We start from the raw sequence: 51,200 nt of genomic DNA on the forward strand, positions 1-51,200 counted from the left end.
GTGAGAAGGAGGATTTGAGAATTAGATGAGATTGGTTACAGATAATAGAAAATAATCTTTTCACCCACAAACTGCTGAGCATTAATATCATCCTTTTACTGGATAGTAGGAGAATTAAGACAGTATAGTTTAAACCTTGGCTTGAGTTTGAATCAGTGCTAGGAGGTGGCTTCTAGGAAACAAATCCTTTAGTTTATAGATAAGCATAGAGAATACTCTATGAAATTCACCTGAGAATATATAAATCATGTGGGTCTCTATTTTGTAAAATTACTGTTTAAAATTCTCTGCTATTTGTAGACGATTCCTTCTTCTTTGAGTCAACTCTTATTTTTAGACAGTCCCTTATACTCTCAAAATCAATATATAAAAATAAATTTTAGTGATCTGGTAAAGTATTAGATAGATCCATGTGCTTTCATAAGAGTGCTTTATTTCAACATTCACAATTATTATAAATCAAAGAATTAATATTTTATTATAATAATAAAATACATTTTAATGTTTCATTGATACTAAATTTAATTGTAGATAAAGAAAAAATACACAGTACAGAAAACTCAGAACATTGATAATTCCTATTAAGTGCTTCCTGTTTTTCAATTTATAATACAGGATATCAATGGAGACTATCTCCTAAATCATTTTAATTTTTGAAATTTCAAAGTGTTTATCAAACTCCTGGCCACCAATCTAAGCACAGTTTACTCATTTTTCATTACTAAAGTTTTATATTTAACATTTGTATAAGAAGCACAAATAAATGTGTATATTAAAATAGCCTCTCTAGTTAGTAGATTTTTTTTGGAATTCTTTTACACTGATTTTACTCCTCATTTAAATCCCAGATGATCTTCAAAGGCAAATCTTTCATGTTCCTTTGGAATATTTTGTCAAATCTCTCATTTTGCTCCACTGTGAAGTGATGTTTCCAGTCTCCAACGGTACCTAGAAATGAGCACACGATGGCACCTGGGTAAGTGGCACTATCCGGGCAGGAGTTTCTTCCCACCCACTTCAATCTCCTCTGCCAGCCACACTAAGTACCTGTTAGTTCTCCATGGGCTTGATACTTCATGTTTCCTTACACAGAAATGAACTAAGAAACAAACTTAAAAACACTTATAAAGTTCACTCTCCTCAGCTAGTATGCTTTCACCAACCACTACCATTCAATTATAGCCTTTATTGCGATGGTATAACAAGAGTAAAGAGTAGATGACTAGACTAGAGATTCTTAATATATTTTACTGAAAACCAGGCACCAAAGAAATACAAGTACCATATCATTTCACTCATATGTGGAATTTAATGAACAAACTGAACTAACAAGCAAAATAGATTCCTAGAGAGCAATCAGACAACTCAGGTATGGGGTAACTATTTGGAGTGTGGGGTGCAGAGATGGAGGGGAAAAAACAGAAAGAACTCATAGACATGGACAACAGTGTGGTTATTGTGTGAGGGAGAGAGATGGCTAGAGGTGGAAGATGGGATAGGAGAGATAAATGGGGTTGGGAAAAGGATAAAATAAAAAGAAAATAAATGCCGGGCACCAGACTTGACAAACTATTTGTATCATCTAATATAATTCTTAACACAACTCCACAATATCAGCATTTCTTCATTTTTAAAATTGAAAATACTGAAGGGATTAAGAAGTATAGCCTGGTAATTACAAAATAGTCATGGGATATAAAATACAATATAGGGAATATGGTCAATAATATTGTAATAACTATGGATTGTGCTAAGTGGGTACTCTAATTATTGGGGGAATCACTTCATAAACTATATAAATGTCTAACCGCAATGCTGCATAGCTGACACAAATATAAAATAATCTTGAATCTCAACTATAATTTAAAAAGTAAAAATAAATAAATAAAAAGCTAAAGATAAAATAAATAAAATTGAAAAGAAAGACCAGCCAGCAGGGCTCAGTGGTTGAGTGTTGACCTACGAACCAGCAGGTCACAGTTTGATTCCTGGTCAGGTCACAATCTGACTCCCCAGTGTGTGGTGTGCAGGAGGCAACCAACCAATGATTCTCTCTCATCATTGATGTTTCTATCTCTCCGTCCATCTCTCCTCCTCTGTGAAATCAATAAAAACATACTTTAAAACTTAAAAAAAAAATTGAAACCCAAAGATTTTCAAGTAATGAAATCAAGGTCACAGAGGGTGTTCAGAGCTCTCATTGCTTCAGTTTTACTTGAAGGAGGTTAGAAACTGTCATTAAGCCAATTTTTTAATGAAGATTATTGGGCATCTTCCACTATCAGATTTTCTTTTTTAAACATTAGGTGCCTGGTGCAGGAAATCTGTGCACTGAGGTAGGGGTCCGTCAGCCCAGCCTGCCCCCTCTCACATACTGGGAGCCCTCAGGGGATATCCTACAGATGGCTTAAGCCTGCTTCCCATTGGGAGCAGACCTAAGCCGCAGTCTGGCCTCCCTTTGCCGGAGGTTACCAGGCTGATCAGGGGAAGGTGCCAGCTCCATTACCCTGCTGCTGCAGCCACTGCCAGTCACCGCAGCCGCCAAGGTATTTTCATCAACATAGAGTCTAGTCCCTTCACCATAAAAAAATGACAACTTTCTTTAAGTATTTTCAAGATGTGTCTTTCATAGGCTATGACATTTGTTTATTCATTTTTCTTTTTATCCTCACCTGAGGATGTGTTTCCATTGAGATTTTTCCCTTCCCTTTGATCCCAAGCTCAGCCCCTTCCCAAACCTAAAACCTCCACCCCAGGCTGTAGGCTTGGGAAGGGATTCCCCTCCAACACCTCCCCAAGCCTAAAGCCTCTGCCTGATGGCAGGCTGGGATTATGCAAATTAACTGCCATCTTTATTTGGTTAATTTGCATGCTCACTCTGATTGGCTGTGGGTGTAGCAAAGGTAGTCTATTTACATGTTTCTCTATTTTTAGGTAAGATTATCATTGGCATTTGGATCTGTTAGCAAGCTATTTATGTGTATGAGAATTACTTTGTATTTGATATAATCAAGCAATGAGACTTAAAAGCTGATAGTAAATGGGACAAAAGAAACACTTTTTAAAAAATAGCAATATCAAGAGCAATTTCAAGATCTTCATTAATTTAGAATAATCAAAATGCTAAGTTGTGGGTAAATTAGTGAATAAAATATGAATAAAAGAAGTACAAATTATGTTCTAGAAAAATGTATATTAAAAGATCAAAAAAATTTTAATTGAAATTAAGAAGTATCGGGGGGGGGGAAACATTCATTCTTAATTCCTGGCATGTTATAAAAGCACAATAAAAATTAATTTCATGTTGTTATTAAGTACTTGAATTCATAGCATATTGGTTTCATGAAGTATTAACCTACTTTTAACACTGAAGAAATCTGATACATGAGGAAATAACTATTAACTCAAATTCCCATACCCACAACAAAATACCTGTTGGGTTTACTTCTAGAATGTTCTAGTAGAAATAAAGGAAACCAATAATTGGAGCTGTCTTGGTCACATTTATACATCATCTTCAGATAAGACTTGCTAACCAATTTTATTTATTTTATAATATCTAGCCATTTAAAAAAAAATACTTCTTATTGATTTTTTTACAGAGGAAGGAAGAGGGATAGAGAGCTAGAAACATCAATGAGAGGGAAACATCAATCAGCTGCCTCATGCACCCCTCCTACTGGGGATGTGCCTCCAACCAAGGCACATGCCCTTGATCGAAATCAAATCTGGGACCTTTCAGTCCACAGGCTGAAGCTCTATCCACTGAGCCAAACTGGTTTTTGACAGTTGCTAACCAAATTTTTAAGAGTAGGGACATGTAGGCTAAAAGGAAGGAATGTAATATTGATTAATTAGGTTCAAGTGTTAGACTATGTACTACAAAATTGTTAGTGTCCTGGGATCCTTTTCAGGGCCATTTGCAGTTAAGATCTTCGATTCTCTCAGGTCCCAATGGCAGGACTTAGAAAGATCGGTAAACACCCCGTAATTAGTGTAGGGACCAGCCAATCACGGAACTCTCAACACTTTTGCTTCTAAAACCCCTTGAGCATCACCTTTGCGCAGAAAATGTCCGTCATCGGTTCTTTTCCCAACTTCATGTTTTAGAATCTCATCGTAATTTGCTTTTGGATCAGACTTCATGTTCTGAAATGTAGCCTGTTTCACAATAGCTTCCACATCTGCTTCACTCAGTTCCTTCTCAAGAAAACGGCTGATTTTAAGCACAGAACTTCTGAGATCCTGAAAGAATTGGGGGTATGAGAAACTTTTCAGCTCACAAAGAATGCATGAGTTACATCCCAACATCTTGATCAGGTTTTGGAAAACTGAAGATGATTGGACTTTCTGTAAGTCTAAATTTTGAGAGAGATATATTATTTTTCGTATTAATATATCTTTCCTATTCCTTCTATGAAAATGAGTGCTCTGGTTGTCAGCTTTGTTAGAGGTTTCTATCGTGCCTCCTACCAGGGATCAAGACTGCAACCCAGGCCCTCCTGGGAATAGAACCAGCAACCCTTCAGTGCACAGGAAGACACCTAACCAACTAGTCACACCGGCCAGGGCTGGTCCCAGCATTTCAAAGTGCCTTTGCTCTTTTTGCAATCACTAGTCTTGTGAGTTTGCCCTTATTGACACAGTTGGGGGCATGGAAAGGAACCCCAGGAGATGGTTGTGTACATTGAGAAGAGAGCCCTGAGGAAGCCAATAATTAAGGGAGGGCAGGCAGTTAGAAATCCCTGAAAAAGCATGAGGAATAGGTAGGTCCCAAGAAAATGAGAAAAATGTGGTTCATTGAAACCAAAATAAAAAAGGCGCTCAAATAAATGTTAAAAATAACCTTTGCAAGAGAATCCAAGATGGCTGCTCGGGTAGACACCTAACCGCAGCAGCACACAACAATTTCAATGGAATACAACTAAAATGTAGAGTGGACATCGCCCAGAGCTACAGGTAGTCGACTGACTGAAAATTTTACAACAAGAAGGAAAGAGAAAACCAGACGGAAAACCAGAGGAGCTGAAAAAAAGCCTAAGGTACGGAGACATGCTGCGCGCTCGCACGCACAGGCGCGGAGAGGTCGCAGCGGGAGAGGAGGAGAGGGCTGGGTGCTGTCCGGCATTCCCTAGCAGGAAGGAAATGAAACCCCCAGCCTGGGCTGAACCCCCGAACCGGCAGCGCTGAGCCCCAGTTATGGGCCAGACCCTGGGGACTCAGGCTCCGGCAGGGGGAGATGCGGCTGTGAGGCAGAATCCCAGGCGACCAGCGAAAAGCACACAATGCGCGCAGAGGACTGAATGTTGACTCTGATGCTGGATTACCCTAGCCGGAAGGAACAGGAGTCGCGCACACAATGCGCGCAGAGGACTGAATGTTGACTCTGATGCTGGATTACCCTAGCCGGAAGGAACAGGGCCTCCGGCAGCGCTGAGCCTCAGTCCGGACTGCTCTGAACCCCAGTTCTGGGCCAATCCCTGGGGACCCAGGCTCAAGTAGAGGGAGACGGGGCTGTGAGGTGGAGTCCTGGGAGAGCGGAGAAAGGCCGAGCCCCTGGAGTCTCGCACATTGCTTGCAAGGGAAGGAATGTTGACTCTGATGCGGGATTGCCCTGGAGGGAAGGAAACGGGAGCCCCGGCTGTGTTGGGCCCCAGTTTCTACTGCTCTGAACCCCAGTCCTGGACCAGACCCTGGGGACCCAGCCTCGAGCAGGGGGAGACGGGGCTGTGAGGCGGAATCCAAGGGGAGTGGCGAAAAGCAGAGCCCCCAGAGTCAGAGGACAGACTGTTGACTCTGATCCTAGACTCCCCTAGCAGGAAAGAGAAAAAAAAAGCTCCAGACTGGAGGAATGCCACAGGGAGCAGGAGCCCCTGCCGGAGCCTTCGACCTCTGAGCGCGGGCAACGGAGCCAAGGCCGTGGGCTGCTTCCTGGGTGGCGCTGACCCCGGCAACAGGCTGGAGCATCGCGGGAGCCCGCGGAGAACAAAGGGGTGCCACAGGCCAACCTGCTGAGCTCCCAGGACAAGGAGGAAGAAACCAAAGAAGTTCTCAATGTGAAGAAATCAAGTGAGAGCAAAAGATAGTAAAATTACTTAAGAAAGAATACAAAGAAGATCTTGAAAAATCAAAGACTAAGTCAGAACTCAACTCACCAGCCAACATTGCAACATATATGCGTTTTTTAAAAAAAAGAAAAAAAAAGGACAGAATGTTGGAACAGCGGCGGCCAGGCCTAGAGTGCCCAGGCATAAGGCAGTGGCAACCGGGCACGGAGCAGCAACGGCCAGGCCCCAGAGCAGCAGCAGCCAGAACCAGAGCAACAACAGCCAACACTGGAGCAGCCAGACCTGGGGCAGTGGCAGCCAGGCCTGAGGCGGATGCAGCCAAGCCCAGGGTGGCCAGTCCAGGAACACCCAGACCCAGAGCAGCCGGGTCGGGTGTGGCCAGGCCCGGAGCAGCCGGGTCTGGTGCGGCCAGGCCCAGAGCAGCGGCTGCCAGGCTGGGAGCGGCCAGGCCTAGAGCAGCAGCTGCCAGGCTGGGAGCGGCCAGGCCCAGAGCAGCGGCTGCCAGGCTGGGAGCGGCCAGGCCTAGAGCAGCGGCTGCCAGGCTGGGAGCGGCCAGGCCCGGAGCAGCCGGGTCTGGTGCGGCCAGGCCCGGAGCAGCAGCTGCCAGGCTGGGAGCGGCCAGGCCCGGAGCAACCGGGTCTGGTGTGGCCAGGCCCAAAGCAGCGGTTGCCAGGCTGGGAGCGGCTAGGCCCGGAGCAGCCGGGTCTGGTGCGGCCAGGCCCGGAGCAGCAGCTGCCAGGCTGGGAGCGGCCAGGCCGGGAGTGGCCAGGCCTGGAGCAGCCGGGTCGGGTGTGTCCAGGCCCAGAGCAGCGGCTGCCAGGCTGGGAGCAGCAAGGCCCGGAGCAGCCGGGTCTGGAGTGGCCAGGCCCAAAGCAGCAGCTGACAGGCTGGGAGCGGCCAGGCCCGGAGCAGCGGCTCCCTGGCTGGGAGCAACCAGGCTCAGAGTGGCCGGGCCCGGAGCAGTCAGGCCCAGAGCCGCCGGGTCGGGTGCGGTCAGGCCCAGAGCAGCAGCAGCCAAGTCCAGAGCAACTAGGTCGGAAGCGGCAGTGACCAGACCCGGAGCAGCTGGTTGTGGAATGAACCAGAGCATCAGAGGCCAGGCCCGGAGCAGCCAGGCCCGGAACAGCTCGCTCCTCGCCTGCCCCTGCCCCACGGCTGCCTCTGAGACATGGCTGGAAACTTTTGTGGGAACTTGAGGGTCAGCTGAATCAAGTGATGAAGGCTTAGATCTGGATGTGTTGAGTTAGTATAGGGCTGTGGTGTTGATTTGTGAGTGCCTTGGGTGGGGCCTGGATGAGGCTGGTTGACCTATTTAGAAATGTCTTTTGTGTGAAGTGTATCATTGGGCATGTGGAGGTATTATTGATATGAGAAAATGCTAAGTAACTGATTTACTATCTGAAAAGGGATTTACTATCGGGGAAAGGGAGGGAGGAAGAGACTGAACATAAACTGCACCTATGGATGAGGACAATGGGGGATGGGGAGGGGGCAGAGGGTGGGGTGGGAACCTGGTGGAGGGGGGAAGAAATGAGGAACCTTTGTAATAATATGAACAATAAAGATTGATTTAAAAAAATAAATAAATAACCTTTGCCTCTTACCTTTTTCATTTCCTCATACATCATGAACAGAATGCTGAAGTCATGTCTGTGCTCATACCAGCCTCTGACGTGATCAAACCAACGGCTTCCTAACACTGTGGGGAAATCAGTCAGTAACACGGGAAAGATGCTGCACTTACCACACAGCACATAGAGTCTTTCTTTTCTGTTCTGGCATCCTCCGGAAGGAGAGGAGAGCCCCCAGCACTAGACATCTGTGTGCCCTGGTAAGATGGTGCTCTGGGAAACGATCACCTGATTTCAGGGAAAGCCGCCTGTCCTGTGTCTGGAGGACAAGCAGCCGTGAGGAAAATACGAAGCCAAACAACTGATTGTGGAGGTTTAGGGTGAGCTCCTTACTTTCTTCCTTCTCCCACCTGAAAAGCTGTCCTTATTTCTCCTTTTATTATCTAAATAAGTGCGAGCCCCAATTCCACATCCCACAAGCCTCTGACATCAATCTATCCTCCTCAGTGTTGAAATGAATATTCCGCCGCTGCCATATAAGGCCACCCACAGGTCCACGACAGAACACAAACACTGCATCCACTTTGAACTGGTAACCATTGTGGTTCTTTTATGATCTGGTCAAACTCTTTCTTAAACAATATGCCTTTGCAACCATAACAGTTCCCAAAGTGGTGCTGGTGAGAATGGAAAAGCCATTGGGTGGTAAATTAAGTTAACAGAGTAGTAGCCACTTGTGTGCATCCAGCTTCTATCATTCCTCTTCTTTATTTCCTTCAAATATGTTCCCCAAGTTTGAGAATTTGGCTAGATGGCATCATGACCTTATGAACAAGTTGAGTGCATAAATTCATAGTTACCATTCCCATCTAGAAACCTTTTCATCAAATATTCCATGTCATTCTCAGCTTCAAGTGTGACCACCACATTTGAGAAATGAAAGTATGAAGTCATAACATCTTTTGGGTTTCTGTAGACATAAACAATCTGCAGGGGGGATAGTAAAATAAAATAATTTTAACAATTGTTGTTTGTCCTTACAGGTCGTTGTTATTTTTGTTGCTCCTTTTTCACACCAACATATTCCACTATATAAATACATAATAATTTCTTTCATCCAGTCTACTTGTCATGGAAATTTAGGTTATAGCCATTTTTTTGCTATTATAAAGACTGTTGAAGTAATCAACTTTATTCATAAGACATTTCACATGTGCAAGCATATGGGATTAACATCCAAAAGAATATTATTTATTTGTAAAGTTGGTTAATACTACAAATTACCTTGCATAGAAACTGTTTCAATGTACGCTCTGTAAGCGCTAAGTGACATTTGATAAAACAAAAACAAAAACCAGAGAACACTGGAGAGCATTTCTAAAAGGAAAAACTACTTAACAGGTGATATTGAAACAAAAAATTGTCCATATATCGATAGTATAAAACTGAAATTCTACTTCATAGCTCATAGCAGACCAAAAAAAAAATCATTTACAAATAGGTTAATTATATAAATATGAAAGCATTATTTGACATTTTAAAAATAAAAAAATATATTTCTGATCTCAGAGAAAAAAATATTTCCTAAACAGAAAAAAATTTTGGTTAAAATAAAAATTGATTAATTAAATTATATTACGTTTTAATGAATGCTATAAATCAAAATATATAGTATGAGGTTACAAAAAGCAACAAAGTATGAGAAAAGCAACACATATAACCAATAATTTAATAGAATCCAGAATATGTATAAAACAAATCATTAAGAAAAAGATAATGAAATTTAAAAATTGGTCAAAAATCATAATGTCACAGAATAAGAAATAACTATGGCCAATAAACATATCAAAAAGTGCTTAATCTCATTACTGATTAGGAAAATGCAAACTCAGATTAGCTTGAGATATCATCTTATAATTTATATTAAAAACTAAAATGTTTGGCCCTAGTTTGTTTAGTTCAGTGGATAAAGCATGGGAATGTGGACCAAAGGAACCCAGGTTTGATTCTAGTCAAGGGGAGGTACCTATGTTGAAGGCTCCTCCGGGCCTGGACTCTAGTGCAGGCTCATGCAGGAGGCAACCAATCCATGTGTTTCTCTCACATCGGCATCTCTCTTTGTCTTCCCTCTCTCTTCCACTCTCCCTAGAAATCAATGGAAAATATCCTCAGGTGAGGATTAAAAAGAAGAAAAAAGGATGTGTATTGCGATGTAATATACACATTTGCTGCAACTAAACTGTTTATCAATACACTAAACATTGTAGAGCCATACAAAAATCCTACTAAACCATTAAAAAAGGAATAGAATTTCATGTGCTGTCATCCAAGAAATGTTGTTATATACTATATGATCACACTACAAGCAATGTGTGGGATGACCCAATTTATGTGTATACTTATAATTCCATATATATTTAAGGTGTCAAACAGTATAAAATATTATAATTATCACATTTGAAAGACTATGGAAGAGTGGGCCGAGAGGAAAATACTTGAAGACAGTATTTTAGTTTGTGCCAAAGGTCCACAAGCTCTTTAGATGACTTACTTTAGCTTTTTTGCGCTTGAGACCTTTGGGTACTAAATAATACGGGAGGTGGGAACAGAATAGGCGAGGAGATGGTCTCTTGAGAAAGTCTGTTTTGCGTATATTGTATTCCAAGAAGGGGACTCTATCTAGTGTTGACAAATTTTCAGTTCTATTACGATGTCCCTCAAAATAAATCAAGCTTAGTATCTGCTGAGTCCAGATGGTTCCTGTAAAAACAAATAATTTCATTTTCAACACTGAATTAATTTTTTATTAACAATGTCAATAATTATGCCATCCATTGCAAAACTATTTGGAGCTTTTTCTTTCTTTTTAAACACTCTAAATATGCCAAGGAAATGGGCCCAACTTATTTTCTATGTATTTTCCATTAAAACTACTAAAGATAAAATGAGGTGTTCTAAGTTCGCTTTTTACTGAAAAAGAGTGTGACAGAAATGATTAGTTCAATCTTTCAGCTCAGTTTTTCCCTGTAATTCATGTACGTTGTCATGTGATTTTCTGTGGCTCTCTCTGTTCCTCCTTCCTTAGTCTTGCTTAAAGCTTTACCTTTTGGAAATATAGACAGTTTAAGAGCTCAACACCCCTTTCAACTTTTCTTTTTAACCTTGTATAATAGGTCTCGCAATACAGTGCTAAGAGAAAGTACTGATAGGCATTCTTGTCTCATACTTGTTTTTAAAAGTTTCATCATTGCATTTGATGTCTGTGGTAGTTTTTGGAAGATTCTATTCATGAGGTTAAAGAAGTTCACTTTCTCCCCAGTTTGCTAATAGTCTGCCTTAGGAATGTACACTGAATTTATTACATGCTTGTTCTGCACTTGTTGAGATGATAATTCAGGTTTTCTTCTGTACTTTAATAATGTGTGTGAACTGCATTGATATATATGTTTTAAATATATTTTATTGATTTTTTACAGAGAGGAAAGGAGAGAGATAGAGAGTTAGAAACATTGATGAGAAAGAAACATTGATTCACCTGCCTCCAGCACACTCCCCAATGGGGATGTGCCCGCCACTAAGGTACATGGCCTTGACCAGAATTGAACCTGCGACCTTTCAGTCCACAGGTCGATGCTCTATCCACTGGGCAAAATCGGTTAGGGCTGCATTAATATATTTTTAAACCAATCTTGAAATAAAGCCACCTTGGTCACAGTAGGATTTTTTTTTTTTTTTTTTTTTTTTTTTTTTTTTTTTTTTTTTTACATTGCTAGATTTGTTTTGCTTATGTTTATTTGGTCTAGGATTTTTGCACCTATGTTCATGAATATGTCATCAATGTTCTAAAAGAATGTGAGGTGTCAATAATCTTCCAATCATTGCTACTCATTTGAGCACATTTAATAGATACAATAGGTTTGATAAAATTTATGTGAATCCTGGAGAGTCACTCACCTCCCCTGTAAGGTGACTAAGACCCAGGCAGGTTGGACTAAGGGCTGGTGTGTGCTTGCCAAACACTTAGGCTGGGTTAAGGGCAAAGGAAAAATTCTTACGGGCTGCTTAACCTAAAACTAAGCAAAATGAGGAACACCAACAGCTAAGGGAGGAAAATTAAAAAGACCTGATATCAAATGTGCCAACACATTCTGCAGAGTAGAAAAATCCAGGGAAAAGACATTGTGTTACTAATTTGGGGAAAGTAAACAGAGTCCTGAATTTCAAAGTCAATAGTAAAAGGAAGGGAATGGAGCATTTTCATGAAAATCAGGAATGATTTTTTTGTATTGACTTTGATTCCAGTGTATTTTTGGGCAATATTAACCACTTAGTACAACATTGATTCAAGAATACCAATCACCCTGTGTTCTAAGAAGCACATATAAAAAATAAGCTTTTAAGGGAATTGTAAGATTTGAGGACAATTTGCTTTAATTCAAAATTATTTCATTATGATAGGGAAATAAAAGCAATTAGTGTAATGGAAAAGCATAATGAAAATCAGTTCTGACTGAGAGATGATGCTAACCAAAATCCTGCTGTGTGTTTTTTTTTTGTTGTTGTTGTTTTTAAACATATTTTCTTCCATTCTCAGAGAAAGAACAACAGCATTGACTTAGTATCTGTTTTGGCTCAGTATTTGTTTTCTTCATAGGTGCTTTAAAAAATGATGATATATGCATTTTAGTTGATCCTATATGTGAAAATTTTGAGATTTATTTAACTTTATTAAAAATCTTAAATGGTGCTCTAAATGTAGGATGGGCTACTGTTAACGTCTGGAAAAGGGCTCATTTGTACACATGTATTACCAAACCAGAGTGAAAACTGGTAACAGGGAGTCCACTCCTCAAACTTACCAGATTTTGGATATGTAATTATGAAGACATCATCATCTCTAATTTCAAAATCATCTAGATTTTCTAGGAAGTCCGGATCAATTAAAGTAGATAAAAAATTATAGCCTTTATAGTTCAGCAAATATGTGTCTTTGTTGTCCATACTTATTCACCTACAAGTAAAAAGAAATACAATTATTTTCAATTTCTTAGTATTTCATAGTAATTAAAAACACTTGCTGGTGTTTGATATATGCCAAGCACCTTTTAAATGTCATGTGTCTCAACCCATGCCATACTAAAGAGCATCCTATCTAATTAAAGAATAATATGCAAATTGACTGTCACTCCAACACACAAGATGGCTGCCTCCATGTGGACACAAGATGGCTGCCACAAGATTTCCAGCAGGGGAGTGAAGTTGGGAAGGACCAGGCCTGCAAGGAAGGGCAGTTGGGGACTATCAAGCCTATAGAGGGGTCAGTTAGGGGTGACCAAGCCAGCAGAGGAGGGGAGTTGGGGGCAACAGGTCCTGCAGTGAAGGGCAATTTGGGAAACCCAGGGCTTTAAGGGAGGGCAGTTAGGGGCAATCAGACTGGCAGGCAAAAGCAGTTAGGGGTAATCAGGAAGACAGGAAGGCAAGCAGTTGGGAGCCAGCAGTCCTGGATTGTGAGAGGGATGTCCTACTGCCCATTTAGGCCCGATCCTACTAGGATCGGTTCTAAACGGGCAGTAGGACATCCCTCGAGGGGTCCCAGGTTGGAGAGGGTTTAGGTTGAGCTGAGGGACACACACCCCCGTGCACAAATTTCATGAATGGGGACTATAGTCCTATATAATAAAACCCTAATATGCAAATCGACTGAACATCAGAACGACTAGTCATTATGATGTGCACTAACCACCAGGGGTTAGACCCTCAATCCAGAAGCTTCTCCTCTGGAGTCAGTAAGTTCTCACAAGGGGAGCACCGTTCAGCAAGAAGCTGGGCTCACAGGGGCAAGCACAGCATCAGTGGCAAGAGCCTCTCCTGCCTCCACTGCAGGTGGGCAGTAAGGACCGAGGGGTCCTGGACTATGAAAGCCCCCGACTGCGAGAGTGATGTCTGCCTGCCTGATTAGGCCCAATCCCCCCAGCAGGCGGACATCCCCTGAGGGGGGCCGGACTGCAAGAGGGTGCAGGCCAGGCTGAGGCACACCTCCTCCCAGTGCACAAATCCATGCACTGGGCCTCTAGTACATATATAAAGATTTACTCTTAACAGCAACCAAACATTCCTAGAGGTTTTAGCACTATTTTAAAGAGGAGGAAACTACCCTGTTTCCCCGAAAAGAAGACAGTGTCTTATATTAATTTTTTTCTACCAAAGTTGTGCTAGGTCTTATTTTCAGAGGATGTCTAATCTTTCCATACGCTAGGTCTTATTTTCGGAGGATGTCTTATTTTCAGGGAAGTAAGATACTGAAAAGTTAAACAGCTTTTTCTAAAACCCCAGGAGGAAGGTATTATCATGATTCCAAACATAGAACTGAGGAAATAAGGTAAAGGAGGTGCAAGATTGCCCACCTGGAAGATCTGGCAGGATTTGATGCCAGACTGTGTGACTATAGAGCCCATGCCTTCAATCACTTCACTAATACAGTTTCTTAGTATTTCATATTTTTATTATTATAGAAATAGGAAATTCTCCAAAATAATGTCCTTTTTTTGAACAGAAATAATCTGTTGCCCCTGAAAGAAGCTTCTGAGGCTTTGTGATCTGTCTACCATTTCAAATAAATTGTGGAATTTGCTCTGTGTGAGTAACACCAACTGGTTTTAATTTGGAGATGACACCCTCAGATAGTTGTAAGATATTGTAAGGTTTTTAGTACATTTTCCAATTGAATTTTATCAGAAATCCTAAATAAATTTTAATAAGAAAGTCAAAATATATATAGGAATCACACAGTCTAAAGAAATACACGTTCAAAAATTGAACCAGTTAGGCATTTCTCTATTAAATCCACCTGTTAAATCTATTATATATATTGATTTCAAAGAGGGAGAGGAAGTAAGAGAGATAGAAACATCAATGAAAGAGAATCATTGATCAGTTGCCTTCTGCTCTCCCCCTTCTGGGAACTGAGCCCACTACCCAGGCATGTTCCCTGACCAGCTATCAAACTGATCCTTGGTTTATAGGTTGATGCTCACTGAGCCACCCAACTGGGTGAGAAATCTACTCTTGAATGTTAAATAGATGAGGAAATCCCAGAAGTACTAATAACACTAGGTGTAGAGCCAACACATATGTTAGCTGTGTACTTTTAAAAGAAATTGTGTGCACACCTTGCAAATGAATTTGTTATAGTTGCAAATATGGCTTTGTTTAAATTTCATGGCAAAAAACAACATTTAATTCTTTTACAAACAATCTAAATCATCTGACTGATAGAGAAAGGTCAGAGGTTAGAATTTTGCTGAGTAAGAGTAGAAACATCACTTACATTAGAATTACCTGGGTTTTGGTAAATGTTCATATTCTAGACCCTATAACAGAGTGATAGGATTAGAATTTCTAGAAATATGCATTTTAATCCTTGGAATCACACTTAAAAAAAAAAAAAAAAAAAAGGAGAGAGGTTTGAGGGACCAAAATACTGTTTCAATGAATGTTTATCTCATCTTCCAGAGAAGGCTTTGTGGGATGTTATTTGGTCTCTAATTAAAAGATCTTATTAAGGCCATACTAAGTTGCTAGAGCTTTCCTGACTCAAGGTGAAGTCCAAGCAACCTCAACTGGTGAGAAGGATAGAGGAGACTGGCTGATACATCACAAAGAATGGTTTCAAGAGATAGATGGAGTGCTGTTCTGACTGTGCTGTTATGAAAATTTCCAGGAAAATCCTCGATAACTCAACCTCTGGAGTGTGGTGAGGAAGAATTTATACTGTATAACATGGACACACACACCAAAAAGCACCAATTACAGGAATTCTCGATTCAGAGAAAAGAGGAGAGAGTGTCAGGCAGTCCACAAAAACATTCTAAAATCACTCCTTTCAACTACTTATTACATTTAGTATGTTCTACACAGTCTTATGAAAGAACAAGCTGTTTTGTCACAGAAACCAGGAGGAAAGAGTAGAGTGTGGGATGAATTTTCATATAGGATCTTGGGACTGGCGAGTCATGTATTGTTTGTATCTCCTTAATGAATATGGGAGAAAGTACTTGTACAAAGAAAAAAATGTCATGTGTTTTCCTTATTCTTACCCTGAGTCCAAAACAAAAGGAAAAAAAACAGAAATTTGAGGAGAAAGAAATAAAGTCATTGTATGCTGAAGAGAGGGTAAGACTTGAAAGAGGCTCTATGTCTACGTTTTCACTACTCACTGTTGCACGTCAACTGAAGAAGCAAAATCCACCTCTGAGATAACTGCATGGATGATGGAAAGATGTGCTGCTGAGAAATAAATACTCCCTACAAGTGTATTTTGGCCAATGATTAGTGCTCTAGGGAGTCAACAGATAGCTCAGTTTGAATAAATAAATTAGGTAATACTTTATTAGGAAATAGACACGTGATTAGTCCAGACAACACAAGAGTCAAAGCTGGTGGAGATAAAAAAGAGACCTGCATGTAACCAGTCATCATATTTACTTAAATTGGAAACTATAAAACAACAGGTATTTGAAAGCTATAGCAACATCTTCCTTGGGCATGAAGGATGGCTCCTCAAATCATTTAGACCCATCTCAGAAGACTGGCGTTCCTTTCTCAGGGTTCTACTCCAAACAACCTATGTAAAACTGGCTAAGGCTATGGGAGGTTCAAAGAACTTTATAAAATCACAGTGTATTTAAATTCATTTTCTAAAACATCCAGTGTTGTCCTTCCTAAATGATGGCCTTCTACTTTTGTGTTATATTGCACTTTTAGTACATATTACAGACGATGCAGTCTATCTCTTTTGCATCTGTTCTAATAATAGAGGAATATGCAAATTGTCTGGGATGCTGTCACAGTAATAGTAAAGACCAACAGCAGGCTGGGTGGGGCGACCAGGCCAGCGGGGGGTGGGGGGGTGGGGGGGGATTTAGGGGCAATCAGACAGGTCTAAATTGGCAGTCGGACATCCCCCAAGGGGCCCCGGATTGGAGAGGGTGCAGGCTGGGCTGACAGAACTGTGTATTAAATCATCAGAACTTTTCATTGTATAACTGAAAGTTTGTACCCTTTGACCAACATCTCCCCATTTTCTCCACCTCCCAGCCCCTCAGAAACCACCATTTCATTCTTTGTTTTAATGATTTTGCGTTTTACTGTTGGGGGTTCGGGGTGAGACCTTCTCCCCCACTCTTTGAACCATCAATGCAGATTATTTCAGAATAGAATTTATATTATGTAACAACATGAAATCCTGCACATAAGAGATCTTAGCCTATTTATCAGACCTTTGACAAAACAATACTGATTTGTCATTGATTTGAATCGACCAGTTAGCTAAAATTCAACCTAATGGGCTCTCTGATGGAACCAAGACCAAATCTCTTGTTTCAAAACAGAAAAAAAAAAAAAAAAAAAAAAAAAAAAAATGCAAAGAAAGACAAGGTCAAAGCAGATGAGTTACAAAACAGCAATGATCAAAGCAAGTCCCCCAAAGAGAAGAAAACAAAGAACAAGTGTAACCAGAGTTTCATTTCAGACAGGTGAGGGCTCTCAGAGAGCACTTAAACCAGACAGACCAGAGCTCTCAGACAGCAGCTGATGCCCTCCCCTGGAGGAACTGGGCTTACAGTCATAGAGTCTGCTCCCCTGCCAAAACGTGACCTCGGGTGACTCGTTGCTGAGTCCTAGATGGCCAAAAAGACCAGACAGCGGTGATAGAAGACCCCTCCTGTGCACCCCAGTTTGACTTCCAGTCAGACTTGGAGTCCACAGACTCCACAGAGACCCGTTTCCTTCCACCAGCTAAGTGTTCCAGGCCCCTGATGCCTTGAGAGGAAGAGCAGGGAGAGCCCTGAGATAAAGAACTCTCTACTGCTGCTGGGAAATCCCTGTAGTCCCTGTCATGGGGTCAGCCTGCCAGGAGCCGCTGCACCCTCAGCCCAGGCCCTCGGGCCTTACCCAGGTCCACATAGTCCCAGAAGAGTCGTCAGAAATTGTAACTGAATATCCAGATTCTGCTGCCTGCCACAGCAAAATCCAAACTCTGGCACTGAAGTCCTGGCATTTTTGGAAACATCTAGAAAGTCTGGATCAACACGAAAACAACAACAAGAAACCCCACAACTAGCTGACACCAAGAGTAAACAAAGGCAGGCGTTTGTAGAGGGGAGGCAAAATTTGAAGAAGTTTTAGTTTTTTGCCCTCTTTGTCTGGAGCTGGGCTCAGCTGCAGAACAGTAGTGGCAGCTAAAAAAATGCAAGATTCTTTAACCACTAGATGGCACTCGTGAGTATATTTTAAAGACAATTTACTGAATTTGGTTCATGATTAAAAGAGGTATGGAAATTTAATATATTTGGTTACTAGAGGCCTTGTGCACAACATTCATGAACTGATTAAGTAGGGGGGAGTTCCTCCCTCAGCCAGGTCTGCACCCTCTAGCAATCTGAGACCCCTCAGGGGATGTCTGACTGCCAGCTTAGGCCAGCATCCTGCTATGCAGAACCGGACATCCCATAAGGAGTTCTTAGCGCTGTGGTGGATGTGGGAGAGGCCCCCACCACTGCCACCGCTGCTGCACTTGGCAGCCGTGCGCCTGGCTTCTGGGTGGGAGCGCACTGACCACCAGGATGCAGCTTCTGCATTGAGCATCTGCCTCCTGCTGGTCTGTGCGCATCATAGCAACAGGTAATTTTGCTGTTTAGTTGATTTGCATACTGGCCTTTTATTATATAGGATTCATTAGAAAAAGCAATCTGAGAAATACACCATCTTTAGCAAAATGGACTAACTCCATATGAACAAAAAATTCTTATTAATATGTTAAGCGCCATGTCAGTCACCAGTGACTGAAACGGAAAGGGAGACAAATAGGCTTGGCACTTAATGTGTTAAATGGGAAAAATGTATTTGTATCATATGGTAATTCAGAATCAAATTCACATAAATCTCATCTCTCCCATTCACAACCACAACACAAGCTTTGGGCATGTGCTTAATTTTGCATATAAAAAATATGGAATGAAAAAAAAGAAAAAAATCATACTGGCTACAATGCTATCTTTTTTCTATAACTATCAGTCAATATTCTTAAAGTGTAACTGCAGGACCTACATGATTTCCATATTCTCAGGTGTCTTTCATGAAGTATTCTCTATGCTTACCCATTACCTAAAGTAGGGGTGTCGAACTCAATCAGAGAAGGGGCCAAAATCTAAAATCCAGCCTAAATCGCAGGCCGAATGGTTTACTGAACAGTCATAAACTGACAATGTCATAAACTGACAGCGGAGTGCAGTGATGACAGCGCGGTGCGGGCCACATTGCAAGGCCTGGCGGGCTGGATTTGGCCCGCGGGCCTTGTGTTTGACACATGTGACCTAAAGGATTTGTTCCCTAGAATCCACCTCCTAGCACTGATTCAAACTCAAGCCAAGGTTTTAATTATAGTCTTAATTCTCCTACAATCCAGTAAAAGGATGACACTTATTGCTCAGCAGTTTGTGGGGGGAAAGGTTATTTTCTATTATCTATAACTCATCTCATCTTATTCTCAAATCCTCCTTCTCACTATAAAAATAATTTAAACCTATAGATTAAAGATCACATGTCTCTTTCACTGTTAAACAGTGGCGTGTACATTTAATGACCATTGAAACCTCCTGTCAAGGCTGTTTCTCCCCTCTCAACAGGTCTAATTTCTCCTTCCTGAACGGGCTTATGACAGGGAAGCTTAGTGTCCACATGCTGGTGAGGGGAGGCTCTTCTCCTCGGGCCAATGCTCTGTTTTCTTGAGCTTTGCAGCTCCGCCGAGATGCCTCTCATTCCCCCTGGGCTCCAGCACGGGGGTCTGCTGCGTGAAACTGGCAGCTACTGCTGGTGACATGGGTCTTGCTTTCCCAAGAGTCTCAAGTTCTTCCTATTCAGGAGCCTCTTTATCCTGACCCGAGGTCTTTTCTCAGATTCTCTTAGCACGTCACCTGTTACAGGAGCTTAATCGAATTTCTTTATATTCTAGAAAAAATTCTAAACCTTATCATACCCACCACACCTCTGTTTTTCCACAACACTGTTTTCTAATGTAGTTATATGGGGTTTGGGCAGCCACGAATGTCCAGAGGAACATTAGCAATGTATGCGGGATTCAAAGGTTTTTCATGAAGTGTCCTCACACTAGAAAATGCCTAGTGTCTCTGGCTTCTGCCCACCCTGATATATTGTGACAAGCAAAAATGCTCCTACACACTTCCAGCCCCTCCCAGAACCACTTCCCTAGCAACACCTGGAGTCTATGAGTAGCCAAGGGCATGGTCAGCTACCCCCAAACTCTGCTCTCAGCCGTTCTGCACCATTGCTGTTCTGTTTAAGTCATTTTGTTTGATTCTGTTTAAACCATTTTGTGAGATATTTTAAGTTAGGTTCTCTCAGGAAACAGACTGAGATTTGTATGCAGACACGCAAAGTACACTCAAGAACAACAGCTGTGACAGAGTGAAGGAAGCATGAATGGGCAGAGGGGAAAAGTTGGACTGCAAAGCAGTTAGCAAACAAACAGACAAAAACCACACCCAGCTCAGGAGCTGAGATGCCCATCAGAATTGTTCTAATTGAAGCAGTTTTGCTGCTATAGATGCAAATGCTGGGCAGCATTTGTGCAACTACAGTGGAAGGAAGTTGCTGCCTGCATTGCTAAGTAATCTTCTTTCCTCCAATTAGACTTTATGAAATAATGGCAGAACATAGAGTATTTGTCTTAGTCTATTCAGGCTGCAATAACAAAATACCCTGGATTGGGAAGCTTACAAACAACAGACGTCTATTTCTCACAGTTCCGAAGGCTGGGAGGTCCAAGGTTATGATACCAGTTGATTCATGTCTGATGAGAACCTGCTTCCTTGGCTGTCTTCTCACTGTTACCTCACATGGTTAGTTAACCTCACATAACTCACATAACCTCAGATGGGCCAGTGAGCTTGCCAGGGCCTCTTTGATAAGGGCAGTAACCTCCAAAGCGTATTATTTCTTCCACATGACTTGGGTAAGACAGGTGGAATATAGTGAAATAGGAAAGATGTACGAATTTTGTAGACAAAGCCCTGGGAAGAACTTTGCTGGTAACTGATCAATTTTGAACATGTTTATTAATTTTCCTATTAAAACGGATTTTCATATTAAAACCTCCACATTCGTTTTTCAAGCTCCCAAAGTTAGAAGGGCTATTATCCCAATTCTCACTCTTTTTTACTAGAACCAGCTATATTTTCATACTGAGTAATATTTTAAATTTCAGTAGTGAACTAAAATAATAAGTATTAAATCTTCACTTTCCCCCCATGTGCTTAAGCTCCCTGGGGCACGATCAACATATGCCTGTTCATCATCAATTGAGCACCAATATCAGAAACAGAAACCTCAACCCCCCCATATAAAAATACATGTGCACAGAGGCAGTTCCTATCTCAAATAGAATCCCGTAAGGTTAATAGTGAGAAAAGAGATATCAAATTAATATTTATCTTTAAAAACACACAGCTTTTAAGCAACAGATTCTAATGTTTCAGGGGTCTTTAGATAGAGATGGATCTGATATTTTAAAAACAAAATTTAGATGTCAGAAGATACATCCAATTAAAAGGATGTTCTTTTAAAAAAAACCACCTTAAAAGTATAGGTGAAAAATATTCAGATGCATATCTTCAAAATAGACTAAGTTCTGTAAGAATCAATCTTAAGGATACCATCACATTAGAAGGATAACTTAATGATTATATCCATTTAGATATGTCTGAACTGTTATGGTCAAAACCACTAACTTACTTTTTAACATCTTGGGTCATGTGGCAGTAGCCCACATTCCAGTGTTTTCAGGTTCTTAATTGCTTTAGTTTACCTGTCTGCATGGGGTTAGCAATAACGACTTCATTTTGCCTATTCTCTGAGCACTTTTATTTATGCAGACACCCTTACATGATAGTTCAACATGTTTCACCTCCAGCCTTTCTACCTAATGATGTTGAGGATAGAGGCCAGTGAACCCTGATGCCTTTTGATCTACCAGGGACGAGGCTGAGGGAAATGAGGCACTTACCTTAGATAAGAGGTATGCTCCAGTTTGGGAACCAGAGTCTTTGGTTAATTTGCAGAATACAGAGCCAACAGTAAAGTTGATATTTACTCTGGATAGCAATACTTAGAAGTATCATTAGAACTAACGAGCTTGTCTTCATTGTCATATCGTTGGGTTCTGCCTAATTCTGAAAATGGCATTCTGAAATGACAAAGTTGGCAATCCACTCTGACACCTGCAGAAAACGTATACAGCTTAAAACTTTAAAAAATCACAGGCATGGGAGAAGTGGAGTCATTCTTCACACCTCAAAGTCAAGTCTTCATTGCCCTCCACTTTTCTTAATTTTAATTGAACTGCTCTTTTAGATTCTTACACTGCTGATCAGCTTCAAAAAGAATCTCCTTAGGAAAAGCAAAACCTCACATAACACAAACTTTTGGACTTCTCTCTGCATAGAAATGCTGACCATGACTATCAATCATTCCCTTGTGTCGGTCGGGATCAAGTTGGTGAAAAGTATTAAATTCCTCAGTGATACCTTTGTCTTAAATGATTTGTTTTAATCATAAGGGCTGACTCCAAATATAAACGTGGAATTGACAGTGCTGTGTTTGTGGGTATGTGGTATATATACTTTTGAATGGAGGCAGCCATTTGCAATCAATCGCACAAGTGATTTCTCATTGCGGTGAAGACTCAATCCTCCAAATCTGCAGTGAATGGCTACCTTGCATGAAGCCTGACTCTTCTACCTGGAATCCCCAAGTCAATCATTTCAAATTATTCTGAAGGCCTCACATGTGCATGGATGTGGAGTGTGGTCTCTTGTAAACAGTGTACAACCCCCAGAATTCAGAACCCTTCAGACTGGTTAATTGGAACATCACAACATATAGATTTAACTGCAGGACAGTGGTTCTTAATCAGGAGTGTGCTTCACAACCAGAGTCACTGGCATGAGAGTTCAGTTTTAAGATTCAGATTGAGGCTCAGAGTTTATTAACTTAAACTGAGAAGGGACTAAAAGTACACACTTTAAGAACCCCACAGATGGTTCTGATTCAAACAGGACTAGTCCATTTTATTCCTGACTATAATATGTGCTTCTGGTTTTAAGACGTAAATTTATCATACCCAAAGGCTAGAACTCAGAAAGTTTAATACTCTATTCACTTCAGTCTTCTAAAAATGTACGTGTATGAATGACAACTCTTAGAATTCAAAAGTCAATGAGTTATCCCAATTCCTTGTATATAAAACCACACCTAGGCATAGCAGCAGTCTATATTCTAGTCTGAAGGTATAGGAAGATCTCTTTTCAAACACAAAACGGTTTAAAATACAGTGGTACCTCAGTTCTCGAACTTGATTCATTCCAGAGGGCTGTGGGAGAAGTGATTTGTTTGAAAACCGAATCGTTTCCCATTAGAAATTATGTAAATTGAATTAATCCATTCCAGACCCCCAAATGAATCTGTCTTAACCTTTCTTATATATATATGTCTAATGTACTGTTTAATCTATAAAGACTTTTCTTAAATTTATCAAAACAGCCCCTACCAGCCTTAAGTCACTTTTGGCACTGGGCTCAGAGGTGTCTTTCAGAACAGCATGCAATGTCTTTGCTGGTCACTGCCTCCGAAATGCTGCTTTTCATATATCCAAAACAAGTTTTTCTACTTCTTCAATTGCCCGAAATCATTTTCTTTCACACCCTTAGCAACATTAGCACTCTTTATGTTTTACAATTGAGCTAATGTTTATTTCTCTCCTTTGTTTGTTGCCCGAGCACTTTATCATGGTGAGGTATCAGCATGAAAAGGTTGCCAGGTGGAAAACCAAGGTGTGATTCAACATTAGTTCTGTGAACAATTTAGTTGAGAACCCAATTGTTCAAGATGACAGACGTTTGAGAAATGAAGTTTAACTGTACGTGAGTTTCTTCCCACAAATTAGAGGAATTGAACATTTTATATTTGAAATTTTAAGGTCAGTTTATTAGTTCATTGATGAAAGCTTTCAGAAGAATATTCTCCTGAAAAAAAAATTTTTTTTTTCTTAGAAAAAAAGGAAGGAAAATCAACACCCTCCCGGCCTAGCCACAGATGCTGTGGCAGTCAAGCCTCTGCAGACGGGGATGGTCCATCAATCGGTCAAGTCGCTCTCTGGGTCAGCAGGATTGTAGTCTGGATCATCCTCGTCATCCTCCAGCTCCAAGTCATCCATTTCCTGGAACAAAGACTCATCTACCTCCACATTGTTTCCAGCTGCAAAAAAACACAAAAGATTTCACCTTCAGTCTTATACTTGGGAATGAAAGATACAAACTTCTCCACATGCAAGGGAGGTGATGAAATATTAAATTGCTATTGCAAATCATTACAGGCCAACAATGGTCTGTAATGGTCAGCAGAGACTCACACATTTTAACAACTTGGTGTTTCCAGTTCATAGTCTAAAAAAATCCAGTTATAAAAAAAGCCTCTAGAATAAATTATTTATGATGTGGCATGTGACAAATTGAAGACAATGCTAAGTCCTGGTCATACAAAGTTGATGATTGCTGACCATGGGCCTGGTTTACAAGTTGTTAGAAGCTAATGTGATAATAATTGTTTATCTATTGCTATCTTTGATTTTGCTTAAGTTATCAGAAAACTTTAAAGACTATATTGCTATAGTTTATGTACAAATTTATCAAACATTAGAATTTATTCTTCAAATGTATTTCTTTATACCCTTGGGAGGGAAGATTTATTACTACTCTGATTTTCATGGTTTAATATTAAAAACAGTATAATATATACATGTGGAATTCTAATATTATCTTACCATCTTCCAAGAACTGGATATCAGATGTGTCAAGATTATGATCAGTTTCAAATAGCTGTTTCCCTAAAAGAAATAAATCTGTTTAATTTGAAGAGCATAATTTTCCTCCATCTTCTACAACACTCTAGGAAAAAAGTCTGAAATTTCAATAAATTTATGAACTGAGCTAAAATGCATATAAAATGTATTTGCCTTAAAATGGAACAAATGATAACCCAGTCTGCCTCAAGTCCTAGAAAAACAAGTGACACTCTCTCACTTCTAAGGCTTACACTCCTGGAAGTCATGGTAGCTGTATCTCAAGATCTAACATTGTATATAACATTAAGGTCAAAGATAATCCACAAATATTAATTATAATTACAAGTGAAAATACATCAACACGTACAGAAAAAGCTTTTTTCCCCCCCTGGATGCCCAAGTATATTTTCTTACAGCCCTGGCTGGATGGCTCAGTTGATGGAGTGTAGCCTTGTGCACCAAAAGGTTTTGGGTTCGATTCTCAGTCAGGACACATAGTTAGGTTGTAGATTTGATCTCCGGTTAGGGCAGGTGCAAGAGGCAACAAAGTGATGTTTTTCTCTCATTTCGATGTTTCTCTCTCTCACTCTCACTTCATCTCTAAAATCAGTAAACATATCCTCGGGTGAGGATAAAAAAATGTCTTATAGAAATCTGTTCAAATGATCCTCTTGCTGTATAGGAACTAATGCCAAAATGTTTAAGGGGAACAGAAATAGGGTGAGTCATACCACTTAATTTATTTTTTCCTGCTTGTTCTTCTTCTTTCATTCGTTTCTTTTTAATTTCCAAGAGTTCTGCATCAAACTTGGCTTTCCAACTTAAGAAATTCTCAATTGTAACAGGAGTGCCATGAAATAATTGCTTGGAAAATAAAAAAGACAGGTCATCAGATAAGTGAGACAATTTAAAAAATAAGACTTACTGATCTCTTCTAGACCAGTGGTCGGCAAACTCATTAGTTAACAGAGCCAAATATCAACAGTACAACGATTGAAATTTTTTTTGAGAGCCAAAATTTTTTTTTAAACTTAAACTTCTTCTAATGCCACTTCTTCTAATGCCACTTCTTCAAAATAGACTTGTCCAGGCCGTGGTATTTTGTGGAAGAGCCACACTCAAGGGCCAAGGGGCCAAAGAGCTGCACATGGCTTGCAAGTCACAGTTTACTGACCACGGTTCTAGACAAATATAGCCACTTACAGGAAAAACTGTTTTAAGTTTTAAAGTGTTTAATATGATATCTGCTGGCACTGGCTACTCTCATTGGTTTTGGCAATTTCTTCTGGAAAAGTCCATTTATAATTTTTATTACAAAAAACGGATAATATGCAACATATCACCATTGCTATTTCACTATTCAGAAGAAAACTGTTGCTGTCAGTAGTGAGGAAAGAAGGAAGGAAGGAAGGAAGGAAGGAAGGAAGGAAGGAAGGAAGGAAGGAAGGAAGGACGGACTTAGAGAATAGTGAAAAAAACATGGCTTTTAATATACCTTTTCGGCTTCTTCTGCTTCTTTTTCTTTTTGTTTTTTTTCTTCTTCTCTTCTAGTTTTTATTTGATCCACTATTTCATTTAATTTTTCTTGGACAGCTGTTACCAAAGTAAAGATCATCACCATACCAAGGTTTTCTTCTGCCTATGTAACAAAACAAACAAAAAAGCAACAACAATAAAAAGGGGTTGTAGTGAGAAGCATACTTCTCAGACAAATAAAAACAACCCATTAGATTGTTTCAGCATAATAACTAAGTTCCGTGCATTCATAATATGATTACTAATTTAGTTACATATCAGTTCAGACACTTGAAAAAATGATTATTTAAAAACCGAACATATATAAACACTATCTTAAAATTTTAAAGTAATTTACTATATCCAACCTAAACCAGACAGTTCAGTAAATTCTGATTAATAATCCTACATGTAGATAGAATTCAGAAAACCTTTCCTACAGTAGTTAACAGCAATCAGCTCTTAAGCATATTTTCATTATTTTAGTTCTTTTTGGATATTTTAAGAGCTGTGACAATGAACTGAACTATTTAAGGCCAAAGCAATTTACTAACATAATCTCTATATAAAAAAGCCTAAGTGACTGAATGACAGGTCACTATAGCATGCACTGACCACCAGGGGGCAAACACTCAATGTGGGAGCTTCCCCCTGGTTGTCAGTGCACTTCCACAGCCAACCTCCCCACAGCAAACCAACCTCATGTGATACCCCCACCCCACTGCCCTGATCGCCAGCCAGGCCAAGGAACCCCACCTATGCATGAATTCGAGCACCAGGCCTCTAGTATAATTATAAAGATTATAGGTAGTTCTGTGATTTATCTTTATCTACCTTTTTTTCTTTTGATTTGAAATGTTCAAAACAAAATATAAAAGCATCTCTGACTCATGGAAGGACTATAATGCAAAGTTATTTTGAAGTTGGTCATTTGAAAGCCCTGACCAGGAATCAAACTATGACCTCCTGGTTCATAGGTCAATGCTCAACCACTGAGCCACACTGGCTGAGAGCTACAGGTATTTTTTAAGTATCAAAATTAATAAGAGCCATACTCTTGGAAATACACAAGTCACATTTAAGATGGAGACATATTTTCTGTTTGTTCTTAGAGCAAACAAACAAAACTAGGACTTTGATTTTAAGATGGTAAAGATTTTACTTGTCCTCCCTACTCCCTACTCTGAAGAACATATGGTAACTCTCTACCCAAGCAAGAGACAGCTTTAAATACTGTGGGTAGCCCACCCCACCACAGAAACAGCCAAATAAGAACTTTCCAATACCCATTTTTCTTCTTCATTACCTCCCCTCTTAGAGGAGTCACAACCACTGTTGCTGTTTGTAAACTTAGGGACAAGGAGACGTAAGAAAAAAATCAATCACCAATCTTCTTCCCAGATTGTAGGCAACTAGCCTGCAATAGGTCAGAGGGGTTGAAAATTTCAATTCTTTTCAACTGGAATTTTTAACTGCACCTGGAACTGGATATTCTGAGAATCTAATTGAAATTGTGCTTTTACTTGTCAGACTTTTTATATTTACAAGTCATGGGGCTGACTGAGTTCAAAACAGGGATACAGGAATAGCTTAAGTCTAAAGACAGTGGGAAACAAACAAATATATCTGCATATAATGAATTCTGCTTTTTTTTTTTTTTTAAATATATTTTATTGATTTTCCACAGAGAAGAAGGGAGAGGGACAGAGAGTTAGAAACATCAATGAGAAAGAATCATCGATCAGCTGCCTCCTGCACACCCTTTACCAAGGTACATGCCCCCAACTGGAATCAAACCTGGGATCTTTCAGTCCGTAGGCCGACGCTCTATCCACTGAGCCAAACCGGTTTCAGCTGAATTCTGCTTTTTAATGTACTAATTATACATGTTTAATAGAATTTGTTGACTCTTGCAATTGATGTGTAATACTTAAGACTAAAAAAAATAATCCATTACAAACCTTACCTGTAATGCTAATAATTTTAAGATGCTTGTGACATCATTATCTTCTAGATTTTCCTGGGAGAATATTTCATAAAGGGGGGCTTCATCTGGGTATTTCTCACTATATGTAAACTTGAGGGTAGTCTGTACAGCTAAAAACACCAGAAAACAGTTTGCTATGAATACCTTAAAGTGTCAAGTATAGAGAAGTCAACATCTTTGTTGAATCAGTAATTAATTTACATGTCAATAAAAAGCACAAAAGATTTTCCTGCAAAGAAAAACAAGGTTAACGAAAAACAAGTTAGACTATTTTTAAAACCCTCAAGATGAACAAAAGGTGCAAAATACAACACAGAAGAATTACTGTGTTAGGCTCATTTTTAAGCCTCTACTACAGCCAGGTCCCAGTGTGGAAGACCCGGCCGGCGTTAGCCATGGGGCCTATATTTCTATAATATATGCACATCGCCAGCAGGGGATGCTATGGGTTGTTAGATGACATGTTTTGAAGTAGACAGTGTGAGAGGCTGTGTGAGAAACTTTTCACCTAACTCTCATATATATATATATATATATATATATATATATATATATATATTTAAATAACAGTATAATATCCATTCTAAAGAGAGAGAGAGAAACACGCCGATAGGTGTTTATCTTGACTAATTTATAGCAGCAAAAATCCAGTAAACAATATAAATGTCCAAAGATAAAAAAGTCATGGAAAAATAATAGTCACTGAATGAAATACCACACAACCACTGGAATACATACATATGCCAAGTCTTGTTTTGGACAAAAAATATCTTACTTTTTCTCCATCTGATGTATCATTAATATTTCTGTTTTGCTTTTAAAAACTAAGCTTACTGGTATTGTATCAGAATGTATTTTACTGATTTTCTATTTCTCTAGAAGTCATGTTTACATAGTTTACCAACTAGAAATGCACACTTACACCATATTCTTAACAAGTACCCAGCACCTCTGCACCTGCAAGGCCCAGCACAGAATGGCTCTGGGATGAGTAAAATTCCTGAGAGGCTTAGAAAAACCACAAGTATTTTTTATTAGACTTACTTTCATCATTTTCTCCAGCCTCGGATGTCACAGTAATGGTGAAACTAGGAGGGTTTTCTGATAATACTGCAGGAAAATATATATAGAGAGGGTAAGTTATTAAGATGCTTTCCTCATTAGCCAAATATCACTATCCATTCAGGGAAACTGATTCCATTTCCGTAAATACAGACTAACTAGAACACACAAATGATGAAACATATCCATCAATTTTCTATTTAAATCTTTAATCTGGAAAGAAATATCCATAGTACATACCTTCCTGGAATTTTATCAAATCAATTAAAATAATTAAGTAATTTACCTTTCATTCAAAATCTCCACTATACGTGGAAAATTATATTATAAAAAATTCCTAAATGGAATAACAAAAAGTTTGACGTTTCTTACTGGAAACTAGCCACTGATAAATATTCAGTATTCTCACTAATTTTTGTACTTATATACTCTGAAATATAATTCAGAATCTCCATGACAAATGGTAAGTATTAATTTGTTAGAGCTGGTGTCTTCTAGGTATCTCTCCCACAGCATCTCTGGAACCAAACAAAGAAAACTCGCATTCAGAACCATTACAAGAATAAACAAGGAAAGTCAAGCAGCCATGAGAGCTGCTGAGTCCATGAGAAAAGCCTGTGCCCCACTCCAGCCTGGAAAGCACTGGCCCCTGACTGGGTGGAATCCCGTCAGCAGCCTCTCTCTGAAATGAAAGAGCAGGGATCTCTGCAGAAGTCACTATGGAAACCAGTCAGCTCTCCCTAATCCAGAACTTCTGAGGCCTTCATGAATATTCACTAACAATAAAAATTTTAAGACTTATGCCTTCATTTTAATTGAAGTTTAAAAGTACTTGAAACAATGATGAACATCTACGATTACTTGAGAGGTGTTTGTTGGAAAGATAAAAGATGCACTGGATTCCTATTCTTTTTAAAATATATTTTATTGATTTCTACAGAGAGGAAGGGAGAGGGATAGAGTTAGAAGCATCAATGAGAGAGAAACAGATCAGCTACCTCCTGCACACGCCCTACTGGGGATGTGCCCACAACCAGGGTACATGCCCTTGACTGGAATCAAACGTAGGACCTTCAGTCTGAAGGCCGATGCTCTATCCATTGAGCAAAACCGGCTAGAGCTGGATTCCTATTTTAATAGGCCTCAGGCAGGCCAGCCCATGATGAAAAAGTCCTTGAACAGAAATTATAATAAAGCTTTTATGATTGGCTCTACCTTTTAAAAAAAAAACAATAAATGTGTAAAATATTTTATGTATTTCATTCTTATTTCTTTTCATGACCAACTTTAGTATTTACATGTCAAGAAATGTAAACACTAAAACTACAGAAATAAAGGTTCAACACAATGACATTATAATTTACTACCATTTTCTAGGACTTCATGAGGTGGTAAGCTAGGAATCACCTATAGCCAATAACAGCTAACATTTATTGAGCATTACTTTGTGCCTGTACTGTGCTATGCAATTACATAAAGATCTATTAATTCTCACACCAAAACCATGACTTCATACTATTACTGTATTTCACCAAGCTTAAAAGGCTATCAAGTATAAGATACACCCTATTTTATGTACCACTAAGAAAAAAGCTGCAATTAAACTATGATATGTGATATATTTTGTAAGACAAATTCATATTGCAGGGAGGTAAAAATATGTCTTATAATCAATTAAATATTGTATCATACCAGTTTTATAGATATGAAAACTGAGATAAAATAGTTTTACTAATTTTCCCAAGGTTATACAGGTAGTAACTGGCAAAACTTAATAACTTTATAGAGTTTCATTTAGAAAGAACTTCTTTTTTCCCAGCTGAGAAATTCCAGTGAAATCATTTGAGCTAGGCTATAAATTAAGGCCCAGTGGTAAGCAGAGATGGAGAAAAGGATGTAGATTAACACAGCAGTAATGGTTTAATGGTGGAAAAGCTTAAGGAACAATAGGGAATAAGAAACTATCCCACTTGATGGGACTATGTCTGAGTGAGGTGAATGAGGAAAACTATAGTTGAAAACACAGTTGAAAGTATTGCTGTGGCCAGTGACAGGTTTTGGTTTTTTAGCAGCAGCAATATGGTCAGAACTATATTTCTAAACATAGGAACTAAATCTAGCAATAGTGCATACAATGAAAGGAAAGAAAGGAGCCAGAGGCAGGATGAACTCGATAGCTGATGAAAGTGTCCCGCAGAGGTAATGAGGTTCTGAAGGAGGCTGGCACCAATGGGAATAGCAAGGAACAAAGTGATGAATGACATTCTGAATATGCAGGGAGAGTAAAGTGGAGCCACTGACAAAATAAGAAATGCAAAAGAAAAATCCAATGTGAGACATCTGAGGGACACAGAGTAGCTTCGGTTGGAGGTATTGGATATGCAATCAGAAATGAGCAAATGGAGCTAAAGGTAGGTTTGACTTGAATTTGGGTCATTCACAAAGAGGGAAAGCTAAAGCTATAAGACTGGAGAGAAAATGGAGAGTGAAATAAGGACCAACACCAGCTTTGTAAGGAACCCTAAATTTTGCGGGGGGAAAGGTGGGGTGGAGAAATGAAAGAGGAGGAAAAAGTGCCAGAAATGAAAAGAAAAGGTAAAAACAAATTCAAGAAAAGACTATTTTATGTGTGAAGCACCCCAGCTATCAAGATCCAGGTCTGACAGGGCAGTGTCCACGCGTGAACCTCCAATGTGCCTGCGATGAGTATGTGCCTGTGCTCGGCGGGGAGGAAATGGGCAATGGCCTGGCCTGTAAGATCATGTCTAAATCCTGCCGAGGCCCTGTGTGAGCTGGTCCCTGCTTACTTGTCAGGTCTCATTTTCCCCAACCGCCACTTCTCACTGTATCTTCTAGCAATACCAAGCCACTAGCCCACTGAACACAGACTCCTCCTTCCACTCATGCTGTAGTCCTTCCCCACACTTCATTCATGTGACTCCTCATCACCCCCAGTTCTCCAAAACGACTCTCATCTCTCCCTCTCTCCTGCTGCACCCTATACAGACTCCATAAAGAGTCGTCACACTGTGTGTATATTTCTTATCCAGTGTCTCTTCCCAACAGACTGGGCTTTTGACAGTCTCATCGGGTAAATACTTGGTAAATGATGACATGGGGCGGTAGCAAGAATGTCTCTAACTGCCTGCCTTTGGGGCCAGACAGAATAGGAGGCAAGATGAACCATGAAAGAAGTTGATATACAATTAACCCATAAGAAATCATGATGAAAGGCATGTTCAGTAAAAGTACGGGGATGAAAGAACTATAGGGCTACAAAGTTTATAGACAGAAAGAGGAATCACAGAGGTCAGATTTTTGAAGATGGCATTTCCAAGGTGTGGCTATTGATTTCCATTTTCATCAGAAGTTGATGAAAATGGAAATCAAAACTATTTGTTGATAAAGATGAGGAATTATAAAGCTATATTAGAAGAATCAGAAACTAGTAAGATAAATTTCCAGTGAAGATTGTCTTATATTTAACAGCTATAAAGTATTTCCATTTACATTATTCTTCATTAAACAGATATGGAAACTGAGGATTGGAGAGGTTATATGATTTGTCTAAGGACAGAGCTAGCAATACCCACTACACCAACAGCCCTTAGGGAGAAAAAACTGTGACCCAGAAACAACAACAAAAAAGGATACTGGAGAACACTGCTAATACCCCACCAAGTCCTCTCTCCCCTTCCTCCAGTCATACCATTTTCTTTAAGAGTGAGAAAAAGGAAGGAAGAGAGAGAGAGAGAGGGAGGAAGGGAGGGAGGGAAGGAGGGAGGGAGGGGGAGGGGGAGGGAGGGAGGGAGGGGGAGGGGGAGAGAGAGGGGGGGGGGAGAGGGGGAGAGGGGGAGAGGGGGAGAGGGGGAGAGGGGGAGAGGGGAGGAGAGAGAGAGAGAAGGAGATTTGTGTTTTTTGTTGTTGTTTGTTTTTATTTAGGCATTCATTGATTGATTCTTGTATGTATCCTGATAGGGGCTTGAACGGGCACCCCAGGCATCCTTGACATATCAGGACAATGCCCTAACCAATAAAGCTACCCAACTGGGGCCAATCAGACCATTTTTAACTGAGCACACTGACCACACAGAATAAAAATACATTTCTCAGCCTCCCTTCCAGTTAGGTCTCATGAAATGACTGACTTCCAACTAACTGAGATGGAAGCAAGTAAGTCTTTTGACAGTTTCTAGGAAATTCCCTTAACTCTATTTTCTTTAACTATCCGACAGTCTGGAAAAGGAATGCTACCATCTTTACCAGGAGGGTGACCACATCTTGGGGATGACAAAGAACTGAGGAATTTCTGGATGAGAACTACACAACTATCTTTCATGTGCAAGAGCAATAAACTTTTACCTTTTAAATATATTTTATTGATTTTTTACAGAGAGGAAGGGAGAGAGATAGTTAGAAACATCGATGAGAGAGAGTCATCGATCAGCTGCCTCTTGCAAACCCCCTACTGGGGATATGCCCGCAACCAAGGTACATGCCCTTGACCGGAATCGAACCCGGGACCCATCAGTCCCCAAGCCGACGCTCTATCCATTGAGCCAAACCAGTTCTGGCAACTTTTACCTTTTAGAAACCACTGTAATTTGAGGTTTTCTGTCACAGCTAAACCTAATTTTTTTAAATGTATTTTAAAAAAAACATGGAAAAGAATAACATTCCAAAGCTTAGAAGTGACTACAATAGGCATGGACTTACAAAGATGACTGATCCCTGCATTCTGTAGTCTGCAGAAGGAATAATCCCAGTTCCAATGCATTACTGTTGGTGCACTTAGAGGAAAGATAAGACTTCCTAAAGATACCAGCCTTCCACCATTGTAAGTGGATCACATGCGTTTGAGAAAAAGTCAGGTTGTTGGGCATGGTGGAATGAACCAGGGAGGGTAGAAGTAGTAAGTGATACAGGGACAGAGGGACAGAATTGAGGATTCTGTCAAAAACAGAGATAAAGGAGGTAGAGTAGCTGAAAAGTACACTAAAGGGACACACAACTGACATGAAGGTTTTAACGAAGTACCAGACAGCCCGTATGAAAACAGGCCCTTGGCTCCTTAGGAAGTGTCTGCCAAGAAAAACTGCTTTCACATGATGACTTCTGCCCCATCTGTAAGATGCAGTTGTAAATGTTAAAGGCTCGCCTGCTACTCTGAGGTACTGACCCAGCAAATACAGGATTACCTCTCTTTGTAAGGCCAAACAGAATTCGGGGACCAGACTTTTGGTTAGCCCAAAGCCAACACGTATGTTTCAACAAAACTTCTCCTAGCCAGACATTTTGATACAGAAATGGAAATAACCAAATTCTACTTCTTTAGCTGGGCCTTGTCTAGTAAAGCACTACTGAAGGAGAATGCATTACAGGAGAGTCTGTTTATACTTTGGAAGACTAGTAGCTGGAAACATTGGATCAATGTGCAGTCAAGCTATAGTTATGATAGGTTTAGAATTCACAGCATATGCAACACTGGACCAAAAGTTCTTTGCAGATAGTTAAGCAACCAATCCTGGGTGAAGCTAGGTCTATATGGCTAGGGCTACAGCTGGCTAAACTATGCCTCCTGCTTCCACAAGAGGGTCATAACGTGCTTAACAAGGCTTTTCTGTCAATCATCTATCAAAAAAAAAAAAAAAAAGATATATCTAGTATACCTATATTCTTCTTCAACAGCATTGAGCATTTACCAAGTATAATATTAAAAATCCAATATTAGCTGAAACCGGTTTGGCTCAGTGGATAGAGCATCGGTCTGCGGAATGGAAGGTCCCGGGTTCCATTCCGGTCAAGGGCATATACCTCGGTTGAGGGCACATCCCCAGTAGGGGGTGTGCAAGAAGCAGCTGATCGATGATTCTCTCATCGATGTTTCTAACTCTCTTATCCCTCTCTCTTCCTCTCTGTGAAAAATCAATAAAATATATCTAAAAAAAAAAAAAAATCCAATATTAAGTGAGATACAAAATGTAGTTTTTAAAAAAAACCTGTCAATTTGTGTTCCTCGGCTAACTGACACAAGCAATCTTTCTTTCTTTAAACCTGGTCCAAAAATATAAAAGTATAAAATCATCAACACAATAGAAGGCTGTGAAACAGTAAACCTTGAAAATCCTGAAGATTTCAAAAGACTAAACACGGAAACATTTTATTCCAAAGTTCTCTGCCTTCTCCCTGAGGGGTTTCCTAAAGGACATGATTAACAAGTAAGGCAGGATTCTTGAAAAACTATTAATCAAGACATCACAATTTATTTATTGCAAAGACGTTGATAGGAATCAGAGACTGATGGGCTCAGCTGATACTGCAGAATACTTGCAGGTGTCAAATAGTCATCAATTTATTATTAGTCTTTTATTATCCTAACTCAAAATCCTCAAGCACTTCTGCCTCCCACCAGAATTACATACACTGAACTGTATCAGGGCCTAGCGCAATACAAACGAACCACCAGACTGATGAAGGGTTAAAATGTATCACTTTCATAAATGCTTTTGTGCACAGTATTTAATGAGGAATACTTTATGTCCAAAGAAATGAAAAGAAGAGCACATCTCAAGCCTCTTAACTCTGTCTACACAGTGTGCATGCCTGTAACATTTCCAATGTAACAGGAATGACCACTTGTCACAATTAAGAATAGATCCAACCACTGACCCTATATTCCAACTCATTTAGACATTGACATATAAGCAAGGTTAGAGAAGGGAGCCAGACTCCATACACACTCACCCAGTTAATGACACTCTCAAACCCCTCTTCACTCATCCCATTAACATCCTCACAGCACAGCTGTACTGCTGGTGAGAGGGAACATGAACAGGACTGGAGCTAGACAGGGGTAGCTGAGAGACATCTGCCTGTTGGCAAAGCAGAACAAAATTTGCTACCGTTGCAAGCAGTGGTCAAAGGCAGAGCTAAGAAAACTACACCAAACAATGAAAGGGAGGCGGGGTGGGGTTTTCTGAGTTGAAATAACAAACCTTACACGCTGGATTCTGACTGTCCAGGATAGACAACACCCAAAGGAAGGTATGGGGAACAGAAACCCCACAAATCCAGCTTCCACTCGCTCTGACCGGTTTCATTTGATCACTTCTCAAAAGCCGAGTGTAATGTGGGAGAAGCCGTACAGATACGGCTGTCATGCTGCACTTTGAGAATCACCTGCAGCGCCGCTTAATACAGAAGTGGTGTCTTCCTTTACGTAATGAATGTCTCATTATCTTCCATTAGCCCCAGCCTGCCACGTAACCTGCTCCCCCTCATCCCAGCTGGAGCCAGATCCCACACCCCACCTGTCTGAAGGTGAAGGAACAGGACAGGCGTTCCAGACCCAACCAACTCTCCGCATCAGACCTGCCGCTAACTTTCTGGCCGACCCGGAGCCAGCCACCCACCCGCCTTTCCTTCCTTTCCTTTCCCTTCCCGAGCCTCCATGGTCCCGCTGGCGGCACGCAGCCCGGGCCGGACGGTGTCTAATATCCCTTCCTGCCTGACACCCTGTGAACCTACCTGCAGGTCTCATTCATGGGGCATTCTGCAGAACGCCAGGACTGATTGATTGATTGATTGATTAGAAACGACCAACTTCCAGAACAACGCTGCTCTCCAACTGATTGTAGACCCACACTACTCTGAATTCCCATAAACCTGAAAACACGATCCATCGCAGGGAAAACGGCTTCCCCCCAAGGAAGGTGGAGGATGTGAAGACGGGCGGCTCTGGGAGCGGAGTTACGTTCTCCCACGTGGAGTATGTATGTTTCGCGTTCATTTCGTCCAGCCTCCGGTGGCTGTAAGTTACACCGACACCCAAGCGCCCGGGATGGGGCTCCGGGCCTGACCGTCTCCGGGGACCTGGCCAGCCTCGCCGGGACCTGGAGGTTCCGGGGAGCAGGCGGAGCAGCAGCCGCGGAGTGGCCCCAAGTGCCCGAGCACCCCGAGGGAAGAGCCAGGGGAGAGGGGGCGGGAGAGGCGGCCTCGCCGTCCTTCCCCATCGCGGCCCGGGAGGCCGAGGGCGGCGGCGGCGGCTCCGGCCCATCCCACCCCAGCCCGGCCCGGGACTCCCGGCGGCGGGCACGCGGCCGCCGAAGTCACCTGTAAAGGAGTCGGGGTAGATGGACTCCAGAGCCTCCAGCTCGTTGCGCTGCTCCTCGCCGTAGTCTGTCATCGTGGCCCTCGCCGCCGCTGCCCATGGATCGCCCAGACACCCAGGCGGCGCGCCGCAGCCGGGACCACGGCGGCGCCGGTAGAGCGGGCAGCGGCCGGCCGGGCGCAGGCGCAGAGTCCCCGGCTGCGAAGGCCCGCAGCCCAGAGCCAGGCGGGCCAGCTGAGCCCCAGCCCCGCGCCGGCCTCCGCCTGCTCCCGAGCTCCGCGTTCGACTCGTCGGGCCTGGCCGGCGGGGCGCTGAGCGGCCGCCTGCGCCACGCCCGCTCCGGGTTCGCAGGGACGGGGAGGGATCGGGGTCAGGCGTTCGTCACAGACACCTAGGGCCGGGACCTGAGCCCGCGAGGCCCCTCCGCGCGCATATCCGCGCTCGATGAGTCAGGGCTGCCTCGGGTTCCGGAGCCGGAGGTGTCGCCGGCGGAGGCTCGGGGAGGGAGTTCGCGGCCTCCGCCGTTTCCGGGTTTTCCGTTTGCGATCGGGTGGCCCGGTGGGGCAGACCGGCGCGCGCTGTCAGTGCGGGCTGATGGTGGGGTGCGGGTGACTTCGACGCTTCAGCCTCCCAGGCCCGCGGCGTCCGGCGGGAGCTGGGCGCGGAGCGGTGCAGAAGGCAGTGGGCAGAGGGAGGGAAGCCCCGCCGGGGTGTCCCACGGGTCCGGGAGGATCGGCCGGCCCCGGAATAGCGAATCTCCTCCGAGTGAATCCGGGGAGGAATCGGCTCAAGTCCTGAGATCCCCACTCACATCCCTTAAGCTTCCCTTCTAAGTTTGTAACGGGAACGCGGCTGTCCGCGGATTGAAGGGGGTCCGTGATTGCGTGTTTCTGTGGATTGATAGAGAGGGCGCGGATGTCAGGAACAGTTTTGATAAGCAATGTGACAGTGTCAGCACAAGGACTGTTGTCCAGGACCTTTGACTTGGGACAATAAAGCCGAGGATTGTGCTTCAAATGTATACATGTCGTCTGTAAGTGTATCGCGTCCGTTACAAAGAAGCTTTCCAAAGAGCCCTAGTGGCAAAAGCTTAGCAAGTGGCTTAACGTGTTACTTTTATGAGAAAAATATTAAGTAACTATGTTTATATTATAATAAAGGGACATGGTTAAGTAAAAAAAAAAAAAAGAAAGAAAGAAAGAAAGAAAGAAAAGAAAAGAGCGGAAAATAACTCCCAACATTGGGAGATTGTTCACACTTTTTTTATATTTCCGTTTGTTTTGTTTTCTGTATGAAATCAGGTTTCACTTGGGTAGTGGGGGAAACAATTTGTAATAAGGTCTCCAATGGTGAGGCTCTCACGTTTTCTTTCATCATTCTTTTTAATATATTTTACTGATTTTGTACAGAGAGGATGGGATAGGGATAGTTAGAAATATCCATAAAAGAGAGACGTTGATCAGCTGCCTCCTACACCACCACCACCCCTCCCCTTGCTGGGGATGTGCCCGAAACCAAGGTACAAGCCGTTGACCGGAATGGAACCTGGGACCTGCAGGCCGGCGCTCTATCCACTGACCAAACCAGTCAGGACTCTCATCATTCTAAAATGAACATGTCCCATGCGCTGGCGGGCATCCTGGTCTTGGGTTAGGAAGTTTAGCTTCCTTATGGCAGAGGAATGCATTAAAACGGACATTCAGATACACTTTAGGGTTAAGGGTTGGCGGGGCATTCTTTTAACCTTTGAGGCGGGGAAGGGAGAGCAGTAACTCTTCTGAAGATGATGAGAATCAAGGCACCAAGTCACCTCGCAAACGCACGGCGCTTATTTTCCTGGATTCCTCCGCTCCGATAGATGAAGGGTTTGTTACCGGCTGAAGAGCTCCTGGGCAGAGGGAACAAGGCAGAGCTTCTGCTCCGGAGCCCACGCGGCGTTTGGAAGCCTGTGTGGCTGGTGCACCGGGAACTGGGTGGGGATGGGGGTGGGTTACAGGTCGCGTAGGGTCCTTGGAGGGTTTAGCTGGAAGAGGGACAGTCAGCCTACATGACTTTAGCTACCACGTGTAAATGTATGTAAGCGGGACAAAGCCTGGAAGCACGGAGACCAGTGAGGAGGTTATGGTGATCATCTATGCAAAGACGACGATGACTTAGGCCGGAGCTGTGTGAATGAAGGTTCAAATTCTGGGCGGGCGCCTGCAGGCGGAGCCAGGTCTGATCCCGGCGCCATGACTGCGCTTGGCCAACCTGGGAGTGCACGGCACGTCCACGCCGTCAGAGACAGGAGGACGGGGATCTGGAGGGCGATTGTAAGCCTGGGAAGACTTAGACGCCACCCCAGCGGACGGCCCGGTCGGAGGCGCACAACCCGCGCGGGCGCTCACACGGTGGGCGCCCAGAGCCAGGACCCGCTGCCACCCCGGCGGGTTTGGGTGCTGTAGACGATGCTGGCACCCCTGGTCAGAATACCCCGTCTCGCCAAGCTCCGGGAAGGGGCTCGGAGAGCATTGGGCAAGGAAGAAACTGGCACGTGGGCGAGTCCTAGAAAATCATGAGAAAGAGGCAGAACGCAAAACGCCCTGATGGCAGGCACTACTGAACTGCCTACAAGATTTTACTGTTCTAGGTCTGCCAGTGAATGCTTGGATGGTTTTTGACCCAACAAAATATAGATCTCATGGGATCTTTTCAAGATGCTTATTTTGTAGGCAGCTTTCTCAAATTTGAAGATTTCAAAGTGAAAATCAAAAAGCCGATTACTCTGGATTTATTAAGTGTATATACAATAAAGCACCTCATAGATCCAGATTGGTGATTTTTCCCCCTTTGGCATTTGTTTCTCACATTTCCAATGGAATATGTCCACATATAAAATATTTTATAATAGCCCTAGCTATTATTTTTCAATTGATAGAGTGCTGGACTGAAGGGTCCCAGGCTCGATTCTGGTCAAGGGCACATGCCCGGGTTGCACTTTAAACCTCCTTAAAAAATAGAATGCAGTGTGTTTTATAACATAAATACATTTAATTTACAGGAGCAAGCGTTTTGCCTATGGGGGAGCATCTGAATGCAGGATCAGAATGCTTGTCCTAGAAACTACAAGAGGTCTTAATCCATAGGGTGTCATTCATGACAGGCATGTGTGTCCATAAATTGAAATGTGTTGGTATGTGTATTCATTTCCTATTGCCATTCTAACAAGTAACCACAAATGCAGTGGCTTAAAACAAGGCAGATTTGCCCGAGCCAGCTTGGCTCAGTGGATAGAGCGTCAGCCTGCCCAGTCAAGGGTCCCGGATTTGATTTCGGCCAAGAACACATGCCTGGGTTTCCATCTCATTCCCCAGTGGGGGTGGTGCTGGAGGAAGCCGCTCAATTCTCTCTCATCACTGATGTTTCTGTCTCTCTCTCCTCCCTTCCTTTCTGAAATCAATAAAGAAATATAAAAACAAACAAACAAACAAACAAAAAAAAAACCAAGGCAGATTTGTCTCAGAGTCCTGTAAGAACAGTATATGTTTTTTCCTGGTCAGACCCTGTCTCGGCGCTGAAATCAAGCTGTCAGTCAGCAGGGCTGTGTTCCTTTGGGAAGCCGCAGGGAGAATCCATTTCCTTGATTTGGCTCATGACCCCCTCCATCTTCACAGCCAGCCGTGGCTAATTTCTCAGGCATCACTCTCAGGCCTCCACACTCCTCTTCTGTTGATACTTTGCCTTCTCTCTGACACTGATTCCTCCTGTGGCCCTCTTATAAGGACTCATGATTATATCGGTCCCACCAGGATAGTCCAAGATGTTATCCCCATCTCAAGATCCTTACTTCACATCTGCTGTGTCTCTTTTGCCATATAAATTATAAAGTGACATTCCCAAGATCCAGCGATTGGAACATGAACACCTTTGGGGAAGCCGATAGTCAGTCTACCACAGTATTCAAACTCCGAGGTGTATGAGCCTGTGTGTGTGTGTGCATGCGAGTGCAGTTTTTCTGGATATTTTCTCAAAATAGCTTTTCCTGGAATGGCTCTTTGAATGAGTCCAGGACTCAAAATAGTTTAATCACCCACTCCCACAATTTAATCACCACCCCTGTCTCTTGTCAGGGATCTTTAAGTCCCAGAGAGACTGACTTGTATAAGACCATATGAGTGATGAGAGAGGATGATTTCCTGACATTCATTTTGACCCTTTAAACTAGGGGTGTCGAACTCAATCAGAGAAGGGGCCAAAATCTAAAATCCAGCCTAAATCGGGGGCCGAATGGTTTACTGAACAGTCATAAACTGACAATGTCATAAACTGACAGCGGAGTGCAGTGATGACAGCGCGGTGCGGGCCACATTGCAAGGCCTGGCGGGCTGGATTTGGCCCGCAGGCCTTGTGTTTGACACATGTGCTTTAAACTATGGCCTATTGAAAACAAATGGATGGATTATAATGTTCAGCCACTCTCTGCATGAGAAAGAGAATACCCGAGCTTTTCAGTCCAGCCTGTAGTCTGTGGCTAATAGAATCAGTGCTACTGGCTGTTGAGTGGCTCAGATCCAAGGTTATGCCTCACTGTGCACGGAAATGTCACTTTGCTAAGAAGCACAGTGCCTTGAAGGTGAGCCCTTGTACATGCAGGTCCAGTGGAAGTGGAAAAAGAAAGACTCAGATGTGATACTGGCATCTTGTTGGAACTCAGAATTCTATTTTATTTATTTTATTTTCTATTTTTTTAGACATTTTAAAAAATATATTTTATTGATTTTTTGCAGAGGAAGAGAGAGAGGGATAGAGAATCAGAAACATTGATGAGAGAGAAACATCAATCAGCTGCCTCTTGCACATCCAGGGTACATACCCTTGACTGGAATCGAACCCAAGACCTTTCAGTCCGCAGGCCAATGCTCTATCCACTGAGCCAAACTGGTTTCAGTGCAACTCAGGATGTTTTAGTTAGTTGTTGAACAATTACACCTGCAAGGCCCTGGGAGTTTTATAATCCGCCTTCTGTTTTTGTGCTGTAGTGGAGTACAAGGTCAGACAGCAGGCTACTGGGTTCTGGTTCCATCACTTATAAGTGTGTGGCCTTTGGCAAATTGCTTGACTTCTCTGGATCTTGAACATTAGTTCCACTATTGGCATTTGGTCCATTACCCAGTAAGCAGTCATTGTTTTGGTTTAAAAAAAGCCCTCATTTTGCTTATTTTGGCCAGTGACCCAGTTGCCCACATTAATGTGGCAAAAATCGGGCACAAGACCCTGGATGTATCAGAAATAATCAAGGCAAGTTAGAAAACTGTCAGATATTGGAAATGCAAAGGCACACAGGAAAGTCAGGTAGGTCTCCCTTTTGGAGTTGTAGATAATGAATAGGCAAATATAGGTTACAGTCTTGCTTCCTCAAGTGGATTATGAATTCGAAGTTGCAATTAATGAAACAGCACAGCTTTCTATGTCAGAGCTTTAAAAACGCTCCCAGTACAGAGGTGTTACAAATAGTACTTATGATACTAACGATGATACAATGCATCATCTTTCCCTGGTTATGGCAGGATGACCATCAATGGGCTTCTCCCTTACCTGTCACCATGAACGGACTTCTAATCCTGGTTTCCAAAAAGTCAGATATGTAAGTGTAGAGGCAGAAGTAGTGAAAAGTTTCTGCATGTAGAGATAGAAGGAACAAAAAAACAAAAACAAGCAAACAAAAAACACCAAAAACAAAAAAAAAACAAAAAAACAAAACCAACCACAAACAAACTAATAAAAAAATTTAAAAAAAACAACAGAAAATAGAGACAGGGAAAATAGTGATACAGGACATGAAATGGGAGAAGGTAGAACTTCTGCTAGAACTTATTTGTTAGAACTTATATGAGGAAAGCCACTGTACTGTGCACTTTGCTTATGTTTCAATATTTAATCCTTACAACAGCTCTATGAGGTGGCTACTATGTGCAGACAAATGGCACTAAAAATAGTAATTTTTGCACAGCTATTAAATAACAGGACCAAGATTCAAATGGTGATATAACTCCAAATTCCATTGTGTTTTAATAAGACAAATATGGGCATTACCAGACCATCAGTGAAATTAAAAAGAAAACAACAAAAAAACCACATTGGCACAATTATCAGACAATTTGATTTTGGAATGGAGTTTTGCATGGACTTTTGTAAACACATAATAGGAGAGAGAAAAAATAAAGGAATTACACTGAAACTCCATCATCATCAGAATAAAGTATGTGTTAAGCAACTTGAATTAGGAGAGGTGTTATAATCAAGGTTTTGTTTTGTTTTTTAAATATATTTTATTGATTTTTTTTTTTTTTTTACAGAGAGGAAGGGAGAGGGATAGAGAGCTAGAAACATGGGTCAGCTGCCTCCTGCACGCCCCCTCCTGGAGATGTGCCCACAACCAAGGTTCGTGTCCCCGACCTAAATCGAACCTGGGAGCCCTCAGTCCACAGGCCGACGCTCTATCCACTGAGCGACACTGGTTTCAGCTCAAGGTTTTAATTCAATGCCTCCCGCTGTGCTTTCCTCATTAGCCTCATCCGCCTGGCCTCCGAGGAAGCTATAGTGACCTTGCAAGTCTTCGCCCACACAGAGAAGACTGGGTGCGGAGACCTCCCTCCAGTCCTGACAGGAAGGAATGCGGATGTGTTTGACATCCTCACTTCCAGGAACAAAGCCAAAGAGTTTCCTCAGGCGCTCCGTGATGAGTAGGCGTGCGTGCTGCTCGGCCGCTTGTTCAAAGAGCTCCTTCTCTTTGCGGAGGTGGGTGGTCCAGTAGCAGTGCTGCCGAGGGGTGAGGGGAGAGCAGCACCTCACCACGCAGCAGGACACGAGGGTAAGGACGGTTGCCAAGGCGATCAAAATCCAGCCCAGCATCTTCATGTAATTATTTAAAAGGAAAACAGAAAGCATCAATGCTTCGAATATTCAAGAAATAGCCAGGGTAGGAGGGATTCCCACAAAACAGGTCCCAACTGTGGACAAGGTATTTGTTTTTCTAGTTTTTAATATACCAACAAGGTGATGATCATTTGATATGGATATGGATATGGATATGGGTATGATGGGGGGTACAGGCCCAACCATTTCAACTTGGTTTTTGGATTACAAAGGGTCTTGAATGCATCCTAAGTATTGTCCCTGAAGTAGCAGATGCTATAGCCCACCAGCTACCTTGCATAAAGGTACATAAAGTACGTTCTTTGCATTTAGCTCAGCCTTACTTTTCAACCATCAGGTACAGGCCCATGCATTCTCTGGGGGCTTAGTAAGTGTTTGATGATGATGGTGATGAGAATGATACGATAGATAATAATGGTAGCCTCCTAAGGCGTCTTCAATGATGTGCCAACAAGTATTCATTAATATTTCTTCCTGAGTTGCTCTGTGCTTTTATGACCAAAGAAGAAAGTCAATGAGCACACACTCATGTCCCTAAATGTATAACAATTTATTGTTTTCCTTTTCCTCTCCCTTCAAATAGTCATTTGCCGGCTAGTTTTACGACTTGTTTTTGAAATATGCTTTGAAAGGAAAATGAACTAGATTTTATTTGTAACTCGAGTTTCCACCATTGAAGATTGATGTGAATGGCTGTTTTCTACTCTTACAATCCCCCCTTCCACACACACACACACACTCCTTTAATTCTTCCTCTTTTCAATATTCAGCAGTTATTACATAGAGTGAGACACAAGTGTCAGACATTTGGGGAACCAGCAGTAGGCGGCCCTAGTCTGGAAGGCGAAGGTCTCTTCCACAGTTAGTTATGCACCAACAGGCCGGGGATTACAGTGTGCACGCTAAGATAGCTACCCTCCGTGGAGGCTAACACCTACAACGTACTCATCACAATGAAACTCGAGAGAGGCCAGCATGGTGGAGGAAAGGCCATCTCAGACGCCCATTAATTTATCAGCTGTTATTTATTGAGCCTCAGGATGACCTCTCCCATGTGCTGTGCATGGTGCTTGGTGGTGAGTAATTTAAGGTACCTTCTCTGCAGTCTTTAAGCCCAAAGAGAGAGACAAAAGAACAATCCAAGAAATACGGCAAGATGGGTCATTTTTTTGATACGTGTGAACACAGGGTTTGTGGGGAGCACAATGGAAGAGGAATGAACTTGTGTCAAGGAGAAGAGTATCAAGGAATGCCTCTCAGAGGAGGCCATGCTCACACGTAAATCATTAAGAGAGGAGTTCAGCAGATGCAAGACGTTGAGGAGAGTTCCAATACGGGAATAAGACAGGAAAATAAGAGCATGAAGAGTTGGGAAAACCTCACAAGGGCCGATTCTCAGGGTTTTAGGAGACAGGTGGGAAAGACAGGCCTTCCTCCCACTCCCTCATCCCACTTCTCACACAAACCTGTCTAAGGACGCTTCATTTAAGACCATCGTTGTTGTTTATTTTTAATTATATTTAAGCTTCCTGTAATTTTAGATATCTTAATTTATAAGAATTCATATTTAAGGATATATATGTAGCAAGATAAAATGTAGTCCTATGGTAATAATAATTTTAATAACAATATCTAAAATTCATTGTTTTTACAGATAGAGATTCTGGACACAGTACTGAGTGCTTTCGATACATTAGCTGACCTGTTCCTCACACTGACCCTATGTAGTTGATCCCATTACTATCCCCATTTTACATCTGAGAAAAGTGAAGCATGGATAAGTTACCTAAAGTTTTACAGGTCACTAAACAGCAAAACAAGACTCAACCCCAGGTCTGTGATTCCAAAGCCCAATATCCTAACTGAATTTACATGATTGACACCTAGTTTGTGTCCTATAAACAGACAATCTGAGAAGCAGCAGGATGTGAAATGTTTGCCACGATAGTTAATATAGGAGAGGCTAACAGAAAGAAAAAAAAAAAAAAAAAAAAAAATCAAGAACTTACCTGTGACTGGTATCTGTGCAGAAGCACTACTTCATCTCTTACCAGCATCATGTCAGATGGAGCTGATTGGGAGCATGGAAACCCAGCCAAGATCTCTTCCCGTTTGCTGGCACTGATGTTGTTAAACACCGGGTAAGGGTCCACAGTTGCAAATTCACTTGCTGCACACTCATAGTCGGTGCCTGTCATCAGGGTGGCCACCAGCCATGTCAGTGGAGCCACCAGTGCCCTGCCGGTGATGCTGAAGAACCGGAGGCAAGCCAGCTTGCGCTCCAGGAGGCCGATTCTCCGGTGTGGAGGGGCACATTGGCAGCAATAGTCCCTCGAAATGGTCCACATCTGGCTTCTCAGAGCATAGCCAGCAGCCAGCAGGATCAGGGCAGGAATGACTAGGAAAGCAGAACCATAGTAGAAATTTTTCCCAGCCTGACACGGACATCTGAAGGTGAAAGAGGAGAACAGTTGCTGCCCAACAAGCGTCAAAGCAGCGATTAAAGAATTGGTCCATGTTCCACTTCTCTGCAGAGAAGACACGATGCTGCTGAGAGCCGGGCCCATCATTGGGAAGCTCTTCCACGGACCAGCTTGGAGCCCTTTCTGATCACTAGACTTCTTGAGCTGGAACCATTTTATGGGGTCTTACTGGTTGGACTGGTTGTGTCAGTCATGTTGAAAGGATGCTAGCATCTCTCCTTGTGCACTTGGGAGTCTAACCTAATAAATGCGCTTCATTCTGATGACAGCTGGGAGAAATTGAAAGAGGTTTTATCTGGTATGAGAGGAGGAATAGCTTCTTTAGTGTATCTGCCCACGGAGGAGAGGATGGCTTGCTTACAAAGCAAACTGCTGCCATCATTCCACGTGCTGACACAAAACGCTCAGCACCAGAAAATAGAGCAGGGGAAGCAAAACAGAGAACGTTCTTACCTTTCTGCTAGTTCAGGATATGGCCTAAAAAGTGATGGAAATTATAAAAAAAAAAACTAAAGTGATCCAAAATTCACAGCTGTCTGGAGTGTTCATAATCCTAGAGTTCTGCCAAAGGTTCCAAAAACTTTCCCAAAAAGAGCAAAACAAAGTTTGGGTACCGCTAAAGACGAATCACAACAAAAGCATCCTAACTTTGCATAAAAATCTATTTGGATTGACAGAATCTAATGTAATAATGTGTTACTTTATAAATTAAGTTGTAAATTTATTTATATAATGTATTTTGTTCTATGGAAATGTAATATTTGGGTATTAATAAAATTACATATCTATAAAGAAAAGATAAAATGATCATTTTTTATAACTTCTATATAAAAGGCACCTGACTAGGCTTGGTTGGGCTTACAAAAAATAAATAAGATATAAGTTTCGGTTTTTCAAAGAAACTCACAACTGGACATGCCTAAACAATGCGTGAATTGAGACATAATGCTGAGAAATTCATCCAAAGTGCAATACAAAAAGAGAAATAACATATTTCTTTCATTTTTTAAAAATGAAAGAAAATAGAAGACAAATTAAGCAACCCCATGATCTTTTATTAGAAGAGAAATGAGAATTTTGCAAAATCAAAGAAAGTCCTCACATCAGAATGGTGTTAGATGTTATGAACAGTGTAAAGATAAATCCACATATAGACATGCCATAGTAAAACCGCAGAAAGTGGACAATGAAGAGACATTCTTAAAAGCCAGCAGAAAGAGGAGATACATAACCCATGAAAGACAGACAATAGACTAGCAGGAAACTCTAATCAGCAACAACAGAGACCAGAGACAACATATGCAGAGTAACTAATGCCAGGTAAACTGTCACTCAAGACAAAGCGAAAGAAAAATACCTAAAACTAAGACAATTTGCTGCCCACAGAACCTCAGTAAAATGATTGTTAACATATATTTTCAGCAAGGAGAAAATGAACTCTGAGGAAAGAATGGAGTAAAAAATAATGATGACTACCAATATGATATTCTTTTTTTTTTTTTAATATATTTTATTGATTTTTTACAGAGAGGAAGAGAGAAGGACAGAGAGTTAGAAACATCGATGAGAGAGAAACATTGATCAGCTGCCTCCTGCACACCCCCCACTGGGGATGTGCCTGCAAGCAAGGTACATTCCCTTGACCAGAATTGAACCCGGGTTCTTTCAGTCCACAGGCTGACGCTCTATCCACTGAGCCAAACCGGTTTCGGCCAAATATGATATTCTCAAGATGTTCCTTTAATTATGAGATATAGAAATAACTATTTTTTCATTTAAAAGAAACAACTGAGACAACACATGGCTGTAATAATATATGACTGCTAAAATAGCCAAAATAAAAAATACTGGCCATACCAAATGTTGGTGAGGATTGCAGAGTAACTGCAACCCTCAGACCCTGATGGTAAGAATGTAAAATTGGAAAACTGCAGTTTTTTTAAAAGTTAACTCTACATCCACTGTATAACACTCATTTATCTCCTAGGTATTTGCTCAAGAGAATAAAAGCATATGTCCACAGGAAAACTTGTACAGGAATGTCCGTAGCTATTTTACTTACAATAGCTGCAAACTGGAAATAACACAATAACAAGAATGAATTCAAAATCATTTCCTAAATAAAAAACTCAAGGGAAGGGATACATAATGTGGGACTATATAACATTCTAAAAAGTGTAACTTAATCTGTACTGACAGAAAATAGACCAGCGCTTGCCGAGGCAATGGGGGAGGAGAAATGGGAAGAGAGATTGCCAAGAGGCATGAGAAAGCTTGGGGGCATTGTATCCATTTGTACCGCCAGGATTTCAATTTATGGAGATGATTGCGTGATGACACAGAGAGGCCAATACCACGGAGAAAAGAATTTATTACTTACATTCACCAAGAGAAAGGGGATGCTAGGCCACCCACAGCCACAGGGAGAAACACCAAGTTTGGAGTGGAAAGCTTAGGCGAGAGCTTTCACTGGGGTTTCCATGGGAGAGGGAAGATAGGGCAGAGAAGCCAGCCCAGGGCTGGGTAGTTCAAAGAATCCTGGCGGGGTTGGGCACCGGGGCTGTCACTACTTGTCTGGTACCAGAACCTGGGTTGATTCCGAGTAGGGGAAATATTGGCTTGTTGTATGACAGAAAGAAGGTGCCTCAGAGTATGGGCTCTGTGTCCCACAGGAGATGGAAATGACTGCCTATTAGTGCGGCCCTGTAATTAATGGATGCTAAATAGTCAAAGAATCTAAGATAACACAATTAAAACAGAGTGATGGAAATGTCAATTATATTGATTGATTTGATGGCTTCACGGTTGCATACGTAGGTCAAAACTCATCAAATTGCATATCAATTATACCTTAATACAGGAGTAAAATTTTAAGTAGAATTATTAAATAATAGAAATACAGTCTAAAAAACAGAAAAAAAGAGAATATTGATAGGAAAATAGATAATAAATAAAGGAGAAAGGATGGTAAAAAGAAAATACAAAAATAATGGTAGGAGTGAGACCAAACACCAATTTCCACAATAAAAAAATTAAATAGCTAACAATTAATTAATGATTGCTTACTCTATAGCAGACGTTATTCTAAGAACTTTATCTTATTTACCCTCCACAATCACCCTATGATGAAATCCTAGTACTAACCTCAGCTTTTTTTTCTTTTTCTTTTTTTTTTGCCAATGAGAAAACTGAAGTACTGTATAGAGAGATTAAGGAAATTGTACATGGGTCACACAGAGAATAATAGAAGATCCAAGATAGGACCCAGGTGGTCTGGATAATGCTGTTTAACTGCCACATCAGAGCTGGAGTAAACTTACTTTGTAGAGTGATTTAAAAATGTCCATGCTACTTACAAGCAAAGTATCTAAAACTAGGCCACACATAAAGCCTGAAAAATCATAAGCTCCTTGAAAGATGTATAGTAGCTTTGTTGTAGGCTGTTGGACAGACATGAACAGAGCAAGGACCATGTGCCAGGTCTGGAAGGTTATCAGGGTGGGAAAGCCCCAGCTTGTAGGGTGGGACCTAGCCCACAGGGTGATTGGACCTCCTGACCTCCCCTCCCTAGAGATAGCATCTAGATCCTAGTTGTATTTCAGCTCCAGGCCCAGGTAAACAATAAAACCTGCCAAGGCTGATGTCCGAACTAGCTGCATGGAATAATGTCCCCTGCCCTGTTGTCAGCCAATCCATCAGTGGAGACCACAACCCAGAAAGGACACCCCTGGAAAGCTGCTCAATAGTCTAGGGCAGTGGTCTGCAAACTCATTAGTCAACAGAGCCAAATAGCAACAGTACAACGATTGAAATTTCTTTTGAGAGCTAAAATTTTTAAACTTAAACTTCTCCTAACACCACTTCTTCAAAATAGACTCACCCAGGCCATAGTATTTTGTGGAAGAGACACACTCAAAGGGCCAAAGAGCCGCATGTGGCTTGCGAGCTGCGGTTTGCCGACAAGGGGTCTATTGAGATGTCCCCCTGGGGCCTCCCCTAAGATCTCCACCCTTAGAGGCCTTCGGACAGAGGAGCCAGAGTGCTCTTCCTCCCGGGAGCTCACCTCTCCTTCCCTTTCCCCCTCTCTGGAGGCCCCATTACCCTCCTCACTCTGAAGCTCCAGGAGCCTTCCTGTACCTCTAGAACTTGTTTCTTAAGCCCATTTCTTCTAGGAATTGCATTTTCTACCTCTGTCATTCACCCAGTAAATGCTCTCTTTCAATTTGGGTCTGGACTCCGAGTTCTTTCCTAGCCAGAACCCAAGTACAGAGGTTGCTGAGCCTAGGCTTGGTCTGACTTCACCGGTCTCACACCTGGTGCCATTCCCGCTCTTGTAGGCAGCTCTTGTAGGACGTGGCCTCGCCCTGTCTGAGGGTTTGTGAATGATCTCAGAGGGTGATTATATGGCGGACGGGTTAGGACATTTTCTCTTTTAGCTTCTCTACTCAGCTGCCCATGTACCTGCCAAAGGACAGCCTAGGGGAGTTGGCCAGTTCACCATTTACTTGGGTTGATTGACACTGCAGTGCAGCTACAATGAGCCGGAAGAATGCATCTTATTTTCAAACTCAGTC

The 51,200-nt window shown here is 41.8% G+C and overlaps 3 protein-coding genes across 5 annotated transcripts; all 3 read right to left on the reverse strand.

The window, feature by feature from the left end:
- Positions 1–413: 413 nt before the first annotated feature.
- Positions 414–23,533, reverse strand: LOC311625637 (amine sulfotransferase-like). 2 transcript variants are annotated; one of them, XM_084890168.1, is made up of 7 exons: positions 21,720–23,533; positions 12,499–12,650; positions 10,191–10,399; positions 8,500–8,626; positions 7,673–7,767; positions 4,059–4,245; positions 414–948 (listed from the first exon to the last, which is right to left on the reverse strand). In XM_084890168.1, the coding sequence occupies exons 2-7, from the start codon at positions 12,638–12,640 to the stop codon at positions 827–829; spliced, it is 882 nt and encodes a 293-aa protein (XP_084746294.1). In that variant the 5' UTR covers positions 12,641–12,650; positions 21,720–23,533; the 3' UTR covers positions 414–826. The 2 variants fall into 2 exon arrangements, with proteins under 2 accessions (XP_084746294.1, XP_084746293.1); XM_084890167.1 differs by lacking the exon at positions 21,720–23,533 and adding an exon at positions 15,856–15,960.
- Positions 23,534–23,669: 136 nt separating this feature from the next.
- RWDD1 (RWD domain containing 1) lies at positions 23,670–37,531 on the reverse strand. 2 transcript variants are annotated; one of them, XM_084890171.1, is made up of 8 exons: positions 37,231–37,531; positions 35,863–35,990; positions 29,101–29,166; positions 28,036–28,166; positions 26,050–26,193; positions 25,286–25,418; positions 24,534–24,596; positions 23,670–23,968 (listed from the first exon to the last, which is right to left on the reverse strand). In XM_084890171.1, exons 5-8 carry the CDS (start codon positions 26,173–26,175, stop codon positions 23,847–23,849), a joined length of 444 nt encoding a protein of 147 aa, XP_084746297.1. In that variant the 5' UTR covers positions 26,176–26,193; positions 28,036–28,166; positions 29,101–29,166; positions 35,863–35,990; positions 37,231–37,531; the 3' UTR covers positions 23,670–23,846. The 2 variants fall into 2 exon arrangements, with proteins under 2 accessions (XP_084746297.1, XP_084746296.1); XM_084890170.1 differs by lacking the exon at positions 35,863–35,990 and having other exon boundaries at positions 37,231–37,522.
- A 6,008-nt stretch (positions 37,532–43,539) lies between these two features.
- On the reverse strand, positions 43,540–47,266 carry CALHM4 (calcium homeostasis modulator family member 4). The gene is made up of 2 exons (XM_084890166.1): positions 46,153–47,266; positions 43,540–44,119 (listed from the first exon to the last, which is right to left on the reverse strand). The coding sequence occupies exons 1-2, from the start codon at positions 46,711–46,713 to the stop codon at positions 43,733–43,735; spliced, it is 948 nt and encodes a 315-aa protein (XP_084746292.1). The 5' UTR covers positions 46,714–47,266; the 3' UTR covers positions 43,540–43,732.
- Between the last annotated feature and the right edge of the window lie 3,934 nt (positions 47,267–51,200).

Source organism: Pipistrellus hanaki (assembly GCF_964339955.1).
Source record: "Pipistrellus hanaki genome assembly, chromosome: 7".
Lineage (NCBI taxonomy): Eukaryota > Metazoa > Chordata > Mammalia > Chiroptera > Vespertilionidae > Pipistrellus > Pipistrellus hanaki.

What these genes read in the sequence shown, in the direction of transcription:
- CALHM4 (XM_084890166.1), bottom strand. Translation starts at nt 46,713, where the DNA reads ATGATGGGCCCGGCTCTCAGCAGCATCGTGTCTTCTCTGCAGAGAAGT. An exon ending in TGCACAGATACCAGTCACAG is followed by an intron (nt 44,120 to 46,152) that starts GTAAGTTCTTGA and finishes AATTACATGAAG; the next exon opens with ATGCTGGGCTGGATTTTGAT.
- LOC311625637 (XM_084890168.1), bottom strand. Translation starts at nt 12,640, where the DNA reads ATGGACAACAAAGACACATATTTGCTGAACTATAAAGGCTATAATTTT. An exon ending in AATTACATATCCAAAATCTG is followed by an intron (nt 10,400 to 12,498) that starts GTAAGTTTGAGG and finishes TTGTTTTTACAG; the next exon opens with GAACCATCTGGACTCAGCAG. An exon ending in AAGGTTTCTAGATGGGAATG is followed by an intron (nt 7,768 to 8,499) that starts GTAACTATGAAT and finishes ATTTCCCCACAG; the next exon opens with TGTTAGGAAGCCGTTGGTTT.
- RWDD1 (XM_084890170.1), bottom strand. Translation starts at nt 37,303, where the DNA reads ATGACAGACTACGGCGAGGAGCAGCGCAACGAGCTGGAGGCTCTGGAG. An exon ending in CTACCCCGACTCCTTTACAG is followed by an intron (nt 29,167 to 37,230) that starts GTGACTTCGGCG and finishes ATTTTCCTGCAG; the next exon opens with TATTATCAGAAAACCCTCCT. An exon ending in TATCCAGTTCTTGGAAGATG is followed by an intron (nt 23,969 to 24,533) that starts GTAAGATAATAT and finishes GTTTTTTTGCAG; the next exon opens with CTGGAAACAATGTGGAGGTA.